Source organism: Maniola jurtina, chromosome 21 (genome assembly GCF_905333055.1).
Source record: "Maniola jurtina chromosome 21, ilManJurt1.1, whole genome shotgun sequence".
Classification (NCBI taxonomy): domain Eukaryota; kingdom Metazoa; phylum Arthropoda; class Insecta; order Lepidoptera; family Nymphalidae; genus Maniola; species Maniola jurtina.
This window is the reverse complement of record NC_060049.1, coordinates 5,610,092-5,682,180: the sequence shown is the minus strand read 5'-3', so window position 1 is coordinate 5,682,180 and position 72,089 is coordinate 5,610,092. Positions and strand designations below refer to the sequence as shown.

The window sequence follows — 72,089 nt, the reverse complement described above, 5'->3', positions numbered from 1 at the left end:
TATAAGTTGGACGTGTGTATCTGTGTATCTGTCTGTGGCATCGTAGCTCCTAAATTAATGAACCGATTTTAATTTAGTTTTTTTTTGTTTGAAAGGTGGCTTGATCGAGAGTGTTCTTAGCTATAATCCAAGAAAATCGGTTCAGTCGTTTATATTATAAGTTCTATTCTAGTTACTGTAACCTTCACTTGTCGGGGGTGCTAAATTTTTTTAATTTACACTTGTAATCCCATAATCTTAGTTTTACAAAAACACGTTTTTCCGCATGGCCATGTCGCGCTTATCTGCTAGTATTTACTTCATTCATTCATGATCAACCCATTTCCGCCCCACTACTGAGTACGGGTCTCCTCTCAGAATGAGAAGGGTTTCTTACTGAAATAAAAACATAAATAAGAACGCTCACAAAAAAAACAACAAGGAATACCACGAGCATACTAAGAGCCATCATAAAATGACAAAACGCCACAGCCAAATAACCGTCTAATTCCTTTAATTATAGAACAAAAGAGGTTTCATTATTAATTAACCAAAACCAGTTATTTATGGCGAGATGTTAGTTTTGTCTAAGACGGGAATAGAACGGGCCACCCATCGAGCATTTAACAATGTCCAAAGCCATAAAGAGAATTGCCTTTTGTGTATTTATAGTTCTAATTAGTAATAAACTTTCTGAATGACATTAGTACATGGCATTACTTGTACCTATCATCGTGTTTTTTTTAAAATTTACATTATGTTTCGATACAGGTGGTAATTGCGTAATACACTTGCAATCAATATAATATAGCGAAAGAGCTTGTGAGGGTCCGACCTACGATATTTTATAAAAGTCGATTTCTCTGCGCATTGTCCCCAACACAGCGATTATAACGATCAGAGCCTATGAAGTTTGGATTATGGTGGCTTTGGCAAATAACAGGTAACAAAGACGTATAAAAATCTTTCGTCAAAATATAAAGTTATAGTTTTCGTAGTTTTTAAATTTTCTTCGGAATAGTATTCTTTATTCTTTATAATCTTTAAAATTACAAAGTCCCGCGGGAACTCTTTAATTTTCCGGGATAAAAAGTAGCCTATGTGTTAATCCAGGGTATCTCCATTCCAAATTTCATCCAAATCCGTTCAGCCGTTTTTGCGTGATTGAGTAACAAACATCCAAACATCCACACTTTCACATTTATAATATTATTAGGATTAGGATTAGTGTATTTATACATACCTACCTACATAACATTTTATCCTGAGGTTTCAGTCAGGTACATAAAAATTCCAGCTGTCTATTAATCATTATAAATAACAATTTCAGCCTACAAATTATTTAACTCATCCTAAATTCAGCGTTACGGAAACTATTTGTTTGGGTTATGAACAATAATGACTGGCGTTAATCATTTTAACAAGGCTACTTTATATTATTTCCAACACAAAGTATCTACTAGTGAATATAATCTATTTCCTTCGAACGAAAGCTTGTTAAAGTTTTGATCGGGAAATGCGGTATGTTTATTGTATTTATACTACACGACACGATATGAAAACAACTGTTGTATCGTTAATACAGAAAACACTGACTACATAATATTATTATGTAACGTTTATACAATATCGTGAACTTGGTGTGGCAGCGGTGTACACTGTGTTTTACAAATATACAAATTCAAATATCTTTATTTCATTTATGCCAACTTATGATTATGCTTTCTGCGTCAATATTCTACCACAAGAGGTTAGACTTTAGTGTCGAGTACCTATGATTACTATATGGGCCCGCTTAGGTAATCTAAGCTACAACTACATTTTCAAAGCTAACTTAGTTGTGGTCTGGAAATGTTTGTTCGAAATCTTTAAACAATTTACGTAAGTGGCATCGTTGCGTCGTATTGATGTCGCATAGAAGTCGTGACTTTTAAAGCGCTCTACGAAAGCTGTGGCTAGATGAAAAATGATCTTGCCGTATACTCTGTCAGAGCATTATTTCTGGCCCACATGTCATCGAATATGATTTTTCATATTTTTCTAGCGCAAAACTGACTCGAAATCAATTTTTACACTATGTAAACATGTTTACAATGTGGTCATAATATTATCTGCACTTTAAAATACAGTATGATATTTCATAAAAATACATATAATAGATAGGTACTTTTATAGAGTCTAGTTGGAGGTTGCGAACAATAGGTTGAACAGGCATCCACGTTTAGATAATAATAATAATCAATCCATCTGTATTGACCCATAACTGGTCAAATAGTCTAAACCCGAATTATTCAGGAATTATTTTTATGCCTAACAATTTTACAAATTTCGGAGCCTCAACAGCTCAACGGTTGAGGAGCGGACTTAATTCCGAAAGGTCGGCGGTTCAAATTAGTGTTGTTATGGATATCCATATCCGTAACCGAAACTATCGGATATCCGAAATAAAAAAATATCCGTAACCGTAACTGAATCCGTAATAAAAGTTTTGGAAGGTTTCGGATAGGGCGGAGTCTAACTAAATACTACACTCGTACGAATTAACTATGCACTCCGCTGGAATGTGACACCTTCATCAGTTCATATTTTAGAGTTCCTTAAAAAATTAATATCCGTAACCGAAACTATCGGATAATCCGAAATAATTTAATATCCATAACCGTAACCGAAACCGATATTATTTTTTACCAATATCCATATCCATATCCGGATCCGAAATTATATATCCATAACATCCCTAGTTCAAACCCCACCCGTTGCACTATTGTCGTACCCACTCCTGGCACAAACTTTACGCTTAATTGGAGGGGAAAAGGGAGTATTAGTCAGGATTAGTATGGATAATATTCTTTCGTTAATAACCATAGGCACTTACCTACTTCAATTATTTATTATAGCTCGATATTACCTATCTGTTCGTATTTAACGTTTATATCCTCAAAGTATTGTGGCCAGAGTAACAACATCCGATGAGAATGACCCATTTTGACATTGGTACATCGTAAATAATGGGATGCTAAATCTAATTCAAATGAAGTGTCCCAATGTACATTAAATAACTCGACAAATGTCAACATTAGTATTGCTAGACCGAATGTTAGGTTCACAGCTAATGGAACTGTAGTTTGTGCTCTTGTTCAAACAATTTGTAAGACGCGTGGAAGTTATGTGACATCTTTGCTGGTGTTAACCTGTGATATTAATTGGTGGTTTATTTAGTTTTTAACCTCCGACCCAAAAAGAGGGGTCTGATAAGTTTGACGCGTGATCTGTCTGTGTCAGAAGTGTGTATCTGTCTGTGGCATCGTAGCTCCTAAACGAATGAACCGATTTTAATTTAGTTTTTTTTCGTTTGAAAGGTGGCTTGATCGAGAGTGTTCTTAGCTATAATTGAAGAAAATCGGTTCAGCCGTTTGAAAGTTACCAGTTCTTTTCTAGTTTTGTTATAGAGGTGTTTGTGTTGAGGGTTTTTAAATTTCGAGTTATCTGGTAACTATATTGACTGTAGTTTACATGCGCTTTTTTCTGTGACAATATCTCAATTAAATATTGAACTTTATTCCTACTACTAAAGTCCTACATACTCCAAAGATTTATCAGAAGATGTGCAGAGTACATCAAAAATAGTTCTAAACTTAATTGTGTATGATTTTTCATACTTGAGAGACATGCGAATCGATTTACCTGCTGATTACATAGATTGCACAAATTGTAAGTCAATCAAATAGTCAAAATAAGAACCATAGTTTTTTTTTTAAATATGACAAAAAGAAAGAATGGTTCAAAATCCAAAGGTTCAGCAAAAATGTTTGCCACCGCAGCCACTGCAAATTACGAAGAATTGTTACGATCAAAGAAATTTATGGGTAAGATTTATGTTATTATTAACCCCCGACCCAAAAAGAGGGGTGTTATAAGTTTGACATGTGTATCTGTGTATCTATCTGTCTGTGGCATCGTAACTGCTAAACGAATGAACCAATTTTAATTTAGTTTTTTTGTTTGAAAGGTGGGTTGATCGAGAGTGTTCTTAGCTATAATCCAAGAAAATCGATTCAGCCGTTTGAAAGTTATCAGCTCTTTTCTAGTTACTGTAACCTTCACTTGTCGGGGGTGTTATAGTTTTTTAATTTACACTTGTTCAAAATAAAATTGTAATCTATAGAAACAAGAACTCTTACTGAAAAGAAACGTCCAGTTAATGAAACTTTAGGAGTTAAGCATGTTGAGTTGAACTTTGAAGTAAACATGGAAGGAATAGATGATAATGATATAAATAAAGATTACAGAGCTTAACAGGGCTCTCTCCGTCACTCGTTTCATACAATCGTAGTTCCAATTTCATTTGAATATTAAGCAACCAAAGTCCATGAAATTTTGCAGACATATTCTAGAAACTAATATCTGTGTCTGTGGTGTTTTAGATTTTTCTAAAAATATGTAGTTTTAAAATTACAGCGGCTCAAAGATTTGTATGAAAATTTTTGAGACCGCGTAACTTTGAAACCGAATATTTTAACAGAAATCTGGAAAACCACAGACATAGATATTAGTTTCTAGAATATGTCTGCAAAATTTCATGAACTTTGGTTGCTTAATATTCAAATGAAATTGGAACTACGATTGTATGAAACGAGTGACTTAGAGAGCCCTCAGTTTGCCGTAATAAACACAGCAAACGTCACTCCAACACTCATTCAGGACGACAATATCAAAAATATACACATAATGCCCAAAAGTTTTGGGCGAAGACGTATTGTGTGTCCAATTAGTACAGCGGCGGGCCACACCACGACGGTATTCTAAAAATATATAAAAACACTCTGTTACCATTTGTCACGGCACGCCCTGTATTTATCATGATACCGTTCTGCATCTATTTGTACAGGATGTTGACACGCAAATAAAAAAAATGATACTGGCCCTACCAACTAAAATATCAAAAAAGAAATTTTTGGATTGTTCTGTAGAGAATCAGATTTTGTACAAATACTAAAAAGTCGATACGTAGGTATGTTCAGTATCTGTACATAATTATGCTATCAAAACAGAGGTCAGAAAAAGTAAAACCCCAAGCAAAAAGTAGGTAGGTAGTCCCATTGCATTTTGTATTGTGTCAAAATATAAATTTTTTCAATTTAAAACTCAAAAGCTTGATTTTGTATATAATTATAGAGCTTTTCATACTAAAATCATGTTTTACAGCTGTAATTATGAAGAAGAATTACTTTAGTCTCCTAAATTACACTTGCGAATTATTAGATACGAATAATACCTATTATAGAGAACGAGTATTTATTCGTCTAAGAGAGAACCAAGCACATCGGGAATTGGTAATTTTTTTTACATAATTTTCATTTATACTATTGTTTTGCATAGAGTTATCAAGTAACTTAAAGTTATATCTATCTAAATAGTCTAAATCTAGAATCTCAGCACCCTGTAGTGTATTCAGTAGCCGAAGAAATAAACACGGTTAACATTCATATAAACAAGATTGTTGCGGCTCCGCGTGCTTGATTGATGGTGATGCGCGCGCAGCTCGCGCTATTAGTGACGCTTTATGGGAAAAAACGGATCATACTGTACAATATTTATAACTTTTACTTTTTTAGACTGTATAGATTTAATCGCTTGCTCTGTGGCAGAAACTTAATAATTAGACTAGGTACACTGTCATGCTACTTTTCACACTAATATTATTAAGGCGGAAGTTTGTGTGTATGTATGTGTGTATGTTTGTTACTCTTTCACGCAAAAACTACTAGACGGATTTGGCTGAAAGGAATTGCGATAAATCATATCCTGGATTAGCACATAGGCTAAGTTCCCACGGGATTTCGAAAAACCTAAATCCACGCGAGCAAAGTCGCGGGCATCATCTGGTTTTAAAATAAAAATAGTGAGCAATCGAGCAAGCGGGTCACCTGATGTTAAGTGACTACCGCCGCCTATGAACATTTGCAGCACCAGTGGAACCGCACATGGGTTGCCGACCATTTAGGAATTTGAAGCTAGTGACATGACAACAAACATGTTATTTGTGATTGTGATTTTTAGGATTTCAGCTTTAACAGGGCTCTCTCCGTCACTCCCTTCATACAATCGTAGTTCCAATTTCATTTGAATATTAAGCAACCAAAGTCCATGAAATTTTTCAGACATATTCTAGAAACTAATATCTAGTCTAGGGTTTAGGCCATAGTCTGTTACGCTGGCTAAGTGCGGATTGTCAGACTTCATACACCTGCAGAACATTATGGAGAACTCTCAGGCATGCAGATTTCCTTCACCGCTAAGCAAGTTCAAGATAAAGTGAATGAAAATTTTATTGAATACCTACTAAATATACCATCGTAATAATACGAAATACCTAACCAGAGGAAGGAAGAACTGCCTCCGAGATGACAACAACAAACGCCTGAATTCAGAAGCCCAACACAATAAATCTAACTGCTAAGGCGGAGTAGCTCCAATAAATTAACTATATTATTTAATCCCATCAGTCGGCTTAACCCAGGGTTGTCAACGAAAGTTGAAAGTTAGGATTTTTGTGCAGTCATAACGCAGTATGAAGACAACCATCCAGTTTGGTCCGACGACATCACCAGCCTTGAGGGGAAAACTTGGAGGAGGCTAGCCCAACATTGGGAAGAATGGTGTACACGTGAATAGGTCTATGCCCAACAATGGATAAATGAGGACTACCAAAGAAGAACGCAGTCTGATTATTGCTATATTATTTTTATATTAGTAGGTGTTCATAATAACTGCAACAAATGACACAAATGATATTTATTGAAATAGAAAATTGTATTTATAGGATGCATTCAAATTAGCTTCTAATTATAATAGCCTCTAAGCCACGGAACTGATGCGCTGTAGTTCTGTCATATTGTAGTTCTGTCATATTGTAGTTCTGTCATATTGTAGTTCTGTTCCATATCATCGGTAGAATTTGAATTTTGCACAGAATCGCTGCTGCTGTAGCGGCTAATTTAAATGCATCCTTTGACAAAATATTAGATGTGACATCCCTAATTATAATGCAACAATCGCCCACTCGTCTCGCGTTGTTCCCTGTTGCGTTGTAGTCGCGCAGCTTTCGTACTGTTGTCACGCTATCGTCGCGCTATACATGATCAGTAGAACTTGAATAAATTCCCATCACAGTCATGTTACAGTAGTGCGGACCGTGGCTGAGTAACGGTTAATTTGGTAAATGAAGCTAGAAAAGCGTGGTGGGTGGCAACCCTAATTATAATGCGACAATCGCCCACTCCTCCGCTATTTTAGCACCGCGACAATTGCAGCGCGATACAGTCGTAACACGGTCTAATTGCAATATTATTTATACTGGTACTCATAATATCCTCAACAATTGGCGCGCACTAAAAGCTTGTTAGATGCTGCACGTATAAATTCGAACGGTCATATGCAAAATAATGGTTATATACTTTGATATAATTTAGCGGTACTTTTAGGGTACAATTTGTATAACCGGATGTTCAGTAATATGATAATATTAATAATCTAAACTCTAAACTTTAGAGTTTAGATTATAGAATGCTTTAGAGTCTAAAGCATTCATATCAACCAAGTAAAAAACTCTAACTTTTTGTAGTAAAAAGTAGCCTTTAATTATACCTACGAAAAAAAACACATCGACTTTTTTTTTGTTCGCTTAAACGAACCAACAGACCAGCAAGCAAACACACTTTCGCATTTATAATATTATGGGTAGTGATTTGTATTTTAGTGTCAAAGGAAACATTTGCAATTTACACACCCAAAGAAGATATTGCATTATATTGCATGTGCATGCGAGTTTATTTCTACTAATAAACGTACAGAAACAGCAAACAACTAAAATAACAGAACGGTGTCTAAACTACTGAATTAATTTTCTATTATCATCACCATCATCAATCCATCGCTTGCTAAATACTAACTGTTGACCACGAGTCTCGACCTCTCAGAATATCCGGTTTAGTTTGTAGTGGGCTAATTTGACTTTGACTTTGAATGAGAAGGGTTTACCAATAGTCCACCGCGCTGGCCAAGTGCGCATTGGCAGACTTCACACACCTTTGAGAGCATTATGGAGAACTCTCAGCCATGCAGGTTTCTCCATAGGCATGTTTTCCTTCAACCTTAAAGCAAGTACCTATTTAATTGCTTAAAATACACATAACTCCGAAAGGTTAAAAGTGTGTGTCCGAGATTTTAAGATTTTTAAAAATTCCGTGGGGATTCCTTGGTTTTCCAGGATAAAAAGTCAGTTTTCGGGATGCAAGTTATCCCTGGACCGATTTTCCTGAAAATCAGATAGATAACAGTCAGACAGAAAGACACACTTTCGCATTTAGGTATAATTTTAGAGTTGATGCCTGATGCACGCTTCTAACTTCTAGAATTCTAGAGATTTGCCTTTGCTTGTTTGTGTATGTGTGTGTGTGTATGTTTGTTACTCCTTCACGCTAAACTACTAGACGCGTTTTTCTGAAATTTGGAATGGAGATAGATAATATCCTGGATTAGCACATGGGCTTTTTATCCCGGAAAATCTAAGAATTCCCACGGGATTTCGAAAAACCTAAATCCACGCGGGCGAAGTCGCGGGCATCGGCTAGTCAATCATAATTGCACTATACCTGATTGATCTTAGGCATTCAAGATCATCATAGACCCGTTCGATTCTTCTCTCGTACCCACAAAAACAGTGAAGTGGGGCTATTGTAACTTAGTGTCTACAAAGTAAAATACGGTATCTACACAATGGTCATTAGAATGACGAAGCATCGTTAAGAGGGGTCTCTCCGTCACTCGCTTCATACAAACGTAGTTCCAATTTCATTTGAATATTAAGCAACCAAAGTCCATGAAATTTTGCAGACATATGCTAGAAACTAATATCTATGTCTGTGATTTTCCAGATTTCTGTTAATATATACGGTTTCAAAGTTACGCGGTCTTAAAAATTCACATACAAACCTTTGAGCCCCTGTAATTTTAAAACTACATATTTTTAGAAAAATCTAAAACACCACAGACACAGATATTAGTTTCTAAAATATGTCTGCATTTCATGGACTTTCGTTGCTTAATATTCAAATGAAATTGGAACTACGATTGTATGGAGCAAGTGACGGAGAGAGCCCTGTTAAAGCAAATAGTCTCAAAAGTAGCATCTCTAGCAGTGTTTGTTGACGTCTTGTACTCAAACATGTTTGACGTGTATTTTTCAACAGTATTCAATATTTTCGAACGTCTATTTTCGTTGCAAGACCGCTTGCCAAAGAATATTATTTTAGTCGGTCCGTCTCTGCATCAGTTTGTGGTTTTGTGCCTTTATTTTCTTTTCCATTATATTATTTTGTATAGGTACTATAACTACTATACTATGCTATACAATAATTTGAAACAATAAGTTTACGATTTCACGCACAACGGATGACAGCATCTAAAGTACCTACGTACGGAAAAAATTGGTTGTCTTTAAAGTCGGTTTACTGACGATAGTTGAACATGACAACAAAGGCCGATTGTGCTTCTTTGTCGCTCGTTCCGCGCTCTCGCTTGCACTTCAAGCCTTACATGGAACGCCTCAGAGCGAGGTAACGCCGCATGAGTCATGTTTTTTCGTGCGTGCAGCCGGCTCTATCGAATTATAAGACGTTGTCACGTCAAAAAACTCAGAACTGAACAAGAAGACTGTGATTACAATTTTGTTTGCATAAGTTCTTATAATTTATCCACACTTAGCTTTATTTTTAACCCCCGACCCAAAAAGTGTTATTTATAAATCTGACGTGCGTAGGTATCTGTGTAACTTTCTGTGGCATCGTAGCTCCTAAATTAATGAACCGATATTATTATAGTTTTTTTGTTGTTTGAAAAGTGGCTTGATCGAGAGTGTTCTTAGCTATAATCCAAAAAAATCGACTTAGCCGTTTGAAAGTTATCAGCTCTTTTCTAGTTACTGTAACCTGCACTTGTCGGGGGTGTTATAATTTTTTTATTTACACTTGTATTTACTGCAAAGCAAGTGCAATATAATAGCTACACTTTTACTAATACTATTTACTTTATAAACTTACTCTATTTACCTGCCTACTTTGCTAGATATGTATTGTTAAACTTATTATAATGATTTTAATTTCTAAACATTTTATTAACCTGGTGGGAATCGCCCACAATTTAAAATCATAGAATAGAATAGAATAGATTTTTACACAAGTAGACTTTTACAAGTGCTTTTGAATCGTCAAACTAATTTACGTCTGGTATGGAATGCCGTTCCTACCGAGAAGAACCAGCAAGAAACTCGGCGGTTGCTCTTTTCCATTGTTCAATTTACAATAATATTCATAACATAACAGGTAGGCGCATCTGTTTGAATTTCTTACTCTACATTTTCACACGTTCGTCACATTGTCACTCAGTGGTCTATTCCGCGCTTTATTGTCACTCACCCATTGTTTATTCAAACAATACGCAGATATTTTTATTACGATGACATTTTAACAGGGCTCTCTCAGTCACTCGTTTCATACAATCGTAGTTCCAATTTCATTTGAATATTAACCAACCAAAGTCCATGAAATTTTGCAGACATATTCTAGAAACTAATATCTGTGTCTGTGGTGTTTTAGATTTTTCTAAAATATGTAGTTTTAAAATTACAGGGGCTCAAAGATTTGTATGAAAATTTTTAAGACCGCGTAACTTTGAAACCGAATATTTTAACAGAAATCTGGAAAACCACAGACATAGATATTAGTTTCTAGAATATATGTCTGCAAAATTTCATGGACTTTGGTTGCTTAATATTCAAATGAAATTGGAACTACGATTGTATGAAACGAGTGACGGAAAGAGCCCTCTTAAATTAATTTTGTGGATAAAAGCTAATAGCTATTTCTAATAAACAAGTAGGTCGGTACCTCTCATAATAATAAACTATTCTCGGAATTCAAATAAATGTTGCTCAGTTATTTAGACACAAAATTAGCGAGTGGAACAATAGTGGAACTTTTCCACAGAGCGACGAAAAAGTTTCCATAAATCTTTATAAAGCTCTGGCTAGACACAACGCGTAACGACAGCAATACCATCATAAAGATAGTTCTTAACTCTTTACATCGATGACTCTTACAGGTTTCAATCTTTTAGTTCTTGCTAATTTTTTTTCACTTGGGTACTTTACTGTTTTTGTCTTTAAAGAAAATCTACAAAAATATGTATAATAATTACGCAAAAAAATAAGTAAAACAATAAGAAAATCTCAATTACATTTTATCTGTATTTCAAATACAGCGAGGTTTTTACATTTGAATCATATAATACCCAAAGGGAATTTTTTGAAGTACGGCTCTGCATCACCTTTCTTTGTATTGCAATTTCTAAGGGAACCTACCCCTACGCGATATGTGTGACCAAGGCCTAAACGTATATTTCAAACTGCTCATAATTTATACATCAGCATTCTAGAAAGGAATTCAGAAATGTATAAGAAAATTAGCGACTGCCGCAGTGGTTACTATTAAACGTTTCATTATTACCTTTAAATTCTTTGATATTCACTTTACTATTAATTTTAATAATAATAATTTATATAGATACCTATTGTTAATGCTGGTCATAAACTGAAGATTAGCTCAGGTTTTTGATGACATCTGTAGGAAAGAGATTGGATTTAATAATGAAATTCAAACCCATATAATATGCCCAATCAGTGTCTACGCGGTAAGTATTGTACGAGAAAGCTAATCTCTTGACTGCACGTCTTTGCCAGACCAGACATAATTTTGTAATTTTTTTTAAAGAATATTAGCCATGTTAATCATGACTAATACTCCCCTTTCCCCTCCAATTTAGCGTAAGGCTTATGCCAGGAGTGGGTACGACAATAGTGCAACGGGTGGGGTTTGAACCGCTGACCTTTCGGAGTTCAGTTCGCTCCTCAACCGTTGAGCTATCGAGGCTAATTTTATTATAGGTAGATATGAATCTAGTCAGAATTTACTCATATTACGGCTAGTTTAAACTCTACCCATTTTTATATTTATCGTTTCAAGTGTCATAGATATGGCTTGGCGCCAAAAAGAACATTTAGTTTGTCTCGATGACAATTGGTTTGAAGTGTTGACAGTTTATTGTCGCCAAGGAGTTAAGGATTGTGTTCCACTAAACCTATTCATGGTTAATTAACAGTGGCAGGTAGGTAGTATAAGTACCTATTTTCATTGTTTCAATATTATGAATGAGTGGAGCTGGCGAATTACTGAGAAAACTGGCGAATTGGACAATGCACTAATAGAAGGAGCAAAAAAAAAACTGAATGAAAAAGCTATTGAAATTTTGCTGTAATATTTAGTAACGTTTTGATCAATATCGCGAACTTTGTACTCAATTTTAACGCAGTATTAGACCGTTTTGTTTAAAAAATAGTTCAGATTTATGTTCAACTAGCTGTGCCCACGACTTCGTTCGCGTGGAATAGTGACTTTTCGGGCAGCATATTTTGAATTAATTGATATAACTTTTTTATTTATGAACCGATTGACATGAAATAAACACTAAATGTTAGGTGAAGCTTACTACAATATATTAGTGAAAACCGTATCTAAATCGAATTAGCCGTTTCTGATATTAGCGTGCACAAACTTATAGACAAACAGACAAACAGACAAAAAAAAATTAATTACAATTTCGGGTTCGGCATCGATATAATAACAACCCCTGCTACTTTTTTTTTATATATTTCCATTGTACAGACACCACTTTTCTACAATTTTATTATATGTATAGATGGGTCAAAAAAATATTTTAATTAGAAGCGTAACTACTCCGTCTACGTTAATTACACCGCACCATTTTTTTGGCTAGCTCCTAAACTTCTCCTAAACTGATATCTTAAAGCATTTAGTGAGTGCAAAGCTTTAGTAATTGTCAACGTCATTTAACGATGACTGACAAATTACTTTGCACCACGGAAATAACTTATTAGAAAAATGCATTCACAAATTAGTTTACTTTTTAAAAATATTAGCTCTCGTGCGTGACATTTTTTTAACGATTATTTTTCACTAGAGGATGCCCGCGACTTCGTCCGCGTGGATTTAGGGTTCTAAAGATGCCGTGGGAACTGTTTGATTTTCCGGGATAAAAAATTGCCTATGTCAATTACAGGGATGTAAGCTACTTTGGTACCAAATTTCATACAAATTGGTTAAGCGGATGGGTTTTTGGGAATCCCGTGGGAACTCTTTGATTTTCCGGGATAAAAAATAGCCTATGTCCGTCCCCGAGATATAAGCTAACCCTGTACCAAATTTCGTCAGAATCGGTTAAACTGTTGAGCCGTGAAAAGGTAGCAGACAGACAGACAGACAGACTTTCGCATTTATAATATTAGTATGGATAATCAGGATGATCCGCTGGATTTATTGCAAGCTTTAAAAAAATGATTTATTGCCATTGTTTCACGCGTATTTCCCTCGAAAATCTTTGTTCTTTTTTTGAATTTTTTTTCGACAAATCATATTAATTGATTTATGCTTTTATTCTTGGCGCCATTTAAAAGATATCGTACTTCGTACATATGTGGTCAGTGAACACAATATTCTTTATCCATTCCATGCTAATACTATAAATGCGAAAGTGTCTGTCTGTATGTCTGTTCAACCTATTTTGATGAAATTTAGTGCAGAGTTAGCTTACATTTTGGGGACGGACATAGGAATTTATCCCGGAAAATTAAAGAGTTACCAAGAGATTCTTATAGGCCTATCCTTCTTCTTTATGTGCCTCTCCATTACTGAAGGTCAGCAGTCAGTTTTTTAAACTTCTTCTTGTCCATGGCTAGCCGGAATAGCCGGAATTTATATGAAATTTGGTACAGAGGTAGTTTGCGTCCCTGTAATTGACCTAGGCAACTTTTCATCCCAAACAAGCAAGGAATTCTCACGGGATTTTAGAAAAACCTAAATCCACGCGGACGAAGTCGCGCGCATCAACTAGTGTAAGTATATTTTTGCTTTGCAAACCCGTATTAGCTTTGCTTTACACGTGCTTTACCTATGACCCTAACACAAAAAAAAATGTTTTTTCTTAAAATACCACAATATGATTATTTTATTTTTCATGGGGTTCCTTGCTCTACATATTATTTTGAGACTAACAGTAAAATATTGTGAAGTTTTCCAAGAAAAAGTTATTTTTCTTTGTTAAGAATGCAGGGTGTTCGGAGCGATAATCTGGTAGATTATTATATCAGGGCGGCTGTCACGTAAACTATTCTTTGACATTCTCCGAATACGTGACTGCGTTTGTTTATATCAGCGATTTGGAATAGAAAAATTTTGAGACAGTTAAATTTAGGGTATTGTTTTTAACCCCCGACCCAAAAAGAGGGGTGTTATAAGTTTGACGTGTGTATCTGTGTATCTGTGTGTCTGTGTATCTGTGTATCTGTGTATCTGTGTATCTGTCTGTGGCATCGTAGCGCCTAAACGAATGAACCGATTTTAATTTACTTTTTTTTGTTTGAAAGGTGGCTTGATCGAGAGTGTTCTTAGCTATAATCCAAAAAAATTGGGTCAGCCGTTTAAAAGTTATCAGCTATTTTCTAGTTTTCTTGTAGAAAAGAAGGTTAGATAACCCTTAGGTTCATAATATTCAAGTGTCAATTGACAAATGTCAAGCTGTCAAGATGGACGTTGCCTAGATATACATAATTATTTATTTGAAAATGATTTGTCGGGGGTGTTGAAAATTTTTAATTTACACTTGTATTAATAGATTTTTAGAGAAACGTAAAATAACGCATGTAAAGTTTATTGATTTGATCATGAGACGGGTCTGCCCGCAAAATTTAAAATTAATTTGGTTTTTCGCAATTTATAAACTAATACACGACAAAGTAGGCTTATGGCATTCTAATTAGACAATGGCAGTATCATTTTCACAGGATCACATAAAAATCTTTACTTGAAAGTGTTCAGTTTAAAGAAATTAAAATAATAAGTTTGACACGAGCTCACAAATTAGTCGATACTATAGCTAATTTCTTTCTAGAGTCTAGACCCTTTCAAGTAAAGATTTTTATACATATAAACCTGTGAGGATGATACAGACCTACTGCCACTGGCCCAATTGAAATGCCATAAGCCTACTTTGTCGTATCAGTTTACAAATTGCGAAAAACCAAATTAAATTTGAATTTCGCGTGCAGACCCGTCTCATACACCTTATGGAGACTGTGTTTTTTTTTTAACTTCTTTGTACCAAACTAATATGCGGCGATGGGTTGGATGGGTTCATGAGTATAATGTTATATAGAAAGTACCTATACTGAGGAACCTAAAAGGACTAATTTAATGCCGGTTTTTTTAACCCCCGACCCAAAAAGTTTGACGTGTATATCTGTGTATCTGTCTGTGACATCGTAGCTCCTAAACTAATGAACCGATTTTAAATTAGTTTTTTTTGTTTGAAAGGAGGCTTGATCGAGAGTATTTCCAAGAAAATCGGTTCAGCCGTTTGAAAGTTATCAACTTTTTTCTAGTTACTGTAACCTTCACTTGTCGGGGGTGTTATAAATTTTTAATTTACACTTGTTTAAGTGAAATGACATACACATTTACGAAAACAAAAATTCGAACGCAGCGGACTCTTTCAAGTTACTGAGCATCTGTTAGTATAATTTATAAAGTGTTCCAAGCGTAATCAAGATCGACTTAATCGGAGAAGAAAACAGCGAATTACGTCACAGTTAACAAACCGTCGTAAAACTCGATAAACATGCAATCAATTATATCTTTTCAGCAATTAATTTCTTATGTCCAGTATAAATTTCGATCCACCATGACACCTCCTTCGAAAGGAGGTGTCATGTTGTAGAGATAGTTATATCCTGCAAAGTTTTTACTAGCGAATAGAACTTTTTGACCGGGTTCCTCCTTTACCTTTCTACTCAGACTTGGACGCGTTTGGAACCCTCGTAGCTTTAAGGTGCCCACGAACTTGAACTGAACTGCAGCTGAACTGCGCGTCGCGTCAGCGCCCCGCACGATATTCTCTCCAGCCGCGACGCGCGTACGTCACTGCCGCGCGGCGCGGCTGGAGAGAATATCGACGCGCAGTTTAGTTTAGTTCAAGTGCGTGGGCACCTTTAGTTTGAAGTTAACGTAATCAATTATCACTACATCATAGTTTGACAATCAAAAGTGTATAATAGTACCAAATTTAAATAAATGACTTTGACTTTGACTGTCGCACCACAAGGCATCGTCAAGATCTGGACTCGTACGTAGTCAAAATTCCACAGACACCTTCTCCTCGTTTCTAATTTGAACCGCTAGGACCTAGGTTATGGAACTCATTTTAGGTAGAGAGTGGGCCAGTGATTGATTGAGAGTTGAGATACAGATCACTGAGATGGTGATGACTGTGATGCCTTTATAATGCCTGATGCATCTCTATCCATACTAATATTATAAATGCGAAAGTGTGTCTGTCTCTCTGTTTGCTACCTTTTCACGGCGCAGTTTAACCGATTCTGACAAAATCTGGTACAGGGTTAGCTTATATCTCGGGGACGGACATAGGCTATTTTTTATCCCGGAAAATCAACAAGTTCCCACGGGATTCCCAAAAACCCATCCGCTTAACCGATTTGTATGAAAGGTACCGAGGTAGCTTGCGTCCCTATAATTGACATAGGCAGCAAAAACCTAAATCCACGCGGTCAAAGTCGCGGGCATCCTCTAGTGGTAAATAACTCAATGGTTCGACGCATTGTTGACGTCACACAAACGTTCTAGTATTTTGTGATTTTTGTCGACGTTTTTACAACATATTTCTTTTATAATGTGACACACGGACTCCGTGTTAAGGGGAATGGCTACTTATTAAATTGGAAAGTGTTTGAACAGAATTTATGCGCGTTTAGATTTATGACGGATAATTTTATGGTGTTAATAAATAAATAGGCGTTAAATAGTGTTGTCCACAATTTATAATCGAAATACCGGGGTGTTTAGAAAGCAATAATTCGAATATCTTGTTAGTTAATAAAGATAAGCCACTATTATTAAAACTTTAATATTATATTTAGAAAAACGGACTTTGCCTTAACTTTGCACTTGCATTGCATTAAATAGATATATTAAACTAGATGATAATCATCGAAATGTTTAGGATATTTGTATCTCGTAAACCGTAATACGTAGAGAGTTGAAATTATGATAGAATGTGTATTTTTATTGTTGTTATAACAACAAATAATATAAAAGAAGAAAAAAAAAGAATTAAAAAGTCTTTCTTTCTTTCTTTCTTTCTTTCTTACGTATTTCTTTCACGATGTTACAGAACCCTTCATGGTGAGCCCGACTTGCATTAGACCTATTTTCATTTTTAACTATCTTTTGGTACCTACTTTGTGAAGAACCACGCCCTTAAGTAAAATTTTGCAATATCCAAGTATTATTTTGTCAAAGATTAGGTACGTAGATCAATCAGATGATTAAAATACTTAAGACATAATTTAATTTAAAAGAATATTTTCAGTTACATGTGATATTTAGAAACATATGACATTCATTTATCTACTTCCTTTGTAATAATCTGACAAATTTTGTATGGACCATTCCATCTAAAAATGTTTACATTCAAAATGATATTTCTGTGAAAATAATGAACCCCCAACCCAAAAATAGGGGTGTTATAAGTTTGACGTGTGTATCTGTATATCTTTGTATCTGTGTATCTGCCTGTGGCATCGTAGCTCCTAAACTAATGAACCGATTTTAATTTAGTTTCTTTTGTTTGAAAGGTGGCTTGATCGAGTGTTCTTAGCTATAATCCAAAAAAATCGGTTCAGCCGTTTTAAAGTTATCAGCTCTTTTCTAGTTACTGTAACCTTCACTTGTCGGGGGTGTTATAAATTTTTAATTTACGCTTGTTTTTATAGGTGTCACCGACAGTCCTCTGTGCAGGGCCTGCATGGAGGTCGATGAAACACCGACTCATGTGCTCCTGGAGTACACGGGCGTGGCAGAACAGCGAGAGCGTCATCTGGGATCCCCAACCTCACTCCATGAAGCCCTCGGCAACCTGGGCGGTCTACTCGGCTTCTGGAGCGAGCTTGGATGGCTGGAGTGAAGACTTCGGCGGGGAGGGGCAATTCACGCACAACAGACGGAAACGTTTCAGTGCGGAAACCAGCCCAGAGAGAAGAAAGAAAGAAAAAGAAGAATAATTGTTTTTCAACAATTGATTAGAATCTATGGCCCTTTTATAAGAATTCAAGCGCTCTCTACCTATAAGATTATTAAGATAAAATAAATGGTTTGGAATAAAAATACTATAATACTAACAATACCTAACCTGTTGGCTCCTTAAGTGTGCATCATGCCTAATAATATTCCTAAAATATTTCATTTATTTTTTGCAAGTAGAGTCACCAGCCAAATAAACGCACAACAGACAATAAAAATCAAATTTTACTCATTTTCACGACCCATTTAACCGGGTGTTAATTTCGCACGTCTGAATCGGGCAGTTTTATTTTCCAAAAATAACTGAGACTAAAGAAAAAGATAGACAGAGCCTTAGATAATAATGCGTGTTTACTGTTCATGACAGTGAGGCTAGTTTGGCAGAGTTTGGGCTTGGAGTGTTCACGCTGCCAGGTACAGTCACCAATAAAGCCAGTACAAGCGACTATGGGCGGGTGCAAATCTAGCTTTGTTGCTATCAATCGATAGGTATATTTGTTGCTATATATCGATTTGCAGGTATTCTGCAAATTGTATTTATTTTGTAGTTACTATTATTTATAATGTGAATGATAATAATATGAATTAAATGCCTGGACAGTGACATAAACTACTTTTCACTTCCTAAAATCAAAGAGTTCCCACGGGATTTATAAAGTCTAATATGAAAGTTTTGGACATCAGTTAGTATCATATAAAGATAGATTTTCATCAACGCTAGCGTCGAGTTACTTTGCATATTGTTACCTTAAATCTAAATCTGTGATAAGGTACGAGGCTGGCGGTGGCGTACTCCTTTTTAAGCCGAGTTTATTGCTGATTCTTCTCGGTAGGAACGGCATTCCAAACCAGTAGTAAATTTAGTAAGTAAATAGTTTAGTAAGTAGACGATTCAAAAGCACTTGTAAAAGTTTACTTGAATAAAATATATTCCATTCTATTCAATTCTATTTTAAGCCCCCAAATAAATTTTGAAAAAAAAAAAACAGTGTTGGTGACCATCTACTCCTTTTCTTTAGTCTGAGACGAAAATATGACCTTCCCGTCCACACACGGGTATAATATCTCGATTATGACAACAACAGTTTATGTTTTTTATGCTTCTTTCAACAAAGTGTGTTGGTATGTAAAATGAGAAATTATGATTTGATAGGTCATGAAAATTTTAAATTAGGTGTGCCTCAAAATAGCTTTTACAAAAATATTCAGAGGGCGATAATTGGGTGCAGTATTTTTATTGTAAAGAAGAAAGACACGAAAATATTTTAATACACATTATGAACCACGGTTTTCCCAAGATTTAAAGATTGTATTTCAAAGTAGCTTCCTACCTATAGGTAGCAATATTTTTAGGGACTCATCATATAGGTACCGATAGACATTCACGGCTGTTCTTCTAGAGACTCTCTGGTTTAAGGACTATTTTAACTATAATATATTTCTGGTAGGTATGTTTTACTAATAAGGAAATTATTTACAACCGTGTATCCATCCATCCATACTTCCATACTTAATATTATAAATGCGAAAGTGTGTCTGTCTGTCTGCTACATTTTCACAGCCCAACAGTTTAACCGATTTTGATGGGTACAGAGTTAGCTTACATCCCGGGAAAGAACATAGGCGACTTTTTATCCTGGAAAGTCAAAGAGTTCCCACGGAAGTCTAAAAGCTCATCCGTTCAACCAATTTACATGAAAGGTGCCGAGGTAGCTTGCATCCCGGAAATTGACATAGACAATTTGTTATTCCTGAAAATCAAACAGTTCCCACGGGATCTTTAAAAACCTAAATCCTCGCGGACGAAGTCGGAGGCATCAGCTAGTAATCCATATAACACGCTCAAGCGAAAAACAATATCGGCTCCCACAAATTGGGGGTCCCATCAATAACCCTCCCGCCGCCAAATTGTGCAGGGACGTCAGGCCTGACGCAATTATTACCCCGATCCATCATCAGAACTGACGTGTGACGCAACTAAATAATTTACGGGTTAAACATTTAATTCTATAGACAGAGGCAGACTGTATAGTTTGCAATCTAAATAAAAGGGCCTGAGAGGTTATAAAACGCGTATTAGGTAATTTAGGTCTAAGTGATCCTTGATCCATCTAGGGACCCCAAAGTCTCCCAAAGACGGTTTTTCGAACTATGTGCTCTGCCTATTGCCACTTCAGCTTCACTACCCGTTGAGCTATGTCGGTTATTCTAGTTCTCTTAAGGATCTCGCCATTTTTTTTAAATAAAATAGCAAGCACACGAGCAGGCGGGTCACCTGCTGTTAAGTGATTACCGCCGCCCATGAATATTTGCAGCATCAGAGGTGCCGCGGATGCGTTGCCGGCTTTTCAGGAATTTATTGATCCGCCCCTTGAATAACCCAAACTTTGTAATCACGTAGAGAAAATCCAAGCATAGATCTCTCCAATAACTAGTATAATGTTAAAATCTGAACGTATTAGCTACTATCTTAAACGAATCCTAAAAGCAATAAACGCGTACCGGCTATAATCCAACACTATGAAGCCCAACGAAAAACAAATTATCCCCCAAGTTACAATGGGCTTTTCCTCAATAAAGGCCCGAACAAACCCCCTAGCGTCGGATCGGGTAATCTCTATTGAGTACGACACCAATCCGTCAAGAGATGGCGCTACAATGGGGGATTAGCGATGTTATTACGCCGCCTTTGTGAGAGTTCGTGCTATGATCGGGGGATATTAGGGATTATGACGCGAGTGGCAACTCCCCCTTTCTTTGCGGTTCTGTTGTCGGTAGGTGCGAAAATATTGTGAATTTAAAATTGGAATTCGAATTCCAATTTTAAATTAAATCTACGATAAGTAGGTAGGGCGTGGTTTGAAATGGTAGGTATAGAAAAATAACTAAGGATGTTGAGATAAAATTATATAAATATTTTTTTTGGTACCACAGCAGTACTGCCTCTTAACTGCCACATCTCTTCCAAGTTAGCCCGCCATCATCTTAGACTGCATCATCACTTACCATTAGGTGTGAGCAGTCAATGGAATAAAATGGAAATAGATTATGTTATATATTGGTAGGAATCTTCAAGGTTGTCAACACTGCTTACAATGAAATCAAAAACAACACTTTATAATAATAAAAAACCTTTATTAACACGACACTTTATAACATTTTATGATTACTTAAAGCCATTTAAATACAAATTATGAGAACACTTAAATTTTATTATAATACATACTTATTTATTGCTATTTTTATATAAATTCTTGACTAAGTAACGTAGGCTATATATCGAACGAGAAACATAATGCTAATATCATAAACAATATGAGGAGGAAATTCTAAATTGGGTCTCGCATGAGATCAAAGAATTTAAACTGTGATGTCGCGTCGACGGAAAATTGGAATTTATTATCAACGGAAACAAAAAATAAAATGTACAATAAATCCTATTAAAAACCCGCCTCTTGGTAGTATCATAGGAGAAAGTAAAGGTGATCGCACACCACAAGATATGAGACGACCCGTAAGATGCGTCATAGCCGAAAAAAATATATAAGTAAACGTGCTTAAGGAGCATGAGACGGGACTGCCCGCGAAATTCAAATTTTAATTTGCTTTTTAGCAATTTGTAAACTAATACGACGACTATAAAATTCTCACAAATTAGTCGATACTAGAGCTAATTAAAATAAGCTAAATACTAGACCCATTCAAGTAAAGATTTTTGCATAAACCTGTGAGGATGATACTGCCACTGTCGCAAGTAAAATGCCATAAGCCTACGTTGTCGTATTAATTTACAAATTGCGAAAAACCAAATTAAATTTGAATTTCACGGGCAGACCCGTCGCTTTCACCTTAAAAGAAACACGGAAGCAATTTTGCTTGCACGCTCGGAAAAACAATGTATAATGCAATAAATGATTTTAACTTTGACTTAATACGAGTTTGCACATCTCTCTAGCTTTTATTCTGGCTTTAGACGACTGCGGCTCATGAGGCTTTTCAGCCTTTTTCTTGCAAATCTTGCGAGACACCTCAAGGCGTTATAGGAGTATACGATCACTTTAAAACTTCTCTCGGTATGCTCTTGGTATTTTCGCAGGAGAAATTCCAATAAAACTATAAAATTATCACAGATACTGTACTGTCTGGAACTAACCAGACTGGAATGAATAAAACTTTTTTATTTACATTAATTCATTTTATTATCAAGTACAATAAAATCTTTGTGTCCATATAACGCGGCGCAATGCAGTTTGATACTTAGGTGAGTCCTGAAATAAGATCATTTTCTTGCATTATATTTTGATAGCTAGGCTATCAATTTCATATTAACTCTTATTAAATGAAAAAACTTGTTTTGTATTTTTTAATAAATCCATAAATATATTAAAATAAATTATTAATTAATTATTTTAATTGAATACCAACAGGCAATAATTTATAACATATCAACAAAGGAAAAAGTTTTCATAAACTAAGAAAAAAGCTTTCACTAGGTATCGTAAAATTCCCATTACAATTTTATAGACTTATAAAATGAAGCAATTACCATATTTTAATATTAGGCATAGTATCATAACCATATAAACTACAAAATGATACACATTAAATTAATTGGACATGTTTAATTTGAACGGCTGTCGAACCAGAAATATTCTAAAATGGTACTTATTTTTACGAATAATGTTGAAAAGCTTACTTAGAGAACTGAAACGAAAGATGTAGTTAGATATGAGTGCCAACTAAGTAAAATAGTGGTAATAGTATTATTTTGACCTTTAAAATAAGAAATTTTAATGTATAGAGTATAGTAGCACTAAACTGCACTAAAAAAGTAATTTTATAGAGTGAAATATGTAAAGGTATAAATGAAACAATTCAAGTATCAAGAGTACTGCGATCTTTCTATCCAGAATTATGAATTATGGCCGTGGCCTGCTCCCATACGCCACGTATAAAATTATTTCCAGTATCTAAACTATTTATAATATTATAATAATTTTCCGCCCCAATTATTCGACTGCTGACACGTTTTATTAGTTCAATATACAGGGTGGAAACGCTAAGTGGACGTATGCAGGCTATTCTTTTTTCGGCTAGCATAAAAGAAATTTAAAAGTTGAAAAAATCTTTAGCTTCTAGACCCAGAAGATTTAGCTGGTGTCACTTATTTTTAAATTTACAGACTAGCTCTTGGTTGCAATCAGCCTGCTAGCAAGTGATAATGCAGCCTAAGATGGAGAGCGCTTGCCTAGAAGTTGCCTATTCACTCTCGACTTGAAGATACCCATATTAAAAGAGGAATGAAAAACTGATGCCGGAAGAGGGTTAGTTCCTCTTTTTATGGTATATCAAGGGAACTCTTAGATTATCTGGGATAAAACGTATATATCCGTATTCGTAGCAAGCTATCTCGAGCGAAATAGATGTTGCCCACGGCTTCGTTCACGTGTTATAAAGTTTTTTTAAATCCCGTGGGTTTTTGATTTTATGGGGCAACAAGTAGCCTATGCCCCAACCGCGACATGCAATGAGCTGAGTCCCTATGAAAAAGGACCCCGGATAGATTTGAAACTAGTCGGACATACATGAATTAAATAAGTGAGTATTAGCCATGATGCCTATCTCTGTAACTTTCATCAAAATCGGTTAAACGTATGGGCCATGTAAATCTGGCAGATAGACAGACAAACAGAATTGCATTTACAATAATATATTTGTATAGGCATAGATAACCACCTGCACACAATCTTCTACACCCTGTATACGATTGTTATGTTTACAATGCGATAAATAATTTTTAGAACATTCGAGGAGTGACATTATTATAAACAACGTTTTAGATGTACCCTTTAATTATATAAGTTATGTAATTAAATGCATACATGTGTCAGATACTTGTTTATACAAATCAGGATTATCGAGATTTATTAGCTTAGTCTTTTCAACCTGGTATGTTCCCGATGCACTAGCAGCCCAAGAATAACCATTACGATAGCGGTTTCTCGCGATTTTTCGGTTTGACGATGCAAAAACAACGAGAAACACTGTGCTTGGGCTACAGGGTTTCCTTGTCTTCTAAATATTTTCTTCAGTTTACTTTTCTTTAAAATATGGCCTTGGTCTTTTAAACTGCCTACCCTTGAGACCTTTAGTTTTTACTTTATTGAATGGTTAAAAATCTGTTCTTACTGAAGAAGTAAAGAATAGATAGAGTTAGTACCGAATTTATTACTGGTTTTAAAAGCTTTTTATCAGTTTGTTTGGATAGTCGTGTTTTGACTTGTAATATTTTATTTCATAAATAAGTATCAAGCCAAATTTTTTTCTTTTTTTGAGTGCAATAAAGTCTTCTATCTATTTATCTATCTGTTATATTAAATTCTGTGGTTTGGGTTTGACAAGCATTTAAAAACCTGCAGAAAGAGCCGATTGGTGGGAAGTGGACAGCATAGGCAGGTGTTGCGGCTTTGAATATTGGAGTCGGAGATTCTCTTGGGGCCAAGTGCGTCCTACAGCCTAAATAAGATGGATATGATTAGATGGATGAAATGGATATATGTATAGCTATTTGCTAGTACTCTACCATATTCATGGTATTCTGATTGTAATGGAGAACAGTTCAATTTTAATTTGGATTATTTCTACCAACCTCTAATTAGCAATCATCAATATGAATGTAGGAGCAAACTCTGTTCCTAAGTCTAATCTACTGTCACGAGCGAGCTAAGCTGGTCTCTTAGTATGAGATTTTACTTCTGACCCAACGATAATGTAATTCGAGATCGAAACATAATAACGTCACAGTTAAATGGACCTACAATGCATAGGTATTAGGATTTTAAATGAAAATGCTATTATCGTAAAGATGCAAGAGGTTATTAATTATTTATAAAAAGACACAAGTTTCCGTCCTACCGACAAAAGGCTTCCATGATGGGATTGACAGCCATAGACCGATGATTAGAGTATAGATTGCAGTACCTATTCCATAGACTAATAAAATAAGCATTGTCTATTAAGATAACTGTTAAATATAGGTACATATCAATAGGCACATTTTGACGACGGATTCTTCATGTTAAATTGTTCCAAGTGTCAACTGTCATGGCAAAAGTACGGTTTACTTAGATAGAGGACCTTAGATTAAGGAAAAAAAATCAGCACTACTTATTTCACAATGTTTCCATTCCAAGAGCGCTGGCTGTAAATGTATAGACGAGCTTGAGCTTTAAAACAAGGTTATTAAGGTCCATTTTACTATAACGCTGAAGTGTTTCGACGCTCGAATTCTATCAACGTTGGTGATATGTCAAAATCTCATACTAAGCTCTACACGAGCTTGAGCTTTTTAAAACATGGTGTTTAATGTTCGTTTTACTTTAACGCTGAAGTGTTTCGACGCTCGAATTCTATCAACGTTGGTCAAATCTCGTACTAAGCACACGGTCAGAACTCGTTTCGCTCCCGACACAATAATGATAATCCTGGTCGTAAAAAGTTGCCGACAGTCGCGCAACTTTGATTAGATCGCCGGCCAGTGGCAAGCTGGATTATACGACAAATGATTAGGTCGGTGATTTTGTTATATATTATGCTGTGCTGGTAACTTTTGTATTAATTTTTATGCTTATGATGATGATAACCTGAATTCTTATAGTATTATTTTTTCCTGTTATGTACGGGAGGATTAATTCAAATTCAAATTCAAATTGAATTGAATAAAAATAATTTGAATTTGAATTTGAATTTGAATTTGAATTAATGATTGGCACAGTACCCTCCCGTATGTTTGTTTGTCGGTTTGTTTGTTTTTTTTATTCACTATAGGCAAGCGCTTGACCACAATCACGCCTGATGGAAAGTGATGATGTGGTCTAAGATGGGACGCGTTTACCTAGAAGTATCTAGTTTGTGCATCGGTTCTCTCGTAGTTGTGCAACTCCTACTTAGTTTCATATCATTGATAAACAGCGTTTCGAGTGTCATAGTATTGGCGTCACTCAGAAAAGCAGGTATTATTTAAATATTTTTATCGAATTATTGGAATGTCCTCTCAAACCAACACAAAAAACATCAGGTTCAATGTGTAGAGGTTATCCGAGAGTTTTAATCTAAAAAAAACTAATGCCAAAATAAATAATTTAATTAGAGCGTGATTGCTATCACAACATCTAATTATCCAGTTCACAATACAAAAACCGAAAATATGCGATATCGCCCCGAATCTCGGAAGGAGACTCAACTAAAACCTTCGAAACACCCGTATTTATGCAAGTTCAATCTTGTTGGCCTCCTAGCAACAGATTGTATGACATCGAATGAGCCAAATATCGATTTTATCAAACTACCTGCATTAGATAAATTAATAATTTTATATTATTATTGACAATTCAAATCAATTTTTAAAAGTAACCTTACAGTTCGGCCGTCCTGAATTTAACACGTCCTCGTGTTTCTAATCAATCTTGTCATGTCAGTCGCGGGCTTCCCTGCCCTAAGTCAAATCCAAATCATGGGCTATCCTGCCCTCCGTCAAATCATTAAAACCTATCCATGAACTGCCGAACTATCAGTTTTAATATCAAATCAATAATAAATCCAAACGACTAACCTCTCATTCGATGTACACGAAATCTGAATTACTTACTGCAAGTTACTTTCCACTTCACAAAAGACTAAATTCTTTAAAAATAAACTAAAAATTTTAATCACCAAATCAAACTCAATAAAAATTTTAATCAAATGTGGGTTGTTTACAAAAAGATACCAAAGCGAAATTAAGGCAACGTGAGACACGTCCCGCTTCTGAATTATTGGCGTCACTCAGAAAAGCAGGTATTATTTAAATATTTTTATCGAATTATTGGAATGTCCTCTCAAACCAACACAAAAAACATCAGGTTCAATGTGTAGAGGTTATCCGAGAGTTTTAATCTAAAAAAAACTAATGCCAAAATAAATAATTTAATTAGAGCGTGATTGCTATCACAACATCTAATTATCCAGTTCACAATACAAAAACCGAAAATATGCGATATCGCCCCGAATCTCGGAAGGAGACTCAACTAAAACCTTCGAAACACCCGTATTTATGCAAGTTCAATCTTGTTGGCCTCCTAGCAACAGATTGTATGACATCGAATGAGCCAAATATCGATTTTATCAAACTACCTGCATTAGATAAATTAATAATTTTATATTATTATTGACAATTCAAATCAATTTTTAAAAGTAACCTTACAATAGTGTGGTCATAGGCTGGACAGATATCAGCATCGATGGATATCACAAACAATATAAAGAAAAACAAAAAATCAGCAGTCATTGCGAGTTCGCAAGACAAATGCAGAAGAATTAAGTACAGGGGTTTTATATGGGGTTTTTAAATTAATTGTAGTAAGTATTAAAAATTAAATTTTATAATTTGTAAATTGGAACTACCTATTGATATTAATTTAGGTTTAACATTTATAATCGCTCAGCGCACTTAAAGAAATTTTCACTTCAATAAACTTAGTTATGTGTAGAACAAGCTTGATATATATAAAAGATCTGATGTGTAGTGCTGAAAATATGTACAGTACCTAATTAAAATTAGTTCTATCTGTAAAGTCCGTCTGTGTTGTTAGTTTTGAGAGCATTATCTTGTTGTCACTTTAATAACCACAAATAAACTCCTTAGTTTCATACCTAAATATACCTAAAAGATAAAATAAACCAATAAACTAAAGAGTAAAAACTAATAACTATGAATAAAGTAAAAGATCTATAACAAAAACAAACTAAATCCCTTGAGATTTAGCACCTTTAGAACATCAAAAAAGAAGTCTACGAAATTCAAATTAGCATCAACCCTCTGTCTCTAGAGGCCATTTAAATTCATAAATAACCCTTCAGGAGAAATATGAGGCAAAAAAGGCCCCAACAATTAACAAATCGGTGCCGTTTTAGGGTTAATTTTAACCGTTTCCTACGGTTTTGAGAGGAGTTTTTTAGTTTAAAATTTACAGTCGTAACCTGAAACGTTTTTGAAACAATAAATAGTGAGTGACAAATAAAGTAAGAGGGAAGGTGTTGCAGCTACTGTAAAGGTGTTTCACACTGATCGGTTGAAACCGGTTTTGCCAATTGCCAAGAAGTATAAGTACATACCTATATTGTGTAGAAAAAGAGGTAATATCCTAGTGATTAAGACATCGGCCTCCTACTCGGGAGTCCGGGGTTCGATTCTGGGCATGCACCTCTAACTTTTCGGAGTTATGTGCGTTTTAAGCTATTTAATATCCCTTACTTTAAAGGTGAAGGAAAACATAACAAAAAAATGGTATGCGTGAGAGTTCTCCATAATATTTTCAAAGGAATGTGAAATATTATGCTAATTTGTATTTTATTATGCGGATTATGGCCTAAAGCCTTCTCTTCTATAAAATCAAAGTTCGCTTCTGTCTTAGGCTGCATAGATAGATTACTTTGGCTTGGACGACAGGTTAGAGCTAACTTGCTATCGAATGAAAAAATCTGTTCCGTATGAAATAAGACAGATACCACTAGTGCTGCCATACATTTGGTCCACTTTACAGAAATAAAACCGCGCGGTTTTATTATTTTCATGTGACGCTCCCTTTAACCCGTCATCCAAACTAACGTTTTTTACAATCCTAACATCTGTTTGTTATTCCATCTATTTCGGTACATCCGAGGACCAAATCCTTTCCCCTGTCATTGTGGTTCAATTAAGAAGTCACATTTCGTTTTAATGGCGGTAGTTATATTTCAATCGCACGCAGTATTTTTATGCGAAGTTTTTTTGGTTTATTTCCCTAATTGTGTTATTTATGGACGGTGTGTTTATAGCTTTATTTGGTTACATCCGTATGATATAATATTGCGAGGGCATATTGCATCGATGGCTTAATTTTATTGAACAGGATTTTTTTAACACCTTTTTGATAAAAGGCGCCAAATATTTCAGAGCTTTCCTTTTTTTTTTTGCTGCGGTTTTTTTATTCAGATATAAGTTTGCCCTTGACTGCAATCTCTCCTGGTGATAAGTGATTTCTACTCGGCATCGTACCGGAACGCTCGTCATGCTTTGATTAGATTAGAAGCGTCCTTTTTCCCTACTCCGCCGGCAGAATTGTATTTTCCATTCCATTCCATCAGCCTGTTTGCGTCCACTGCTGGACATAGGCCTTTCCAAGAGCGCGTCACCATACACGGTCCTCCGCCTTCCTCATCCACCCGCTCCCCACCACCTTCTTCAGGTCATCGGTCCAGCGAGCTGGGTCGTCCCACACTGCGCTTACCGGTACGCGGCCTCCACTCCAGAACACGTCTGCCCTATCGGCCATCGATTTTACGACAGACATGACCTGCCCATTGCCACTTCGGCTTGCTAATCCTTTGAGCTATGACGGTTTATCGTACGTTCCGGATTTTATCCCTGAGAGTGATACCCAACATATATTATGGAGCATAGCGCGCACAGTGGCTTTTGGTTTGTGTACAAGGCCAATTACTGTCAGTGTATTTACCTACTTATTAGAAATCTGTGGACAGATTAGCATTATGTTACTAAGCAATAAACATTAGCTACTAATTTTAATACTTACAGTTCACGTAACCAGAAACTATAAGTGATACCCAACATATATTATGGAGCATAGCGCGCACAGTGGCTTTTGGTTTGTGTACAAGGCCAATTACTGTCAGTGTATTTACCTACTTATTAGAAATCTGTGGACAGATTAGCATTATGTTACTAAGCAATAAACATTAGCTACTAATTTTAATACTTACAGTTCACGTAACCAGAAACTATAATATTCCTCCTTTGTAGGAGCAGGAAGTAATATTACTTAGGAATTCATCGGGAGTGATATTCTAATATCTGGGAGTCGACCTACTTCCCGCAGATTACCCGCCTTTGCGATCGAAGTGCAAACTTTTCTTCCCTATTCATATACCGGTATGGCTGGAAAGCTGGATTAAAGTTTTGCAATTCTGTGGAAGATATTATTATATTCTTATAGATCTAGATTCTTAAACAGGGTTAAATAAAAATATCAGAAAGCTCTCGGTACGTAATTGTTATCATTTAAACTAACAACTTTTGTTCTACGATTTTTCAATATTTCGTATTACTTAATTTTATTTCATACCAAAAACTGAATAAATTATGTTAGTCCGGTAAAATGCATGGAAAGCTCAGTAAGTTAAGTTTTAGGTAAATATTTAGGTATTTAAGTTTTTATTAGTTTTAGTATTTTTATTTCATCTGTTTCCATCCTATGTACTGTCTGTGTTTGCGCCTAGCTTATAGTCCCAAATAAAAGTATATTCCACCAGTTCGAAGTCCCTCAGCGTGTTATGGAGCGGGCGTGGTAGGTGTCTTTTTAGGGGGAAGAGTTCCGTACGATATCACACTAATATTATAAAGGCGAAAGTTTGTATGTGTGTGTGTGTGTGTATGTTTGTTACTCCTTCACGCAAAAACTGCTGGACAGATTTGGCTGAAATTTGGAATGGAGATAGATAATATCCTGGATTAGCACATAGGCTACTTTTTATCCCGGAAAATCAAAGAGTTCCCACGGGATTTCGAAAAACCTAAATCCACGCGGGCGAAGTCGCGGGCATCGGCTAGTGCATAATAAATGAAAAAAAATTAATAGTTACCTATTAGGTGTTATAGAGGAATAGAAATACAGAAATAAATACATAGTAAGTTTCAACTCTCTACCTATTACGGTTCATGAGATACAGCACGCTGACAGATAGACGGACGAACAGACGGACGGGCAGTGGAGGCTTAGTACCTAGTAGGGTTCCGTTAGCACCTGTCACGTACGGAACTCTAAAACCAATTCAATTAATACCCTCATAGGTTCAAAAGTAAAGAGCAAAGCGTTGTTATTGTCATTTCATATTTTGTGACAGCGAACAAGACGTTTTAATAAGTAAGATTTCAAACCACAAGGTTCTATTTTAATAAGACGTTATCGGTCGTAGAACTTTGTAACAGAGGTGTAGAAATGCCCGATTTAGATACGACGACAGTCGAGTGACAAGTGATATTAATGTGGAACTGTGAATGGTATTATTATTATATTTCTCTGTCTAACGCTCCGGCTACACGCTCTGTCTTGCCTGCGCCGTTAAAACTTCTTAGACAAGACCGAGAACTGCGCTGTCTAATCTTTAGTAGCTTTTAGAACTGCGCAGCATACCGTCTTGCTATCCACCACACGAATTTAACTGCGCTGATAAGCTCTCAAGTAAGACGGAGCGTTTAGCTGGAGCTTAAGTCAAAAGTTCTTAATCTCCTTTCAAACCCCTATTTTACCTACAACTCCTACAAGATTTTTAAAAATTCAACCCCTAAGGGTTTATGAGGATGTCTACGTCATAATACGAGTAACTACCTGCATGCCAATTTCAGCCCGATCTGTCCAGTAATTTGAACATTTATAGACCCATTCTCAATTTAAAAAACCTATGTACCTACCTACCTATTTTAACAAAGTCAGTTTTTAGTCAAATGTTACAAGCCCTAGAAGGAGTGTAGGGCACTTATGCGCGCGAGACCCCCGCGGCGAGCGCATCAGATCCTACTAACGAGGCCCAACAATGTCTCTATTAGCCTGTTCTGCGGTTTCAGATTAGAACTGCGATCTCCGTGGAGTCGAATTATACTCATTTTATTTGACGTTATTATTAGTATAGCAAGGTGCTTAAGGTGCTTGAATGGCGACCTTGCACCGGAAAGCGCAGTGTTGGAAGACCCCCTCACTAGGTGGTCATACAACATCAAATGAGTCGTAGGGGGCCGTTGGATTCAGGCGGCGCAAGACCGTGGCGTGTGAAAGTCCTTACAAGAGACCTATGCCCAGCTGTGGACGTGTTTCGGTTTGAAAATGATGATGATGATGATGATCATTAGATTCCCTTTAGATACTTATTTTGACTTAGTTTTTAGTCAAATGTTACAAGCCCTAGAAGGAGTGTAGGGCACTTATAGATGCGCGCGAGACCCCCGCGGCGAGCGCATCAGATCCTACTAACGAGGCCCAACAATGTCTCTATTAGCCTGTTCTGCGGTTTCAGATTAGAACTGCGATCTCCGTGGAGTCGAATTATACTTATTTTATTTTATGGTCTTATTTTTCATTAAAATGCTAGATTGAATCTCGGGTTGAAATTTATAGAGCGAACTTTGACTTTGCTTAAACTTAAATTTCAGTTAAAACCGGACAAATATGCCAGCGGTATAACGCTGTCACGTTTTAACAGTGTCGGGCCGAAACACATAACGCAAACTGCTTATTTTTGCGGCGCCGCAACGCCAAAATCGGCAGTTGCGTTGCCGCGTTGCGGCGTCGCGAAACAGGGCATTATGGTAGGGCAACCATTTTCTCGTGATTTTTGAGTGTGGATAGACGTCTCTCTGCGATGGATCGTAATAAACTTATTGCTTATTTGTTATTAAGAAGACATTATTCTATCTTAAAAATACGGCAAAGAAGATACTGGATACATCCATTAAGTAAGGGTATGAATCCAAATGGCGAGTTCTTTTCTAAAAAATACGAAGCATTAAAGATAGACGAAAAAAAATTTGTTGCCTACTTTAGAATGAGTATATCATCATTTGAAGAGCTATTAAGCGAGTTATCAAAATATATACAGAAGAAAAAAAATAAAGGAAGAAAACCAGTTACTGCTTTGGAAATGCTGGGCTTAACTTTAAGGTAAAACAAATAGGTTTCTTATTTTTTTTTATTGATGTTTATGGCACTCGGAATCAAATGTTTAGTTTTATTTGTACCCCTGGCTTTATACACCTGTGGTACTAGCGGGGTGTCGATAAAAATTTTGCATCACTAGTGTTCATGGTTTGGGGGTACCTAGTGGTACAAAGCCAGGTTCAAATGAAACAAGACAGAATCAAATTAAGCTTTTTGCATTATACAATTTTCTTACTTTAAGAATACTTTAATAGGCCTTAAAAAATGTAATGATCAATTTAAGAAAAATCAAACTCCTCATCTTGTGAAACATAGGAAGTAGCTGACGTTTCGTCCAGTAAAAATGGTGAATTTATTGGACGTTGTTGGTTTGATGATGAGGTAGTCCTCTGTTCAGTAATCGAACTTCCAGGAGTAGAAGTGTGGTAGCCACTCTGAACCGTATTATCGTATCTCATAGTTGAATATCCTTGATTGTAACCCTGATGCTGATATTCTTGATTATAGCCGTGATGTGTATTTTGATGAATTGAAGGTTGAAGAATGTCGGTTAATATTTGAAGCACCCGACTTTGAAATATCAATGTTTGATTCTCATTTAACGATTGTAGAGATGGTAAAATCCCCTTGAAAAAATGCAAATGTCTATTCTCCGGTGTTTTTAATATTGCCAATAAATCTTCTTCAATATCATCCTTATCATCTGCCTTTCGTTTTCGTGGTTGACTTTTATAACGAGGCAATGCCGTTATTTCATTCTCAATATCTCCTTCCGCTACGCATAAACTGGAATCAGTTGCATTTTGTGAAACCTTTTTCAAAAACTGTAATTGTTTATTCAAGTGATATTCTTTAATTTTTGCAGCTCCAGCTCCTGATCGATTGGCATCTTTTAGTTTTTTTTGATATTTAGCAAAATTATCTTTTATGGCCTTCCACTTCTTGACTAAATCATTACCTGCAACAAAAAACTTCACAAGTGAAAAATAGTAATAAAGACTAAAATTCCCTAGATTCCATTTATACTACATATAAAATTTGATATAACTTTCATAAGTACTTTCGGTCCATCCAATTTCATATAAATGGCTGGCCGCCGAAAAAGAATAATTTTCTGCTTTTTCTTGACTTAGGCAAGTTAAAAACTGATTGACTTTGCCTAGAACAACCATAATGTAAAATATTTATTGAGTACTTCTTTGAAAAACTACCTGTCTATCTTTGAAAATCTATTCCTTTAGCAACACTATTACCTGCGCGGTTTGAGTTTGATTATACCTACATTTGTATTATTTTATTATTTGCCTACTAATTATTATTTCATTTTAGATTTCTAGCAACCGGCAGTGACTTTAAAACCATGCATACGAATTACTTCCGAGGAGCAAGTACAATAGCAAAAATTGTAAGGACAGTTTGTCGCGCCATATGGAAACATCTATCAAGTCAAAATATACCTCCTATAACAAAACAGGTTCTAGAAGATGTCGCTATTGAGTTTGACAAGAAAGCAAATTTTCCTAACTGCATAGGAGCTCTTGATGGTAAACATGTCCGTATTACATGTCCTGCGCACAGTGGATCACTGTTTTACAATTATAAGGGCTATAATTCAATAGTTTTATTAGCTCTTGTAGATTCTAGATATAGATTCATTTTTGTCGATATAGGAGCGTATGGCAAGGAAAGTGACTCCACCGTTTTCCAGAACTCTAAACTTTATGATTTGATTATGACACGCAAATTACCTATTCCTGTACCAAAGCCTTTACCAGGTTCTCAAAATGAAACTCCATTTGTTTTTGTAGGAGATGAAGCATTCTCAATTTCGAATAACGTCATGCGCCCTTACTCAGGAAAACATTTGTCGGTACAACAAAGAGTTTACAATTATCGACTGAGTCGTGCCCGAAGATATGTCGAGTGCGCTTTTGGCATCCTAGCCAATAAATGGCGCATATTTCATCGATCTATGAATGTGCAATACGAATTTGCGACAGACATTATCAAGGCATGTTGTGTAATGCACAACTTTGTTTTGAATCGAGATGGAGTACAAGCGACCGATGACATTATCTTTGATGATTCTGATCTGCAAATGTTGCATTTGCCCACAGCAAATGAAAATAATTTAAGCCCACATCTAATACGGAATGATTTTTGTAATTACTTTTCCAGTGATGTTGGCGCCCTAAGTTGGCAATTAAACAAAATATGAATGTTCGTATACCTACTCAGTTCAAAATACAAATAATACCTTAATACATTTGATTCAAACTATTTAACATGTTGTGAACAAACATAAAAAAAGCATATATACGGTCGAACTGAGTAACCTCTTCCTTTTTTGAAGTCGGTTAAAAATGTGTATTTTATTTCTTTTCTTTCATTATTAATTATTTCACTGTTAAAATTTTCAATAAATGTGATTTACTTTTGTAAGATGTTTTATTTCTTATCTATGTACTTTTGAATAGTTTTGAATCAAGTGTCCACTCTACGACTATAAATGTTACTCTATGCACAAGAAACGTTTGAAGTGCAACCATTAAAATTATAGCTATCTCTTTCAATTGCGTTTTATTTCATATCTTTTGGTTTGCTAATCAGTAAAACTTGCAAATGTGTGCAGTTTTGGATTGCTGGGAGGTAATGATTTAAACACAGGAACAGATTTAAAACGTAAATTACTATGAACGTAACTTATCTTTAGTTTAAAATATCATTGCCTAAGACTATATGTTACTACTTACCCAGTTTTGATTTTTCGGTTGAGTTTTTTTCCTTGTAATCAACATAAACGATCTCACAAATGCTTTTCCATGCTTCTTGTTTTATAAATTTGTCTTTATAGGTTTCGTCACTAGTATCCCACAAACAACGGTGTTCCTGAACCGAAGATATAAACAGATCGACGTCAACGTCAGACATTTTAATTTTAAAACTGCTTCTCGGTTGACACGTGTTGTTTGCAAGAGTGTTAGAAACAAACTGCATCCTTGTCAACAAGTATGACGTCATAACGCTGGAATTCACGTCGTGCGTTGCGGCGCCGCACCGCTATAGCGCACTGCCGATTTCAGCGGCGCGGCGCCGCAACGCGCTTATGTGTTTCGGCCCTAATTAAGTCTGAGGAAAGTCAAAATGCGCTGTTTAGATCTCAGCCTCAGAGCAATGTCTAAACCACCTGGGTAATTCTAAGATCTAGACGTAATCTAAACATTCAAATTGGAGACAATCTAATTCACAAGAAGTTACAAACGACCTCTATGTTATAGCCTGGTGGTTAAGACGTCCGTGTCCTATTCGAGAGGTCAAAGGTTCGATCCCGGGCGCGTATCTACTTCTAACGTAGTTTAAGCAATTAAATGACACTAGCTTTAAAAGTAAAGGAAAACATCGTAAGGAAACTTGCATGCCTGAGAGTTCTCCATAATTTTTTCAAAGGTGTGTGAAGTCAGATTGCATCTGGCCCGCGTGTTTGACTAGGTATGGCCAAACTCTTCAGTAGTGAGCTGGCAGCTACCTTGGGTAAAGAATTAGTTTGACCATCCAAAGGGGTAATGCTGCCAGCATCTTGGGTACAATGCCTCGCTGCGGTGGTCTCGATGAGGTTTTAGATTTAATTTAGTTCATTTTAGTTTTTAATTTAATTTTTATTTTTAATTTGTTTTTAGTTTTAATTATATGTAAGTTTATTTTATAAAAAAACTATTATGTTGATGTCAATTACAATAAAATTAATTACATAATATTTTTTTAACCAAAATAGGTATTTTCTAGGACCCTGAAATAAAAGTATCAGGGGGTTTTCTGAAAAAAAAAATACATTTTTAGCGACTCTACGCCCCGCTCGGTTCCGATCGTGGACCGTTCTTACACTATGCAAATAAAGTTAGTAGCAAAAACAAAGCGAAGCGCGGTAATTACACCCGGTGGAAAATTAACTGACATCGATACGGGGGACATGCTCCCGAACGTGGTAATGAGGCAGATACCATGGCCGACTGCACGCCGGTACTTAGCAAATAGGTATAGGTATCTAGGTATTAAAAAAGGGTTTAGGTATGAAAAGAATACCCGGCTGAGTTTGTTGTGGGCTCTTCTCAGACTTGGGCGCGGTTGGAACCCTCGTAGCTTTAGTTTTAAGTTAACGTCATTAATTTATCACCACTAGACATCATTGTTTGAAATCAGAAAGTGTACAGTAGTACCCAATTTGAATACATAACTTTGACTTTGAATTAGAATGTCAGCTGTTACGTTAAGCTCGAACTATGGATAGATCACAGGATTTATCAACAAACTAAGAAAAGTTGGGGTCCCAGGGTGCGAACTCATACCGGAAAGTGCAGCCTTGGAAGACCTCTGAACTAGGTGGGTATACGACATCAAACGAGATGCAGGCAGCCGCTCTGGATTGAGAACTCTGCCCCACTTTGGTTTTTTTAGGGTTCCGCACCTCAAAAGGTAAAACGGAACCCTTATAGGATCACTTTGTTGTCTGTCTGTCCGTCGTGTCTGTCAAGAAACCTGTAGGGTACTTCCCGTTGACCTAGAATCATGAAATTTGGTAGGTAGGTAGGTCTTATAGCACAAGTACAGGAATAAATCTGAAAACTGCGAATTTGGTTACATCATTTTAAAAAAATTATAATGTGTTTCAATTTTCAAAATAAGATAACTATTCCAAGTGGGGTATCATATGAAAAGGCTTTACCTGTACATTCTAAAACAGATTTTTATTTATTTTATGTATAATAGTTTTTGATTTATCGTGCAAAATGTTGAAAAAAATACCTCAGTACGGAACCCTCAGTGCGCGAGTTTGACTCGCACTTGGCCGGTTTTTTTTAATTATAGCCAGTGGCATTCGGGATGATGTAAGGACTCTAAGGATACCCCTACATCAAAATACAAAAAAAAGATGTTATGGTGGAATAAAGAAGCTACTACATGAACCTTTAAAACATAACACTCCTTTTTTGGGGAGTCGTGTAAAAATAAAAGCAGTTTCTATACCACCCCATTTGAGTGCGATCTATTTTGGTGAGCAATTTGTAAAATAAAGAAACGTGATCTTTTGCATGCGAGGGTTAACTTCGAGCGCCACATAAATTCACTAGGAAAGGGTTGTAAATTCCTGAACCCTCTTCCTAAACGTAGTGATCTATTGCGACTTTTTAATCTTGACCCCCTTACCCCTTCTTTTTATTTAGGAAATAGGGCAGAATAAGTGAAAATGCAGAAAAAGTGGCGACGAGAGGTCAATTTGTACTGGTATTTTTTATAATGCTACAAAGAAAATTCAGTCACTAGGTACTCACTAAATGGTTTATTTTTAACCCCCGACCCAAAAAGAGGGGTGTTATAAGTTTGACGTGTGTATCTGTGTATCTGTGTGTCTGTGTATCTGTGTATCTGTGTATCTGTCTGTGGCATCGTAGCGCCTAAACGAATGAACCGATTTTAATTTACTTTTTTTTGTTTGAAAGGTGGCTTGATCGAGAGTGTTCTTAGCTATAATCCAAAAAAATTGGTTCAGCCGTTTAAAAGTTATCAGCTATTTTCTAGTTTTCTTGTAGAAAAGAAGGTTAGATAACCCTTAGGTTCATAATATTCAAGTGTCAATTGACAAATGTCAAGCTGTCAAGATGGACGTTGCCTAGATATACATAATTATTTATTTGAAAATGATTTGTCGGGGGTGTTAAAAATTTTTAATTTACACTTGTTAAAATATGAATGTTGCTGTTTTATATTACGACAATGGTGGAAAAGGTAATGTTACATTTTATACTGTAAGTAATCCCCGACCCAAAAAGAGGGGTGTTATAAGTATGACGTGTGTATCTGTGTATGTGTGTATCTGTGTAGATGTGGATCTGCTGTGGCATCGTAGCTCCTAAACTAATGAACCGATTTTAATTTAGTTTTTTTGTTTGAAAGGTGGCTTGATAGAGAGTGTTCTTACCATAATCCAAGAAAATCGGTTCAGCCCTTTGAAAGTTATCAGCTTTTTTCTAGTTACTGTAACTTTCACTTGTCGGGGGTATTTATTATAAATTTTTAATTTACACTTGTTTGCCTTAGTATCTTATTTGGTCTTTTTTGTTGAAAAGAAGGAACTATGTTACATACATATAATTATACATGTTACATGTTAAAGTTTAATAAATGGTGTCTGGCAGGGGTTGCCACGATACAGTGTCTGGCAATGCATGACGTGATTTCTAATACTATATATTCCGAAGAAAATATAAATAATTAGACTTTATACTTTGACAAAAGATTTTATACGTCTATGTTACCTGTTATCTGCCAAAGCCAACATGATTTATAGTCGCTGATCGTTCCTCCCTGTGTTGGAGACAATGCACAGAGAAACTTTCAGCCTTTTCATAACGTGGGTCTGAACCTCACAGGCTCTAAGTCTATAAACATTAGGTATTCCATATAAAAAATATATTTTCCTACACTAGACTTGGTTGAGTAATTTATTACGGTTTTGTAGTCTCGGAAAAACGTACAGCCCGACACTATGCGTAAAGATGGAACACTATCACTTCCCCATTTCCCGATTCGGTGGTATTTTTTACTTTTTAGTTCGGTAGGTGAAAACATGAGGTACCATTAAGGTATTGAGTCGGACCTGTAAACGCGATCCGCAATAATTCACAAAGAAAGCCTACCGCTAATATAGGAGTAGTGTTTGATCATAGAGTAAGAATTTTTTTACAGATAGCCAAGTTAGTTAGTATAGGTCTATTAGTTAATACCTATTGCCTAATATAGTAGGCAGCATTAAAGTCCTACAAATTTTATGTGTCAAATTTAAATTAAATTAATTATTTTTAAATTTATCAAAGACTAGCTGATACCCGCGACTTCGTTCGCGTGGATGTAGGTTTTTTAAAATTCCCGTGGGAACTCTTTGATTTTCCGGGATAAAAAGTAGCCTATGTGCTAATCCAGGGGATAATCTATCTCCATTCTAAATTTCAGCCCAATCCGTCCAGTAGTTTTTGCGTGAAGGAGTAACAAACATACACACACACACACACACACACACACACACACACACACAAACTTTCTCCTTTATAATATTAGTGTGATACTCTAGCTTCCAGATAATAGCGTCTTAAGTAGCATCCGCCCAACGAGGTTACATTAACAATTGGACTGTCCAATACTCTCTCTCAATCTCAAGGTACCTATGTCCAATTTGGACATAGGTATCTTAGAGAGAACGTTATAGGTACGAACGTACCTATTAACAAGAATACGCATAGATTTTTTCTGATTATATAATGACACAGTAAGTATGGGGAGAGATGGTAATTTTGTTTTCAACAATTCACTTTCTCTACATTGTTTTTTTACTGCAAATGCAAAGGTGTGAGACCAGACAGCTTTATACTGCACCGTAAACGGTTAAAACCTGTCGCGCGTGTTATAAATTTTCGGACGTTAAAGTTCGGATGATACGGGCAACTTTTCAACCGTTAATTAAATTACACATCAGATACGTATCGCGTCTGTCCCTCACTTATTCTATGTCACATCAAAGGAGCCGACAGTAGGCATAACTCAAGGCGGATACAATATAGCGATCGGTATTTTATCGATGTCGGGGGATGGACGCGGTTTTATGCTTTACAATTTTAATAAAATATGCATTCAAGAAAAATGTACTTACGTACGTGTTTTGTAAAAGTTATGCTTGAACTGTTCGCGTTTATGGATGACTCTTTTACGTAAAGTGGTTGAGTTTTGTATTTTACGTATGCTCGCAAACATCTGTTAAAGTTTTCATGCTATGACGTATTCAAATCTAATCAAATTTATTTACATGCTAGATGTAAATAAATCCATACTAATATTATAAATGCGAAAGTGTGTCTGTCTGCTACCTTTTCACGGCCCAACAGTGTAACCGATTCTGACGAAATTTGGTACAGGGTTAGCTTATATCACGGGGACGGACATAGGGTACTTTTTATCCCGGAAAATCAAAGAGTTCCCTCGGGATTCCTAAAGACCCATCCACGTAACCGATTTGAATGTTTGGTACCGAAGTAGCTTGCGTCCCTGTAATCAAAATAGGCAACTTTTTATCCCGGAAAATCAAACAGTTCCCACGGAATCTATAAAAATCTAAATCCACGCGGACGAAGACGCGGGCATCCTCTCGTTCACTATAAAACACTTAGTCCGCGTGGTTTTAGGTTTTTAAAAAATACCGTGGGAGCTTTTTGATTTTCCGGAATAAAAAGTAAGCCATTATGTCCTTCCCTAGGAGGTAAGTAACTCAATACAATCGGTTCAACTGTTGGGTCTTGAAAAGCTAGCAGACAGACAGACAATAATGTCGCTTATGCTACGTCCGGGACTCTACCATCGGTTCGGAATGTAGATTCTAGTGAGAAGAGACGGCAAGAACAGTTGCTCTTATCAAATCATAAAAAGTTACAATATATACTTGACAATACAACTATGTACTCACAACATTCTGTGGATAAAAGCTGTGTTCAACAGTGGACTTTCACAAGCAGATCTGATGATTGATGATTATTCAGATAAAAAAAAAAAAACAAGAGGTCAACGCCACAAACAGGTCTCGAAGACTAAATTTTTTTCTATATCGAAATGAAACAGGTGCTTTTTATCTGTGCATTTAATATTATGTGTTTGAGATTCAATACAATAAAATAACTCATTTGTATACTTGTTTATGGTTATTAGCATATGAAACGGTTGTGCACGCTTTACGGGTTTTAAAGATATTTTGGTTTGGAATTTCAACTGTTTTATGCTTAATCTTAGGAATTGTTACCAAAAACACACACAAAATAACCCCAATTTTGATTCGAGATCAACTTTAAAAGTTTTTCAGGCTCGATAACTGTAATCGATAAAATGATCGATTAACGATAACTCGATAAAATGTAAGAGGTTGACTGAAATGTTTAAGTGAAAAGCTTGTTTGTTTTTAACCCCCGACCCAAAAACAGGGGTGTTATATAGTTTGACGTGTGTATCTGTGTATCTGCCTGTGGCATCGTAGCTCCTAAACTAATGAACCGATTTTAATTTAGATTTTTTTGTTTGAAAGATAACTTGATCGAGAATGTTCTTAGTTATAATCCAAGAAAATCGGTTCAGCCGTTTGAAAGTTATCAGCTCTTTTCTAGTTACTGTAACCTTCACTTGTCGGGGGTGTTATACATTTTTAATTTACACTTGTATTTTAAATAGTTAGGTATTTCTTTATCATTTAAATATATGATATTATTGTCATTGTTTCATTTTCTCTTCTTTACTTGCTTTATGATTTCAATTTTCAATATTTTTTTAGACTATGCCAAAATTGTATTGATAAATTCGAATAGTTATAAAAATTATTATATGCGACAATCTACCATCCTAAATGATCCTCATTTTGAAGTCTTCATATCCTCGGTTGGAACTAGTTTATCAATTAATATATCAGCAATAAAAATCATGTTATTATATACAGTCGGTTATAATGATTGAATACCAGCTATATAACCTACAGATTATAATTATAGTGAAATCAATAATCATTCCATTTTTAAATGAGTGTAATCGGGAAGGCCATTGATAGAAAAAAAAAATATTAAAGGCGGGCCAAATGAAGCGCGAAAACTAGAGAGCCGATGCCATAATTATTTATTTAACGGTTAATATGCATTCATATATTCAATATGGCATTCATTTATTTATTCATTTATTCAATATCGCACTCTTCTCGAGAGCTCTTCGAAATTCAAATTGTGGAATCTTTTTTATTTTAAAGCCATGTCTGACGTAAGGCTAAGCGCGCACCGTGTCTAATTGAGGGCGATTTTTCTATTTGTTTTAAAATTTGTTGCCTAGAATAGTGGTTTTTATTTTCATTATTGCAGTAGCTATGTGCTTTCAAATAAAATACCTAGATACGTTCTGGTAAATAAGTAATGCCCAATTCATCCTAAATCCGTCATAATCATCATCACGATCAACCCCTACTAGGTAGGTAGGTACTAGGTACTTATATTATAAAACGAGCCCGCGACTTCATTCGCGTGGATATAGGTTTTTTAAAAATCCCGTAAGAACTCTTTAATTTTCTGAGATAAAAAGTGGCCTAAGTATGTGTTAATCCAGGGAATAATTTAAATCCATTCTTTTCAGCCAAATCCGTCCAGTAGTTTTTGGGTGAAAGAGTAACAAACCTACACACATACACACAAACTTTGGCATAATATTAGTGTGATGTGTTTATTTATTGGTTTCATGGTTGGTTCTCCAATCACGCCGGGTCTCATCTCAGAGAGAAAGTGATAAGGGTTTGGCCATAGTCCACCAAGCCTGTCAGGTACGGATTGGCAGACTTCACACACATTTGAGAGCATTATGGAGAACTCTCAGGCATGCAGATTAAGTCATGATGTTTTGTTCCACCATTAACAGGGCTCTCTCCGTCACTCGTTTCCACTCGTTTCATACAATCGTAGTTCCAATTTCATTTGAATATTAAGCAACCAAAGTCCATGAAATTTTGCAGACATATTCTAGAAACTAATATCTGTGTCTGTGGTGTTTTAGATTTTTCTAAAAATATGTAGTTTTAAAATTACAGGTGTTCAAAGATTTGTATGAAAATTTTTAAGACCGCGTAACTTTGAAACCGAATATTTTAACAGAAATCTGGAAAACCACAGACATAGATATTAGTTTCTAGAATATGTCTGCAAAATTTTATGGACCTTGGTTGCTTAATATTCAAATGAAATTGGAACTACGATTGTATGAAACGAGTGACGGAGAGAGCCCTCTTAAAGCAAGTAAAATGTATAAAATTAAGAATATAATACAGACACAGTGTAATAAATACAGTTATGGTGATTCTACTATATTATGATTGCGAAAGTTTGTTTTGTGGATTCGTTGGTTAGTCCTTTAAACACGCTGCAATGTGATATTGCATAAAATGCACATAGCTCCGAAAGTTACAGGTGCAGGTCTGGGATCGAACCTCCGACCCCCGAAGAGGAGACTGAGCGACGTCTTAACCACGACGCTATCACCACTTTTTCATAACAATGATCATAAGAAAATCATGAATTTCATCGCAGTCTGATACAGCCTTTAGCCTCGAAAACCATGCGTCTAGTATAAAGCTGGTTTTACACAGTCGATTTTTTTACCTACACCATTATGCTAATCTCACACTGTGTCCGACATTTTTGGACTCTTCTCACGGCTGGCGACACCGGGTCTAGCATGTCGTTGACCTCTGGGAAATTGAGAAGAAAAAAAAAATAACAGAAGCGATATCGAGTGTCGATGTAGATTTATATGCGTGTTTAATTATGGCACTGTGAAATATTTCTTTTGGATTGTATTGATTGGAGAATCAATTTTGGTGGTTCGGTTCTTATTTGGTTTAGTGACTTGTGGATTTTTAATACAATATTGGTTGTTAATTAAACGTAAAGCATATCTGTGTTAAAGGTCAAGTGAAATGTGTAAAATTAGGAAAATATCGATACAGTTATCTCTATCAAGGTAGTATAGGTATATTAAAAATGCGAAAGTTTGTTTTGTTGGTTCATTGGTTGGTTGGTTTGTCCGTTAATCACGCTACAACAGAGCAATAGATCGACGTATAGTTAAAGATCTGAAAAGTGAAATGGGCTACTTTTTATATTGGGTAGTTAAGGACTGGATAGTAAGGCATGTTTGTAAAACGTAAACATCATACTTACTGGAAAAAAAGTATATAAAAATAATTAAGTGTTTGTTTGTTGGTTTGATGATTGGGTCCTTCAATCAAAATGGTCTTGGCCATAGTCCACCAATCTGGTCAAGATCGGATTGGCATACTTCACACACATTCGAGAACATTATGGAGAACTCTCGAGCATGCAGGTTTCCTCACGATGTTTTCTTCACCGACAAAGCAAGTGATAAATAATTGCTTACGTGCATAACTCCCACTGTCCACTTGTTAGTTTTCTCCCTAGCATTAAGATTGTCTGGAAGAATCGCTGTATAGCGATAAGACCGCCTTTTTGTACCTACCTACATTTTAAATTTTCTTTTTAACCCCCGACCCAAAAAGAGGGGTGTTATAAGTTTGACGTGTGTATCTGTGTATCTGTCTGTGGCATCGTAGCTCCTAAACTAATGAACCGATTTAAATTTAGTTTTTTTTTGAAAGGTGGCTTAATTGAGAGTGTTCTTAGCTATAATCCGTAATAGGTAATATTTAACCGCCGTTTGAAATTTATCAGCTCTTTTCTAGTTACTGTATTCAAATTCAAATTCAAATTATTTTTATTCAATCAAACTTTTACAAGTGCTTTTGAATCGTCAAAATAATCTACCACTGGTTCGGAATGCTGTTCCTACCGAGAAGAACCAGCAAGAAACTCGGCGGTTTCACCTTGTTGTAACCTTCACTTGTCGGGGGGGTTATAAATTTTTAATTTACACTTGTTTGTAACTTGTCTTTTGTGTTTCGTGGTGCAATAAAGTATATGTACATACATACATAATATGTACATTGTACATAGGTCCGAAAAGTTAGAGGTGCGTGCCCGGAATCGATCCCCCGACTCCCTGAAAAGAGAGCCGACTTCCTAACCACTCGGCTATCACCGCTCAAAGCATTAGGCAAAAGAAGCGTAAGGGATGTGCAAACCAGTATCCAAGCCAAAAAGTCCCAGAAAAAAACTTAAAACCATTCGTGTATCGACGCCAATCTTTAGCCATTTGCTAATTACTATCCCGTTCCATCCTTTGTGGGAACGGTAACGAAAAATACCGATTTTGGTCAGTATCGAACTCCGTAAGGAAAATCGAAGGGTAAAAGTTTTATATACCTCCCTACCCAAGCTTTTTTGATATGTACTCTACATTTTACATACAAAAGGAAAAGAGGAACCCTTATAGGTGGGATCACTTTGTTGTCTGTATGTCGGTCTGTCGTGTCTGCCAAGAAACCTATAAGATAGTTCCCGTTGACCTAAAATCATGAAATTTTGTAGGTAAATGGAAAAATCTGAAAACTTGAAAACATGAATTTGTGTTCACATCACAAAAGTCTGTTAAAAAATATTCATAGTTAGTCGTCGGATTTGTAAGATGATAATATACTTAGTGGGGATAATTAACTACGTAAACTTCAAACTACAGCTACGATGGTTCCAAACGCGCCCAGGTCTGAGAAGGGTTTTAATTGCGATTAAATAGGTACCTATTTTACAAATATAGTTTCCTATTCCATATAAATTACACTCTTAATGTTACATAATAATACATTTACTTAATGAATAAAAACGTAAATTCAGGAAGTAATGTTAAAAACCACTCAAAACTGGTACAAAACTTTGTATTCATTACAAAATAGAGGCACTTAGAAAAGCCATTATAATATTATAATTATTCTATAATAAGCATTTTAGTCGTTAAAAATGATGATTTAGAGAAACGTTTTATGATATATTTAAAAACAATTAACTTGCCCGATACCAGAATAACAATCATAAATATCTTATTAAGACATAAAGAAGACTATGTTATGGCCACCATAGGTATCAAACCATTATAATTTGACCTCTAACGGCTATATAAACAACAGTTACCATAGACCTTTATTGCTTGGTGGGGTCAGTGTTGCTATAATAGAAAATAAAATTCCACAATAAAACTGTGGTCTAACAAGCAATCAGATAGGCAATCAAATAACTTTGTTGTCTTAGCTGCGTGTGTTATAAAACATCATTTTAAGGTGCCTACAGATTTAACCTTTGAGGTAGATGTAGATACCTACCTATTAGCCTCTGGATCCTACGCCTTGAAACGAGGCAAAATCCTTTACAAATCTTACAACAAAACCTTTTAAGATAATAGTTATACAGTGGATCCTCGGTAATCCGGCCCCTGTCTAATCCGGCACCCCCTGTAATCCGACATGTCTAAATTGAATTTACTAAATTTGACATACATAGTGAATTATGATTTGTACTTCAGAGTATGTATAACAAATAGAATCTTATCATTGGATCTGTAATTTGTCGGATTACAAGGTACTCTTTTGTAAAAAATTCCGGACTATAGGGGGTCTTAGGCAGTACTCTATAATCCGACAAATTCGATAGTTCGACAATGTCCTGCAAAACGTTTGTCGGATTACCGGGGGTCCACTGTATTTACATACAGCTGTAATTAATAAGGGACGCAAAAGATTTCACTACTTTACCATATTTTTTCGCCGTTTGTGTTTTAGTGAGATACGTCCCTTTTTCGGTGGTAGTATAGTTTTCACTAAATGATGATAGTGTGTACGAGGCCTAATAGAGTAACGGTATGGAGTAACGTTTAGTAGCTATAACTGAATAATTTGATATTTTAATATAAGTACCTGTAATGAAATAATTGTCACATTTAAACCACGCCTGCGCATACTAATATTCTGTTATGTTATCGTCCATACGTAGATAAATAATAGGGTATTAATAAAAAATATTTTGATAAGTATAAAATACTTTTTCTAAAAAGAAGAAGCATTTAAGAGTGTAAAATATGATGTACCTACCTACTTAAAATGCTGTTTTATGACTTTTAAATGACTTGAGCAAAGAAACGAAATGTACCAATTTCTTGTATTCAAAATCACTTCTTATAAAACTGTTAAACAAGTATTCATGTATGAATAAATTGTTACTTTCGTTTATTTCTCAGTTTATGCAGTCAGCATAGATAATGTCTTAAACGATTTCGAGTTATTATAATATTGAAATTAGTCATGATTTTATAAAACTGAAAATAACTTAACCAATAAAATTATTTATTAAATAAAAATATTTATTATAACATTAAGTTAATCATAATAATATTAACATTTCGTAAAAATAAGCTAATGTGTGAATTATAAATAAATGAGAGAAGAAAATACAAATGTAGGTATATTAATTTACAAATAAAGTTAATATAATCTCAACTACTAATGATGAAATTCATGAATATTCAATTATAACATATTTACATAATTTGTAAAATAGCTAAGAGAATAAAGTAACAAAAAAAAATATTTTATTATCTCACAATAATTAATATTATGTAAAATTTTCCAATATTGTTTTAAATACCTGAGTAAACATGAAGTCACAACTCTGGTTCTTCAATTTCGTGCATCTCGTTATGGTGAAATACCTGTAATAAAAAAATCTTTAAAACATTTTTTTCAGCACCAGAGGAATATCAAATGCGTCTTTTTATATTTCGCTAGAGTGAAGCCAGCCTAAGTACGATTTCTTTCTAGAAGGTCTACACTATAGAGAAAATCTACATAGGAAATCTGAAACTAGACCCAAATCGTGGTTTGAGTTGAACGTTGATAATGTCAGTCAGTTAGTTTTTCTTTGTATACATAACTAGTTGACCCTCCTATTTTCACTCGTATAGGGAATTCTGAAAATCCTTTCTATTCCGTTTTATAGAAATCTTAAGTTTCTAAATCGACAGTTGATCTGTCAGCCAGTTATCTTATTCTTTTATTAACCCCCGACCCAAAAAGAGGGGTGTTATAAGTTTGACGTGTGTATCTGTGTATCTGTCTGTGGCATCGTAGCTCCTAAACCAATGAACCGATTTTAACTGTAACCTTTACTTATCGGGGGTATTATAAATTTTTAATTTACACTTATATTCTTTAGTCTATATAGTTGTGTGCAGTGAGAGTTAAATAATATAGAAATCAACGGAAGCCCAGGTAATAGACCATCTATTTCTAAGTTCACATGGGTCATACAAAACGAGAAAGCTCCACATAACTCTGCCTTGTAACTATCCTTTGAGGATTATAACATAACTCAGCGCAGCATCCACCATCCATTCACGTACGCAGAGGAGTAAGTAATCGTCCTATTGTTGCTTGTAAGGCAACTTGATATAATAAAGGGGTAAGCGGTGCTTTACAACTTTCTCGATTTTTTTATGTGTGACTTTTTATTAAGTAGGTAGGTACATAGTTCTGTAGAAATTAATTAATCCATATTTGTCACATACAAATTAAAAGTTAGGTATTCACTTGGATATTATCTAGTCTTCTTTAGAGCGATTACACACTCTTCCGATGCGACTCCGTGAAAACGGATATAAATACATAACTCTCTCTTACGCTTTGCTAGATATCAATAAACTCAAACTTTACACTCAATTAGTGCGACTAAAGAAAAAAAAACATATTTTTTTTCGTAAATGTTAAAAATACTTAAATATAAAATTTATAAAACAAAAATATCATCCAAATCACTGTAACGAGGCAGGGTGCCCAGAACATTTATTTAATTTAAAAAATTTAACATTTGTGAAAATCTGTATTATTACTTTTTGACTAAATAAATTTTTTTCGTTAAAAAAAAAGCATTTTTACACTTTGCGGAAACTCTTTGATTTTCCAGGACAAAAAGTAGCCTATCCCCAGGATGCAAGCTATCATCGGACCAAATTTGGTCAAAATCGGTTAAACAGATGGACCATAAAAAGCTAGCAGACAGACACAGCGACAGACAAACAGACGATTTCGAATTTATAATAAGAGTAGTGATATATTTCAGCTGCGGTCAAGAAGCGTAGTAGCCAATGGACTAAAGCCTAAAAACCACTTCATCCGAGTATTCAAAATGCTATTACACATTGGGATGCATTTAAAATTTTATTGTTTCGATTATGTTGCCGTACTCAAAATATCTTAACTTCATTAAGACTACTTACTTAACTTTTTGGCTCATCACCTTATAAGGATTAATGAACAAAACATCAACGTAATCTTGTTTAATAAACTTTTTAAGGCACTTGGATTGGTTGCGTGGATTATTTTAATATTATAATCTTTTTCTAATTACGGGTTACTTTAATTTGTATAAAATTAATCTAGAACCTTTTAGAGTGTATACCTACTAACTATATCCATTTCCCTTATGTATATTCTTAAGATATTATTATATAGATAGATAGGCAAATCTCATACAGACAGACAGGCAAACACACTTTCGCATTTATAATATTAGTATGGATGGATTGGTAGAGACAATGCCTATTCAACACACGCGTAGAACAATGCATTTAGGATAAGTCTAAATCTATTACTTACTTCCTAAATGAATATACAATCTGAAGCCAAATCCAGTTATTCCCTAATAGAATAATACAATTAAGTAATTATGAAAATTCCTCGATTGTGACTAAATCGAAACCGTCTGAAGATAATCGTTATACTGTTGCTTGGTACAAGGTAAAAGATTTCATTTTGCTAATAAAATTATATATATATAAGTAGCTTAATTAAAATTCTAAAATTACTATTATACTCTACCACGAAATAACTAAAGTAAGGGTAACTTCTGAGCCGGAATTTAAGTTTTTTTCGTAATTTTTACTTCATATTACTTAATATTATAAATGCGAAATGTATGTTTTGACTGTTCACAGCCCAAAAACTTAATCAATCAAAGAGTTTCCACGAGACTGAAAAATCTAAATCCACGCGAGTGAAGTTATGGATATCATCTAGAATCTAGATAAGTACCTATTTATTAAGGCAATCAGTTAGTTTAATACAGTTGCCATACTTTAGGAAGCTTAAAATATCCTTTTGTAGACTGAATTCAATACTCATTACAGAGCATAGTGTTCCTATCCATGTCAAAACGCTTTCGCTTTTAACTTACTGCTATTAATCTCTTTAACAAATCTGGCTAACAAGAGACGAAACAAAGCGACAATGGACAGCCGCCTTTTTCAACTTGCCACCGTCTCTTAGTAAGTTAAGCTGATCGCTGACATAAGCTATCGGTTCAAACTAAGCCCATTGTCTGAAACAAAAATAATAACTCCGAGAGCAAATTTTACGTGTACTATGTAGTTGGACGTTTGACTTGACGTATCGAGCAAAAGTTTATAAACGTAAAAAAAACATCGATTTCAGTATAGCAACCTGGTTTGTTCAATGTTTACAGCTTGCCGAAGTGCCACTACGCTCGTCCCTTATTCTTTGCTATCCCTCCACTTTTCGATACTCTGTATCTAAGTCAGTACCTAATTAATTATGTAGATTTAAAAAAGAGTTTTAAAACTTTGCACATGACGATTTTTTTTGGTAAGCAATAAACAACCCGTTTACTTTTACTTCACAAGCGGGAATGCCCCATGGATCCGCGAAGTAAAAAGTATTTTTTAAAAAGGAAGGGCTTGCAAGCTCAGTGTCCCCTGAGCATTGCACTATAGGTGAATCCGGCAATCACACTAAATGCGAAAGTTTGTGTGTATGTGTGTGTGTATGTTTGTTACTCCTTTACGCAAAAACTACTGGACGGATTTGGCTGAAATTTGCAATGGAGATAGATAATATTCTGGATTGGCACATAGGCTACTTTTTATCCCAGAAAATGAAAGAGTTTCCACGGGATTTTGAAAAACCTAAATCCACGCGGGCGAAGTCGCATTTAGTGTTCTATGAAGGGGACATCCGAGAGCTTGGGCTAGGCGTTAATGAGTTAATCAGTGAGAGAGGACTTTACTTTTGATACATTTAAAGTTTCTTTTCATATATTAAAAAAAAACGCTACCGCTTATGACTTGAACTACAATTAATCTTTAAAGCAAATCTGGCTAACGAGAGACGATACAAGCGACAATCGACGGCGGCCTCTTTCATCTTGACACTTTGTCTTCCATAGTGAGGACACTGTGGACTGGCCGCTTATTCACAATTTGTCTGTTAATTCAATGGTTATTTCTAGTTTCTACGTGCTTACTGACTGAGCGTGCTTAATTTTGATTAGAGAGGTATTCTACTCCCTTTACAACCTTTCGCATTGCCAAGGGTCACTGGTAGTGATCACTTTTAGAGATAAGTGCTTCCCTGTCCACTTTACCTTTCTTTTTCTCTTTATTGTTAGAAATCTACGCCATAATAACATGACTTTCAGCCCGATCCGTCCAGTAGTTTGAGCTGTGCGTTGATAGATCAGTCAGTCATTCAATCATTCAGTCAGTTTTCCTTTTATATATTGAGATAGAAGATGTATTATGCTAAAGGTAAACTAATGACCACGATTTCACCCGGGTGAATTTTGATTTTTAAAAATCTCGTGGGAATTCTGATTTCCCGGGATAAAAAGTAAGTAACCTGTATCTGCACTCTACGTTCGCTATATCGTTTCTTTAAATAGGTGATTTATATTACTAGAAAAAGATTAATCGGAAAAGAAAAGTGCATTATGATTTTTTAAAATTTACTTAAATAAAAATAAGAGTAACAGAGAAAGAATTAAAAAGAATATAACGGAATAGTATGAGTAGCTGATTCTCAATTTCGTGCTCTTGTATTTCATTCAAAGGCAACATTCCCATAGAATGTTGTAATTTTCAGCTTTCTTTCAACTGCGGAGAGCGAAAACTTGAAGCTTTGTATGTCAACAGGAGGCTTTTAGAATTATTCGGCTTTTTCGAATCCTGCTCGCCCAAAGGAAACGCTCGCGAGAGCTACTCGCTCTCCAAATCTCTCGGTCTTCCATTCATTCTTTAATCTAACTATCCTGCAATTGGAATTGTTTTTTGCAAAACATATTTCAAAAATCCTCCACTCTTCCCGTTTCGTATTCAACAACGTTAACAAAGAAAATTTCTTTGCTGCGAAAATACATTTTTCGAGCATAGAGACTAGTATTAGGTTTTTATAATTTTATAACGTAATATGAATTATAAAACTTGTATCTTATAGTACGTTTTTAGATAGTTGAGTTGTATTGCTTTTGTCAATTTATTTTATACCCAACATAATTAATTTTGATAAAATATAAGAATTACTTACCTACTTATTCTTGACTCAATGATTGAGCTGTAGGTACGTTGATATTATACTGTCAGTCAGTCAATTGATAAATTTTCAAAATCCTTTCCTAGTGCTTACTTACGAAGTACCTTAGGATTTGAGTGAAGTTCTACACAAGTGTAAATTAAAAATTTATAGCACCCCCGTCAAGTGAAGGTTACAGTAACTAGAAAAGAGCTGATAACTTTCAAACGGCTGAACCGATTTTCTTGGATTATAGCTAAGAACACTCTCGATCAAGCCACCACCTTTCAAACAAAAAACTGAATTAAAATCGGTTCATTAGTTTAGGAGCTACGATGCCACAGACAGATACACAGATACACACGTCAAACTTATAACAACCCTCTTTTTGGGTTAAAAAGTCGGTATAAGAATACAGCTCAACGGGCCAATATAATAAGCCGTCAGCACACGCGTTATTGGTTTATCGCATGCCACTTTAATCTGCGAGTTTAGCGGCCTCTTTGTTCTGAGGTTCTCAACTTTTTATTTTGAATTACCCAATCGATCTCGCGTGGCGATCGCGGTCCACGGTGGATCTCAAAGCATAACTTGATGTGATTGCGGGGCTTTAGGGCTCACTCACATTTGGACGTGTCGCATCGCAACGCATTTTAATAATTAAAAAAAATATGTTAGAAACTAGAAGATGCCCGTGATTTTGTCCGAGTGTTCTACCTACTTGTTCGTGTTTGGTTTTAAAAAATCCTGAAATTATCTTTGGTTTTTCGGCAAAAAATCCTATGTAGATACGCAGACATAGGAATTTTTTTCCCATCATTCCTTCTCTTATAAAGTCCTATTGAACGGCAACCCGACACGACCGGAGAGATATCGGCACCAATAACTTTACGTGCTCTCTGAGGCATAGAAATGGCTATCACCGCTAACTTCCTGTTAATGATAATAACTAATTTCTTATTAAAAAAAATTGCCCTGATTCCAATCGCATGATCTCAAGATCCTCAGCTGAATAAATTATAGAGACAGTTTGCATTCCTATAATCGTTTATCAACGAGACTCTAACGGGTGACATCCACGAGTAGAACAGTGGGTGTGACGCGACGCGATAACGTTTCAGTTTATTTAATGAACCGCCCAAGGACCCGCTGGGGACAGGTGAGAACAGACGGGTACCGTAGCACAATGACAAGATACAGTAGAACTTGCTAAGCCCGCGGCTTTAAAGCTTGGACAAACAGCGCGATGGCACTGACGCTTGAATCCAAAATCAGGATGTTACATAAATTCAAAATATATATTTTTATTCAATTAAACTTTTACAAGTATTTTTGTATCGTCAAAAGCATCTACCACTGGTTCGGAATTCCTTTCTTACCGAGAAGAATCAGCAAGAAACTCGGTGGTTGCTCTTTTCACAGATTTGATACATCATTGATTGGTCATTACTCATTACGCCTAATTTATTCCTCGGTTAAACGTCTGTTAATAACAAATACAGGTAGGGTATTACTTCAAAAAGATCAGTTTAGTGCCATAAATGCGCGTTAATCAACAAAAAATTGAATTGTCAGTCCATCACAAAACGAAAACAAGCCACCACGGCCACTGATGGAAACTTTCAAAAATCTATTTCCTGTCTGGACGCCCTTCCGGTATGGCGTCGCGCATTTTCCGGTTGTTTTCAAAACCTATTATTTTCCAATGCGGGTGACTATTTTTGGAATTCATAAAAGGCATTCAATTTTGTTTATCGAATAGGCACTTATAATTTTTATACCAACCTATGATTATTTATTGATTTTCTAAGGGCCTGCTTCACCCCCTCAAAATAAACTTTATGTTGTAACGAATAAATAAGAATTTATGACAGTTTTTGTATTGGGAATCTGTCAAAATGTCATATTTATCCGTTAGCTAAAGTTTATCTGGAAATTGTGAAACAGGCCAAAGCTGTTATAGCTTAGTGATTACGTCGGCCTACTAGCCGGTGAGTTCGAGGTTCGAACCCGGTATGTGCGTTTGAAGCAATTAAATATCAATGGCTTTAAAAGTGAAGGAAAATATCGTGAGGAAACCTGCATGATTGACAGTTCTCCATAATGTTCTCAAAGGTGCCAATCTGCACTTGGCTAGCGAGGTACTACTGTGGCCTAAGTCCTTGGCGATGGTAGTGATGATGGTAATGACTAACATATTATTATTTTTTTATTCAGATAGGTACAAGTTAGCCCTTGACTGAAATCGCACCTGGTGGTAAGTGATGATGCAGTCTAAGATGGAAGCGAGCTTACCTGAAAGGGACCCATTTGGTTTCTACTCGACATCGTACCGGAACGCTAAATCGCTTGGCGGCACGGCTTTGCCGGTAGGGTGGTAACTAGTCACGGCCGAAACCTTCCACCAGACCAGACCAGATTAGAAATTATAAATTCCAAACCCCTGCCGGGAATTGAATCCGGGACCTTCGATAATAAGATCATAGCGCTTACCACTGCGCCATAGCGGTCATCGAAAGACATGGGTGAAGTCACAGACACCTGCTAGTCATACTAATAATATGAAAACTGGTTATGAGATTTGCGTTTTTACTCCAAGAGTTATCGTCTAACGACATTCTGTGATGTGTGTTAATGGCCTTGAGAAGGTAGGTATGCACAAGGTTGTATGTAGATTATCATAATTTACTAGCCACCTGCTTCTAACTGCGTCTGTGATTTTAAGTTCTATTATGCATTTATGTTTTGGTTAATTATTATTTGGTACTAGACGATGCCCACGACTTCGTCCGTCCGCGTGGATTTAGGTTTTTTAAATCCCGTAGGAACTCTTTGATTCTCCGGGATAAAAAGTGTCCATGTCAGTTTCTGGGACGCAAGCTCCCTCTGTACCAAATTTCATATATATCGGTTGAACTGGTGGACCTTTAAGAATCCTGTGGGAACTCTTTGATTTTCCGGGATAAAAAGTAGCCTATATCTGTCCCCGGGATGTTAGCTAACTCTGTACCCATTAAAACCGGTTGAACTGTTGGGCCGGGAAAAGTTAGCAGATAGACAGACAGACAGACAGACACACTTTTGCATTTTATCAATTCACAGTTGATCTATCTAACCGATTTAATGTTTGATGTAGAGATAGCTTGCATCCCGGAGATGGACATAATATTATGCTACTTTTATCCCGAAAAGTTCTGAAAGAATTTTTAAAAATCTAAATTTTCATGGACGAACTTGCGAGCATTTATCTATTTGGTAAAGAGATAAAAGCGTCCTGACATAGGTTACTTTTTGTCTCGGAAAATTAAAGAGTTCCCGCGGAATTTAAAAAACCTAAATCTATCATGAATTAGTAATATTATAAAATACGTAATTTACAGTGATTCTCTTCACTAACAAAGATGGAATCTCCCATTTTAATATTTAAAAGAAAGAAATGAATTATGCAAATCTAACCGTTTTTACATTGCCAAGGCCGTTCGGGCAGCTTTCACGAATTAACCCATAAAATAAATAAAAAACTACTTATAAAAATAATAAATTGCAATAAAAATATTCTATCCGCTATAAAGAACAAGACAAATAACTAGTTATTGTCAAAAAGTATGACAATCCATTATAAAAAACCGGCCAAGTGCGAGTCAGAACCGCACAGCGAGGGTTCCGTACTCGTGTATTTTTGACATTTTGCACGATAAATCTAAAACTATTGTATTATATAAAAATAAATTAAAAGCTGTTTTAGAATACACAGGTAAAGTTCTTTCATATGATAATAATATGGGGTATAGGTAATATTGGTATAATAATCTTACTTTGAAAGTTGAAAATATAAATTATTTGTTCATGACCACGTTTTAATTTTTTTTTGTGATGTAACCACCAATTCACATTTTGCGGATATTTTACTTTACTTGTGCTATAAGACCTACCTTCCTGCCAAATTTCATGATTCTAGGTCAACGGGAAGTACCCTGTAGGTTTTCTAGAGAGACCCCATACCATGAGATATTAAAAAAAAATAGCCCCATTCTACGTATCTGGGAGGTACTCTTTAAAATTTTCAGTTTCAAGATATTATTTTACCACTTTGTCAGCGTCAAGTATAGATAGGTAGGTACCCATTCCAAATTACAGCTTTCTAGTACTAAGTTTCTGAGCTAAGCCGCGACGAATGGACAGACAGACGGACATGGCGAGAATATAAAGGTTCCTTGTTGACTACGGACCCCTAAAAACTTGTATGATAGAATCAATTTCGTTGAGGTCACTGACGGTTGTACCGGGTCACCACTATGCATAAATAAATTTTAATATCGTAGTAAGCCTTTGAAAAAAGTTTCTACGGAAACATAATATCTGAATGCGGTTTTATCGGACCCTATTGTACGTCTCATAGAGTGCATTGTCGCTTGTTGAAAGTGTAAACGGGGGTTGTTAAAGCAGTTAAGGCCAGACAGTCGGGCGCAGAGGAGCTGTGAATATTTGAAACGCAATCTAGAGTCGTTGGATACTAAAGATACTATTGTTCGTGAAAAATTTGCAAGGGACTATGCTCTACTTGGAAGGTCTACAAAAGCAGCTGAGTCAACGTTCTGTGGCACAAAACAAGGAACATATAGATAAGCAGGCATTATAAATTACTAGCGGATTCGCGTGACTTCATTCGCGTAGATATAGGTTTTTCAAAATCCCTGAGGATCTCTTTGATTTTCCGGGTTGAATATAGCTTATGTCTTAATCTAGGGTATAACCTATTTGCACGTAGTGTCCCAGTGGTGGGTCTGCTGCGCCGGACATCTGGGGCCCTACTACCACCGATAAAAGTAATAATGTTTCAATATTGTTTTGACAATATCATACAAGTTTTCTATGAAAATGTCAAAACAATATTAAAACATTAATACTTTAAGCGATGATAGTAAGGCCCCTGCTGACGGAGTAACGAGTTGTTGTCGCTCCCTTGTGCTCCGTCATCAGCGGTGGGATGGAATGGATGGATGGGATGGAGTCTGATAGAACCATTGTGCTCCGTCATCAGCGGTGGGATGGAATGGATGGATGGGATGGAGTCTGATAGAACCATTGTGCGCCGTCATCAGCGGTGGGATGGAATGGATGGATGGGATGGAGTCTGATAGAACCATTGTGCTCCGTCATCAGCGGTGGGATGGAATGGATGGATGGGATGGAGTCTGATAGAACCATTGTGCTCCGTCATCAGCGGTGGGATGGAATGGATGGATGGGATGGAGTCTGATAGAACCATTGTGCGCCGTCATCAGCGGTGGGATGGAATGGATGGATGGGATGGAGTCTGATAGAACCATTGTGCGCCGTCATCAGCGGTGGGATGGAATGGATGGATGGGATGGAGTCTGATAGAACCATTGTGCTCCGTCATCAGCGGTGGGATGGAATGGATGGATGGGATGGAGTCTGATAGAACCATTGTGCGCCGTCATCAGCGGTGGGATGGAATGGATGGATGGGATGGAGTCTGATAGAACCATTGTGCTCCGTCATCAGCGGTGGGATGGAATGGATGGATGGGATGGAGTCTGATAGAACCATTGTGCTCCGTCATCAGCGGTGGGATGGAATGGATGGATGGGATGGAGTCTGATAGAACCATTGTGCGCCGTCATCAGCGGTGGGATGGAATGGATGGATGGGATGGAGTCTGATAGAACCATTGTGCTCCGTCATCAGCGGTGGGATGGAATGGATGGATGGGATGGAGTCTGATAGAACCATTGTGCTCCGTCATCAGCGGTGGGATGGAATGGATGGATGGGATGGAGTCTGACATAACCATTGTGCTCCCCCGTTCCCGGCGGTATCCATGACGGATTTTTCTCACGAAAAAAAGGATATAATCTATCTCTATTCCAAACAGCCAAATCGTACACATACATACACACACCCACACTTTTGGCCGCTTTGCTAAGCTGCGGTCGTTGTTTCATGTCTTTCTACATTTGAAATTTTATTCTGCTATGGATATATTATCTTGTCCCTTAAACAAGTGTAAATTAAAAATTTATAACACCCCCGACAAGTGAAGGTTACAGTAACTAGAAAAGAGCTGATAACTTTCAAACGGCTAAACCGATTTTCTTGGATTATAGCTAAGCACTCTCGATTAAGCCACCTTTCAAACAAAAAAAACTAAATTAAAATCGGTTCATTCGTTTAGGCGCTACGATGCCACAGACAGATACACAGATACACAGATACACAGATACACACGTCAAACTTATAACACCCCTCTTTTTGGGTCGGGGGTTAAAAAGGAATAAAACAAATATCTATCGCAGAGCATATTCCCGATGCTAAGCACTTGAGTCAAGTTGTCAATCTGAGGTTTTGTGGAGACCACAATAGGGGCACCGCGTCCACACAATGCTCTTTGTCAACCCTTCTATGGCCCTCTGTAAGAACACAAAATGTGTAGAGTGGAGTAGAGAACTTTTTCTGTTTTCTGTGGACTGTAAAAAAATCTGTAAAATTTTTAGAAAAATCGTAAAATTTTGGCTGTACCCTTTTTGTTTTTGTAACATCTTTGTTTACCCATATTCCCAAAGAAGAAATTTGATTGATAAGAAAAAACTGTAAATATGTAAGTAAGTAAGTGATATGAGATAGGTTTTATCTAACTAGATATAGCATGAAAGTGTGGATAGTAAGCTAATCCATCCATCCATCAGCTAGGATGCGTCCCACTGCTGGACATGGGCGTTTTCACATATGCGTCGCCAAATATGGTCCTCTGCTTTCCTTATCCACCCGCTCCCCGCTTTGTTCAGGTCATCGGTCTAGCGGGCTGGATGTAGTCCCAAACTAAATATGCTACTAAGCTAAGCTACACATCTAAGCTACAGCTGCCCTATAAGCTTACTAGCTTATACGGCATCGATATTCGATATTATCTGCATTCAAAAGTTGCCCAAGAATAATTAATCCAAACAAATCCTCTCACAAAACTATAACTGATGAACTTTAGTACCGATATGGAAAGCCAGAGGCAATTACAAGTGGCATTTCGCAGAAGGGCAACATTGTTCCAGTAATTAGAACGGCGTCCGACAATAGCATCTGGTGCCTTTTATAATAATGCAAATTGCTACTACCGACTTGACTAGCCACTGTATTAACTTATTAAGGACCGTACACACTTCATTTGAGTTGAGATAATTCAAATTACTGGATAAAATATGCCTCAAAGTGCGTTGTAAGACGAAGCCAACGACACCTTATTTAGAAACAAGCACACAGACACACACACACACAAACATACACACACAAAATTGAAAACAAAAACTATTGTTAGATAAGACTAATTACTCGATTAATGATACCTCTCAGAAAAGTTTAATTGTATTTTACTTTTGGATTAATTTTTAAATATTTTGCTTATAATTTTTTGTAACAAAGTATATTTTAATGTGACTAATTTAACTTAACCATGTATTATAACTTGTTATATCATAACATACCTAAAATTGCATGCTTATATTATGCAGAATTTGGCTGTACCTACCCTTTTTTTTTAACATTGCTACTGTTTACACATATTCGCAATAAAGAAATTTGGTTTTGACACAAGCAGCAAAGCACTGAACCTACAGCGTGCAAACGGGTAAGTAATTAACTTACAAGGTCAGTAAAGGACATTATATAAAACATACAGACAGTGTTTACATTGTTATGGGAAATTCCCAAAAAAAGTTTTGATTTGCACTTAAAACCTTTAATGCAAATTGCTATTTCTGTTCGCTGTAATATAGAACATCGTTATAACTTATTATGATACTTATCTACAGAAAATGTTTTTTAGGATTAAGATATTATCTTTTTTAGTATTTTTTTATTGTTGTGTTCCATTTTTACTTAATAGTCTCAAAACCTTATTGTCACATAAAATAAATCTTATAAAACTTTGGTGTCAAGGCCGACGCATGCCAGTGAGTAGGAACCAAGAAGTTAGATGCAGTCGGTAGAGAGGTCCGATTTGCATAATCTTTATTTAATTGTTTGTATACCGCTTTTGAGGTTGATTTCAAAACTTGAATCTTATCATAACTCTCAAACACCTGTCGAGGTACAGCTATCTTATACAGGTTTCCAACAGATAGATAGCCCGTTTTCGATGCATGGTCACAGCTTAGCAAACGTACAGTTTTTCCATTCCATTCCTTCAGCTTGTATGCGTCCACTGCTGGACATAGGCCTTTCCAAGAGCGCGCCACCAAACACGGTCCTCCGCCTTTCTCATTCACCCGCTCCCCGCCACCTTCTTCAGGTCATCGATCCAGCGGGCTGAAGGTCGTCCCACACTGCACTTACCGGTACGCGGTCTCCACTCCAAAACACATCTGCCCCATCGGCCGTCGGTTCTACGACAGACATGACCTGCCCATTGCCACTTCAGCTTGCTAATCCTTTGAGCTATGTCGGTCGCTTTTGTTCTTCTGCGAATTTCCTCGTTCCGGATTTTATCTCTTAGAGTACACACTACACAGGTATAGTTTGGAAACGGTCAATTATTAAAGGTAGTTTCCTCTGTAATCTCTCTAAATAATATAAAACAATGTAGAGTTAGCTGTGTAGGTATTAACTTATAACTTTAAACTTTTTAATAACTTAAATTATCATTTATGACGAAAGTTTATGTACACATACAACATTCTCACTTAGTCTACGGAATAAATATCCATCAGGTTTGAAGTCGGACTAAGTTAGCTAGTGTTTATATAACATGCAAAATTATTGTATTGAATATTTTTCAAGACTAACCACTTCTAGAAACAAATTGGGATACGATCCAAAGACGCGTTCGCTAGTCTTTGGCCGTTGCTCAGAGCAAGCTAAACTGTATGCTTGCTAAACAGTGGTAAATTGGTTCTATTTTAGTAAAGCATTTCTGATTGGAAATTACAGAATACTATGGGAATACCGACCGGAGTTATTTTATGTTAATGGACTTAAATAATAACTCAACTTTTGTATATTTTAAAAGTGGACAAGGAATAAAGAAATTTTGATGGCGTGATTCACATTTAGTATGGCGTTTAGACACTAAGCTTTTAACTTTTTCGTATTTTTTTTTTCATAGGAATAGGTACTGTTTATTGAAATGATGAATATAGAAAGGTTTTTTCTATATTATACCTACCTTCAGGAATAATTATAGAAAAAATATTAATTTTTCATACTGATAAAGTCATACCACTTAGAGATCCATGAAAAAGTTAAATAAATTACAAATTTTTGAAATATGTAATAGTATATTTCTATTTATCGGTGTAGTATTTAGTATTCTTTTTTTTTCTCGTCTGGCTTTACAAAGATTAGCCAATGTTAAGTTTGTAGTTATTTGTAACAAGTTAGTTAAACTATACAAGTATGGACCCGTCTGTGCCGGCGCACGGCACCCCCTTAGAGCGCTTTCCAGTCAGTTTTAACAAAAAAAAAACACTCCAAAAAGGCTAAGCACGCCCGCCAGCTAACACCGACACAGACGAAGTCCTTAGTATTCTTCATTGTGGATGGTCTTGAGTCTTGAACCATCCCATCGATTACAATATAAAAAATGATACGGGTTTTCTTGGGATAATATTGCTATGGACACCTATATATGCTTCATCATACGACACCAGATTATTTCTTGACATCAGGGGATTCAAGCTTAACAGGCTCTCCGAGGCTCGGAGGAATTACTAAAGGACATCAATAGACGGCCATTCATCTATTTACTGCCTTGGGTCAACGTAGCTTAACCAGCTCAATTGATTTCTGTTGCAACTACCCACACAACCCTCAGTTGAAATAAACTTTTACAATTGCTTTTGAATCGCTAAGGTGAATTACACACACTGGTTCTGAATGCCCTTCCTACTGAAAGGAACTAGCAAGAAACTTTACAAGTGTAAATTAAAAATTTATAACACCCCCGACAAGTGAAGGTTACAGTAACTAGAGAAGAGCTGATAACTTTCAAACGGCTGAACCGATTTTCTTGGATTATAGCTAAGAACACTCTCGATCAAGCCACCTTTCAAACAAAAAAATCTCAATTAAAATTGGTTCATTAGTTTAGGAGCTACAGTGCCATAGACAGATACACAAGTCAAACTTATAACACCCCTCTTTTTGCGTCGGGGGTCAAAAATTACATTATTAGATACAGACTTGTAGAGGTATTTTGCGATGAAGCCTCCACTAAATGCTAGTATCCATAATAAATAACATTAAAGTACAATGCCACTTCAGTTCAAATCTGACGCAAGTATTTGCTTTGAAACTGGACGTAAGTATGCATTGTTACAATTTAAATCGACATAAAAGCAATAACTACCATGTTACTTGCATTTAATTTTGCACTCTACAGTTATGTAATAAAGCTTATATTTCTGTGGTGGTGTTTAAGGCTTTTACAGGTAGGCCTTCGGTCATTGTTGTTTGTTGCGAAAAATTGATTTATGTACCACATCTGTTAAATCGTATAGCGGTTTAATGTTGTAGCTATTGTTGTCATAAGTAATGCAGGAATGTAGGCTGGGCACTGGGCAGGGTGTGTGAACATAGCTCTAAAGGGTATTAAAGGAGAAATAATAGTTGTAGTAAAATATTTCTAGATAGTCCCTTATCATTCTCAGAAGAGACCCGGTGCTCAGTAGTGAGCTGGCGATGGATAAAGGCTCCCCCACACAGGCGCGTTATTATAGGCCGATAATACTTATCGCATGCGTTATTGCGATATCTGTTTTCAATACATTTTGTATTAGGATGATTGTGGCGTTGTGCTGTGTGGGGGAGCTTGAAATCATGAAAATGATGATGTTACAGATAATACATACCTATTACAATAATTTTAAAATAAGAAGAATATGATTTAAAATAAGAAGCTAAAAAACCGGCCAAGTACGAGTCAGATTCGCACAAAAAGGTCCCATACTTAGTTACTAAAACTAACACTTTTTAATTTTTTTATTTTTTTATTGCGGCCATTTTTAAATTTTTATTATTTGTTGTATAATAACAACGATGCGCGAACAGAAATACATATTTGATTAATAACTCGTTCACACAGGCTGCGTAAGCGTAAGCGTAGACGTAGCGCGTACCATTGCGTTGTACGTCAATATGCACGTGTCATGTGTACGCAATTGGTGTGAATCGTCCTTTACGTTTCAACTCTCTACCTATTATGGTTCATGAGTTACAGCCCGCTGACAGACAGACGGACAGACATAGAGGGCTTAATAATAGGGTCCCGTTGGCACCCTCGGGTATACGGAACCCCAAAAAGGACATACCTACATGCTACCCATAATTTCTTAGACGATTTGATCGGGGTATAAGTACCTATAAGATAGAAAATTACAACACATTACATTTACAATCGATTAATTACTATATCCGACGGAGCTATCGATCAAAGCGCAGGCGCCGGCCTGATCGATTGTACGATACGTGAATACATTATAAAGTGATTGTTTCGCCGCTTAGATCTTAATTTATACTAGCTGATGCTTTTGACTTCGTTTGCATCTCGTTAGATGCGCAGGATCTTAATATAAACTTGCAGTCTCGGATAGGCTTAGACGATAGAATTTTGAAAATTGTTTCTTTGGAGGATTGGAAAGCTTTTAGACCTTGAACTGTAGGCATATATATAGATCGAGATAGCAATTTTCTTATAGCAATAAAGCCGCCTTTGCACCATCAAGTATAGTTTCTTCTGTATTGTTGTGTGCAATAAAGTTTGTAAAATAAAATAAATAAATTGGTAGAGATAGAGACTCAGACTACCAACTGTAAAATTAAGTTGGCATCCGAGTTAGCGCAATTTTCCCGGTATTATAAATTGCACATACTTACGTACCATTTCTATTAGCTTAATTAGAATTCTTCGATACATGCCTATAGAGCTGACGCCACTACCTATTAAAATAATTGAACTGAAAGGACACCTTGCATGGCCAATCGCGGAGGTTGTCACATAATATTTACTTCATTGAAATACATTGTAAACTCATTAGTTTGTATAGTTCACATCTCACCTAACTACGAAGACATCGTATTGCTACCCACTCTTATTATCACGACATTGATATATTCATCAAGATTTTTAACGTCTTCAACAAAGGTGGAGATTGTCAACACGGCAATCATTGTTTGAAACTCGTTAAGTTGTGTATTTACGTAGTTAAGTTAGGTATATATTTTTACAAGTACTTAGGTACTTTTGAATCGTGAAATCTTCATTCAAGCGTGAAATGCATGTAGCCGCTGCATTGGTGCCACTGTGATTCGGAGTCAGAATGAGATGGGTTTTGACCGGTGGTTTTGACATAGTCCAACACTCTTCCCGAGTGCGGATTGGCAACTTCAGTTCACACCTCTTTGGAGAACTCTCATGCATGCATGTTTCCTCACGATGTTTCCTTACAGATTACAGTAAGTTATGTAGGTATAGTTGTTTAAAGCATAATAACTCTGAAAGTTAGAGGTGCGTGTACGGGATCAAACCTCCGATCCCCATTACGAGAGGCTGACGTATTACTTAGGTTACATAGGTACATATTACTGCTTACATACGTACATACGAGTATTACATACTACATTAATAATGTAGATAGTTAAATAAATTCAACAAAATTGTTTCGCAACATTAACTATAAGCAGATATTTTAAAGGTAGGTAAATAAAGGTTATTTGATAAACGGTTTGATGGGTAGGTAGGTACGAGTACATATGGAGGGTGACAGGTCGAGATGGCAATCGCACACCCGCACAGCCACCGCGCTAACCCGGTGCGGGGTAAAGGTGCCCACGCACCTTTCAAGAACTGCACGCAGTTCAAGAACTGTACTGCAGCGGACCTGCGCGTCGTGTCAGCGCCCCGCACGATATTCTCTCCAGCCGCGACGCGCGTACGTCACTGCCGCGCGGCGCGGCTGGAGGAAATATCGTACGGGGCCTTTACACGGGTGACGTACGGGTGTGCAGGGTGTCTCTCCAGCTCATACCCCGATTGCCATCTCGATCTGTCGCGTACAATAAGTTATCGTTAAAGTATTATCTAACGGCTAGCTAGGTAGGTCTACAAAAACTAACTAAGTATACCTAAGTAAGGTAAGTATACCTAATGCAGTTATGTACGAACATAATTGTTACGCAATGGCGTTCAGCTTCTGTTGTCGATTCACACAATAAATTATGTGTACCTACAGGATGAAATAGAGCAACTTGTCGTGAGCTGGGAGTTAGTGGTGATACAGGGTGATCTTTGTTTGATTATTTATTTACTAGGCAAACAAAACAGATTACAATATTTTACAGTTCTAACCTAAGTCCTAAATTAGCACATTTTGCTCTTATTGTAACCCTAGAGGGTCTCACAACATGATCATTAGATACGAAATTTAAATCAAAAGATCAAAATGAATAGATTTTTCTATCTAATACATCATCTAGCATCAGCATTTCGACGACCTCTCTGGCCCGCTTCTATCTTAGACTGCATCATCACTTACCACCACGTAAGCTTGCAGTCACAGGCTAACTTTTATATAAATAAATTTAAAAATCATCATTTTATCATCTCAATCCATCGCTGGTCCTTTCCAAATAGGAAGGATTTGGGCCATAGTTTACCACGCTGGCCAAATGCTGATTGGAAAACTTCACACACCTTTGAGACCCTTACGGAGAACTCTCAGGCATGCAGGTTTCCAAACTATTTTTTCGTTCACCATCAAAGCAAGTGATATTTTACTGTTTAAAACGCATACTCGGTCTTACATTTGTTTTACTATTTGTTTGTCGCAAATTCATAAAATTCGCTCAGACATAATATCTTTAAATATCTTAACGCTTTTTAGATAATGTTTAATTTTAAATTAAAAAGATTTGCCAACATTAAAAAGGTAGGTACTTATAATAAAACACCACAATTGTGATTATGTATTCATTTAATTTAAAGAAATGGTACCAAAGCATTATAGTAATAACGTGGAATAACTTTTTTGCTCCTTCCTTGGAAATTTTAAGAACTCTTTTTAAAGAGAAATCTTAAATAATTTGATGAACTCTTATATTTTTCCAAAAAAATATACCTACATAATATTTGAAAACATATTTACTGGTATTATTTGAATTCAGTTAAAATCATGCCGAATAAAAATGATATTTTAGTTTGAAAGATCGACTATGTATTATAGTAAAATTTGGAACACCCTGTATAAAGCGTACGCAACGAGCTCGCCCACTAGTCACTCGCGCACGAAAGTAGACGTTCCTCGTTGCGAAAGTAAGAAACAATCGAGATCTGCAACCTGCAGCCGACAACCTGTTCTGTACGCTCTTGACCAGCACCCTAGAATGTATAGACAGAGCTTTTTAATAAAAATATTAATTTTTCTATGTGTTTATAACTCTATTATAACAATTATTAAGTTTTATTAATTAATATTAATAATTAATTAATAAAACATGGAGATAGCATAGTGGTTAAGAGTTAAGACGCTTGTCGGCCTTCTGTTCGGGTGATCGGGGATTCGATCCTGGACCTTAACGGTGAAGGAAAAACCTGTATGCCTGAGAATTCTCCAAATTTGGCACGTGTGGTAGACTATGGCCAAACACTTCACTCATTCTGAGAGAAAACAACTCGTATTCAGCTGTAGTAACCAGGCGATGGGTAGGTCATGAAGATATACAATAAGAAACTTTGTGTAATATATCAACGTTTAGCTACTGCAGTTGGCTTGAGATTTCTCATGCAGGTTTGTTCTTATATCTAAATAAGATATTGATAAAATATAATGCACATATACGTAAAAACCTTGAACAATTTAACTGGGATTTTAAGGACACCTTTTTTGAAAAAGCAATTATTGTAAATTAATGGAAAGAATAAAATCGCGCCAAAAGAGGTATTTTTCCAATTAGGTAATGTAGATAAGAAACCTGTGGTTTCCAAAAATTTTAATTAAATCTCAAAATTGAAGATAAATCTCAAAATTACGACTTGGAAATTTTGATTTATTATTGTAGTCTAAGTGGTTTTCGAAAAGTAGATTTTTTGATTGACTTATTGCTTATATTTTAGTTTATTGAAATATAAATTTGTACAGCTCTACTGTATTTAGATAAGTACCTACATATGTATATATTTAAGATCCGTTTTGAGAAATTGATTGTCAAATTGCCAAAAACGTAACGTTGAAATTAATCATCTCTCATTTCTGATTTTACTTAAGTCTGCAATGTCTATTGAGCTTTCCTAATCGTTAGTATAATACTAATCTTATGGCCTTGATATTAAGATTTTATTTCGTGCGCACTTTAATATAATTATAGCAATCATTGTAATAGATTGTTTTGATTGGTTTTATGTGAATATTAGATCGCGATGTTACATTGCCCATTGAAGCGGTATAAAGTTAATAAATTTTGAGCAATTTTTACACGCTTCTAATGATTAAAAATATTCTCATAATAACCACTTGCCTACGGTTACGTTAGACGCTTATTACCCGACTGTGGCAAAGCCAAAAGGAAGGGTTATGATTTTAGCAGTCTATGTATGTATGTGTGTTTGTTTGTATCTGATTCTGTGTGTTCCACCGTAGCGCCTAAACTACTGGGCCGATTTTGATGAAGGTATCAATTGATTCGTTGTAAAGGTCCGGGTGACATAGGCTATATTTTATACGAAAAAAATTGACCTAACGGACGTTACATAAAAAAAGTGGAGGATTTTTTCCCCCTATTGTATCGAGTGGGGTGTCAAATGAAAGAGGAGAAAATTTTAAGCTCATGAATATACAACAACATTAAAATATACCAAGCGACAGAAAAACAATTTTACAATAATATTTCAGAGTTTATTAAGACGATCGCAGTCGGGTTTTAGTTTTCAACTTTATCTTGTTTTAAAATATATAATTGTAGTAAGCAAGTTTCAAAGTTACGCGGTCTTAAAAATTTACATACAAATCTTTGAGCCCCTGTAATTTTAAAACTACATATTTTTAGAAAAATCTAAAACACCACAGACACAGATATTAGTTTCTAGAATATGTCTGCAAAATTTCATGAACTTTGGTTGCTTAATATTCAAATGAAATTGGAACTACGAAGTGACGGAGAGAGCCCTGTAAATGAATTTTATCATAAGAATTTAATAGGTAAGTGTATTTTATGATACATATTTTAGTGAAAATATTTTGTACAATACAATTTAATTTTTTAATAATAAATGAATCTAAATGAATAGAAAAAATAATAAAAATACGATTTAAATAAAATGTGTTTGTCGGAATATGTCCGACAAGTTTCGCGTTCTTTGGACGCGACGCCGCATCGCGAGCAGAAATCTATTGAAAAATGACCCTGGACGGGTGTGAGTCTTGTAGGACATACTCCGACGTTAGTTTGTTATATTTATAACTAGCCGATGCCCGCGACTTCGTTTGCGTGGATGTAGATTTTTTAAAATCCCGTGGGAACTCTTTGATTTTCCGGGATAAAAATTAGCCTATGTGCTGACTGCTGATCCAGGGTATAATCTATCTCCATTCTAAAGCCCAATCCATCCAGTAGTTTTTGCGTGAAGGAGTAACAAACATACACACACATACATACAAACTTTCGCCTTTATAATATTAGTGTGATATACATAATATATAATCATCACGAGTATCACTCACAATAGCTTCAACGCTAGAAATACGTTTATTAAAATATAATGTATTTATTTGTAACAGCAAAATGATTTTACTCGTAGGTACTTATCTCTATTTACTAATATTAACACGATATTTTTTACCAACCGTACTTAGGTACGTACGTACTTAATATTTATATGGTGATCGTTACCACATACTTAACAATCGTTTCTAATATTTGAAAGTCATGCCTATTTATAGTTATTTGCGTAAAATCATTCGACAATAGAGCCATCTTAGCCGACACGGATTTGGGTATAACCGACGTTTACAATGAACTTGTTTGGATAGTCTAAGAGACATATTGACCTTTATTTTGTACCGTTATGCATAGTAAGCAGTGCCCATACTACGCGAGGCAAAATTGTGTAAGCATCGGTCAGAAAAGCAGGATATTGAAATACTTTTATCGGACAATTATTGACACGTCCTTTCAATTTAATCTTGCATGGGGGCACAGATCTCGACGCGCAGAGGTTTATCGAAAAGAGCAACTCTCGAGTTTCTTGCTGGTTCTTCTCGGTAGGAACGGTATTCCGAACCAGTGGTAGATTATTTTGACGATTCAAAAACACTTGTAAAAGTTTAATTGAATAAAAATATTTTGAATTTGAATTTGAATAAATTATCTCATTAGACCACGATTGTCATTGCAACATCTATTTATTTTGATTAATTACAATCTAAACACCGATTGCTTTTCATAATAATCTTATCGAAATTATGAAGGAGACTGAATATAAAACATCGAAACACCATACACCAATAATATGAATTCTTTCATGATCCTGCCTGAGCTACAGATCGAATAACATTAAATGAGTCAAAAACCAATTCAACGAAACTTTCATCAAATAATTAATTTTAAATCATTTCTAAAAATTCAGAATAATTTCAAAAATAATCGTTAGGTTTTCCCTTTTCTGGCGCGTGTCTTTACATGAGGGATGCATGTTTGCCTAAAATAGGTCCCTTAGTTGGGATGCGTCTTTATTGGCTAGCTGCCTTACAAAACAAAGTTTCGTATCTCGATAGGTTGCCGCGCTGAATGTGGACACCGCTTGATAAATGACGGTCGTTTATTATATTCTTTTTGTAATTTTTACAAGTGTTTATAGAGTCATCGTACGTTTGAAAATTGCAATTATTGTAGGATGTTCATTGTAATAGAACGTTTTAGTGTACCTAAGCAATTTTTGTGAGAAAATCACGCTTAATAACCCACTTTCAAAAAGAGGAGGTTCTCAATTCTCTGCGTTTATTTTTCTATTTATGTGTACGCCGATTTCTCCGAGATTTCTGAACCGATTATTTTCATAGGTTTATTGCTTTTCTATTTACGTGAAGATATGACCATTTAATTCTTACTGATGATACAGTCTAAGCTAGGTAAATAGGTACCTACCTAAACCTTTAATTTTATTTATTTATTTTATTTTGTGTCAGAAAGTTGTAAAAATAAAGAGAAAAAGAAGAAATAGAGGACAGGGAAGCACTTATCTCTATAAGAGATCTCTACCAGTGACCCTTGGCAGTGCGAGAGATTGTTAAGGGAGTAGAATAAATACCCACAGCAAAATGAAACAAAAACCTTTTATATTATATTGCAAGCAGATATTTTCGAGGATTTTATCTCCACCGCTGAAAAGGCTAATGTGCACTGATTCTCATCATAATCAGTTCATCAACTCTTCACCTATACTCAGCAATAACTTGGCTGGTAATTCATCAGGTGATTGACAGTTAATGTTTCTATCGGCTCATCGATCGACTTGATCTTTTCGTATTGATCGTTAATCATTGTTGTCATATTCATATGTTCATACGTGTATCGTAAAATGGAAGGAATTATTATTATAAAGTATTTCGCACTCGTGTTTTTAACCCCCGACCCAAAAAGAGGGATGTTATAAGTTTGACGTGTGTATCTGTGTATCTGTGTGTCTGTGTATCTGTGTATCTGTGTATCTGTCTGTGGCATCGTAGCGCCTAAACGAATGAACCGATTTTAATTTAGTTTTTTTTGTTTGAAAGGTGGCTTGATCGAGAGTGTTCTTAGCTATAATCCAAAAAAATTGGTTCAGCCGTTTAAAAGTTATCAGCTCTTTTCTAGTTTTCTTGTAGAAAAGAAGGTTAGATAACCCTTATGTTCATAATATTCAAGTGTCAATTGACAAATGTCAAGCTGTCAAGATGGACGTTGCCTAGACATACATAATTATATTATAAAGCCGAAAGTTTGTGTGTATGTATGTGTGTATGTGTGTTACTTTTTCATGCAAAAAATACTGAACGGATTTGGCTGGAATTCAGAATGCAGATAGATTATACCCCGGATTAACTCATAGGCTACTTTTATCCTGAAAAATCAGTGAGTTCCCACGGGATTTTTGCAAACCTTTATTCACGCGAACGAAGTCACGGGCATCAGCTAGTAAGATATATTTTGTACAGCGTGGTCAGT

The 72,089-nt window shown here is 35.9% G+C and overlaps 2 protein-coding genes and 1 long non-coding RNA gene across 4 annotated transcripts; 2 read left to right on the top strand and 1 right to left on the bottom strand.

Moving 5' to 3' along the window:
- Positions 1 to 15,090: 15,090 nt before the first annotated feature.
- LOC123876239 lies at positions 15,091 to 30,492 on the top strand. The gene is made up of 3 exons (XR_006798289.1): positions 15,091 to 15,244; positions 18,237 to 18,246; positions 30,479 to 30,492. It is a non-coding gene; the product is annotated as an uncharacterized LOC123876239 (long non-coding RNA).
- Positions 30,493 to 32,551: 2,059 nt separating this feature from the next.
- LOC123876204 (protein ALP1-like) lies at positions 32,552 to 35,452 on the top strand. 2 transcript variants are annotated; one of them, XM_045922378.1, is made up of 3 exons: positions 32,552 to 33,013; positions 34,340 to 34,554; positions 34,819 to 35,452. In XM_045922378.1, the coding sequence occupies exons 1-3, from the start codon at positions 32,715 to 32,717 to the stop codon at positions 35,226 to 35,228; spliced, it is 924 nt and encodes a 307-aa protein (XP_045778334.1). In that variant the 5' UTR covers positions 32,552 to 32,714; the 3' UTR covers positions 35,229 to 35,452. The 2 variants fall into 2 exon arrangements, with proteins under 2 accessions (XP_045778334.1, XP_045778333.1); XM_045922377.1 differs by having other exon boundaries at positions 34,340 to 35,452.
- LOC123876205 lies at positions 33,210 to 36,101 on the bottom strand. Its single transcript, XM_045922379.1, has 2 exons — positions 35,764 to 36,101; positions 33,210 to 33,968 (listed from the first exon to the last, which is right to left on the bottom strand). Exons 1-2 carry the CDS (start codon positions 36,029 to 36,031, stop codon positions 33,289 to 33,291), a joined length of 948 nt encoding a protein of 315 aa, XP_045778335.1. The 5' UTR covers positions 36,032 to 36,101; the 3' UTR covers positions 33,210 to 33,288.
- Between the last annotated feature and the right edge of the window lie 35,988 nt (positions 36,102 to 72,089).

What these genes read in the sequence shown, in the direction of transcription:
- LOC123876205 (XM_045922379.1), bottom strand. Translation starts at nt 36,031, where the DNA reads ATGACGTCATACTTGTTGACAAGGATGCAGTTTGTTTCTAACACTCTT. An exon ending in AACCGAAAAATCAAAACTGG is followed by an intron (nt 33,969 to 35,763) that starts GTAAGTAGTAAC and finishes TTTTTGTTGCAG; the next exon opens with GTAATGATTTAGTCAAGAAG.
- LOC123876204 (XM_045922377.1), top strand. Translation starts at nt 32,715, where the DNA reads ATGGATCGTAATAAACTTATTGCTTATTTGTTATTAAGAAGACATTAT. An exon ending in ATGCTGGGCTTAACTTTAAG is followed by an intron (nt 33,014 to 34,339) that starts GTAAAACAAATA and finishes ATTTCATTTTAG; the next exon opens with ATTTCTAGCAACCGGCAGTG.